This window comes from Miscanthus floridulus, chromosome 7 (assembly GCF_019320115.1).
Source record: "Miscanthus floridulus cultivar M001 chromosome 7, ASM1932011v1, whole genome shotgun sequence".
NCBI lineage: Eukaryota > Viridiplantae > Streptophyta > Magnoliopsida > Poales > Poaceae > Miscanthus > Miscanthus floridulus.
The window spans coordinates 37,107,656-37,179,744 of record NC_089586.1 but is presented as its reverse complement, the minus strand read 5'-3'; the positions used below and the strand labels follow the sequence as shown (position 1 = coordinate 37,179,744).

Below are 72,089 nucleotides of genomic sequence, written 5' to 3'. Positions count from 1 at the left end.
TTCATGCGCTCAGCCACACCATTCTGCTGAGGAGTGTACGGGATGGTGTGGTGCCTGACAATGCCTTCTTCCGTGTAGTAATCATTAAAAGCATCCGAACAGAATTCACCACCATTGTCAGTACGAAGTAATTTTACCTTCTTTTCAGTTTGCCTTTCTATCATAACTTTCCACTCTTTAAAAGCAGCAAAAGTATCATCTTTATTTTTTAGAAAGTAAGGCCACACTTTTCTAGAGTAATCATCAATAATGGTAAGCATGTAACGAGCACCACCATAAGAGGGCTTACGAGACGGCCCCCACAAATCAGCATGTACATAATCAAGTGTACCTTTGGTGGTATGAACAGATGCATTGAATTTTACCCTCTTGTGCTTACTAAAAACACAGTGCTCACAGAACTTTATCTTACCCATAGTGCAGCCATCTAGTAGGTCTCTCTTGATCAATTCTGCCATACCAAATTTACTCATATGCCCAAGACACATATGCCAGAGATTAGTTTTACTTGGTTCATCATTAGAAACAGTAGCAGCAGTGACAGAACCTTGTAAAGTACTTCCTCTAAGAACATATAACTTTGCAGAATTCATATCACATATCATATGAATGAGAGAGCCTTTTGATACCTTACACATTCCACCTGAATCGGAGTGTCTGTACCCCTCGGCATCAAGTGTGCTGAGGGAGATGAGATTTCTGGCCATCCCTGGTATGTCTCACATCTTTCAGTGTGCATATCATGCCATCATGCATCTTGATCTGAACGGAGCCAATGCCCACGATGTCACGTGGGTTGTTATCTCCCATACGCACGACATCTCCACTCTGCACAAACTTGTAAGAACTGAACCAATCTCTGTTAGAGCATATATGAAACGAGCATGCAGAATCAAGTATCCATTCATCACGACCAGCAACACAACCAATAAAAACAACCAGAACATCTCTTGAATCAGAATTATCAACAGCGGAGACAACAGAGGCCTTACCATCACCATCGGATTTTTTTTGGTTTATACGTACTGTTTCTTTTCTCCTTATTCTACAGCTTCCAACAATCCTCAATGACATGAGTATCTTTCTTACAATATCTACAGAACTTATCCCTGCCTCTGGACTTCGAATGACCTTTACCGTTCTTGCTCTTGTCTCGATTATTGTTGTTGTTGTAGGTTTTCTGCTCGGGCCTGCCTCTAACATGCAACACGTCACCCTTGGAGGACAACACATCAGACTGAACCATACGTTTCATCTTCTCCCTCGTCTGGAGGGTCTCATATACTTCCACAAGGGTTAGTTCATCACAACTTAATAGTATGGTATCTCGGAAATTTGCAAACGAAGTAGGCAGTGAGCATAGCAGTAGAAGAGCTAAATCTTCATCATCATATTTTACCTCTATTGACACTAGGTCAGCAACGATCTCCTTAAAGATCGATAAGTGGTTCATCACCGAACCACCTTCTTGCAGCTTGTACGTGAACAGCTTCATCTTCACGTGCATCTTATTGGTAAGATCCTTGGACATGCAGATCGATTCCAGCTTGAGCCAAAGTTCTGCGGCAGTTTTCTCCTGCAGCACTTCTTGCAAAATATCATTATGTAGATGAAGTTGAATCAGAAATAGAGCCTTACGATCCTTCCGCTTCTATTCAGCAGTCCATGACTTCTGCCCTTTTCCTTCGAAATCGTCCAACGCCTCATCAAGATCCGAAGATTGTGCCAGAATCGCCCACATCTTGACTTGCCATAGTGCAAATCTCGTCTTGTAATCCAGCAGCGGTAGATCAAACTTCATCGATGCCATCGTGAAACCCTAAGGTCAAACCAAGCTCTGGTACCACTTGTTATAAACGATAGGCAATATAAACGATGAAGAATAGTAGATCAAGCACAAGGGATATGAGATTTTAACGTGGAAAACCCTCCCAAGGTGGAAGGAAAAAAACCACGGGCACCAGCCAGCAAATCTTCACTATATCGGGTGAGGTTACAAACGTCGGGGATTTACAACTTTTCTTATCCCAAGACGATGGCTTACATGAAGTATATATAGATGGGAAAAACCCCACACCCTCGTCTATTAGCAATACGGAACTGATAGATGGTGTAGTCCCTCTTAACGCTAATGGGCCGCTTCACTTTAGCCCAAGCTTGAATTTGGATCATAGCTCAACATACTAGAGATAAATCTATGACTAGCCCTAGATTTAATCTCAGAGACAGAAATAAAATTAAAAAAGTTGTCAAATGATAGGCCTCATTTGGAATTGTAGAGGGGTCTATAAGAAAGGATTGAGCACCTTGCTTAAAGACCTAATTGGGGAACATAGAGTGGATTTTGTATGTATCCAGGAGACTATGAGAAAAAATTATACTGAGAAAATTTTTAGATCTCTGGATGTCCAGAAGAACTTTAAATGGTTCTGGACTCCCTCAAGAGGTAAATCTGGTGGAATGCTTAGTGGTATCAAAATTGAGAGATTTGATTTGGAAAATTTTGAGAATGGTGAGTTTTCCATAGTTGCTAATGTTCACGACAAAATGCTTAATAAGCACTTGTCCTTGGTGAATGTCTATGGCCCTGGTCAAGATGAACTTAAAGACCAATTTTTATGTGAATTGGCAAATATGTGCCTAAAATGCAAGTATCCTGTGTTGATTGGAGGGGACTTTAACATTTTGAGGTTTAGTGAAGATAAGAACAAAAACTTTGTTCAAAACAGATTCTCTGATACTTTTAATAGAATCATCAATTCATATGAGCTTAGGGACTTAGCTCTGCAAGGAGGAAAGTTTACTTGGAGTATTATATGCCTGACTTTTTCAATAAAGTGGGTGAAATTTGGAATAAAGAGGTCAATGCAAAAAGTAACATGGACAAATGGTGCATTAAAGTGAATAAAGTTAAAAAATTCCTGAGAGGATGGGGTCAAAGTATTAAAGGACATAATAGAAAATATAAGAAGATTTTACAGGAGGAGTTGAAGAAACTGGAGATTCTTGAGGAACAGTCTAGTCTGTCCACTAATCTTCTGGAGAGGAAAATTTTCATTCAGAAGGAACTTGTCAAATTTTTGGAGGAGGAGGAAAGTTATTGGCATAGAAGGTCCAATTACAATTGGTTGTTGAAGAGGGACAATAACACTGCCTACTTCCATAGGATAGCTAATGGAAAGAAGAGGAAACATACTATTTTCTGTCTGCAAAGTGAAAATGGTAGTATAGAAGGGGATGAGTTAATTTCTGATCATGCCACCCAATATTATAAGAACCTGTTTGGTCCATCTATTAACACAGATATGTATCTGGACTCAAACTGTTGGGAGCCTGGGGAGTAGGTCTCTGAAGAAGAAAATAGAGAGTTGACTAAAAATTTTACAATGGAGGAAATCAAACTTTCTGTTTTTTCAATGGAAAAAAACACTGCTCCTGGGCCTGATCACTTGCCCATTGAATTTTATCAAAGTTGTTGGGATATAATTAAATATGATCTGTTAAACATGTTCCATGATTTTTATCAAAATGACCTGAACATTGGAAGGTTTAATTATGGGGTGATTACATTACTGCCAAAGGTTAATGATGCTAATAAAATACAGCAGTACAGACCCATTTGTTTGCTTAATGTGGTTTTCAAGATTTTTACTAAAACCCTCATGCTGAGACTTGAAAAAGTTATGGGCAAGATTATTAACAGATGCCAATCTGGCTTTATCAAAAATAGAAATATTATGGATGGGGTGATGGCACTTCATGAGATCTTACATGATACTAGAGTTAAAAAGAAGGATGGCCCTGTGCTTAAACTAGACTTTGAAAAAGCGTACGACAAAATCAACTGGAAATTTCTTTTTAAATGTTTAGAGTAGAGGGGCTTTGATAGCCAATGGTGCAAGTGGATTAGTGATATTGTATCTTCTGGTACGTTAAGTGTGAAAATTAGTAACACTCAAGGCCCCTATTTCTCCACTGGGAAAGGTGTGAGACAAGGGGACCCTCTATCCCCATTTCTTTTTAATATTGCTGCTGATACTTTGGCCAAGATGCTTACTAATGCACAAAAGAACAAACTTATTACTGGGCTGGTGCCTGAGTATGTGGAAAATGGAATAGCAATTTTGCAATATGATGATGATACAATCCTGTGTATCCAGGATAACAAAGAACAGGCTACTAATCTGAAGTTTCTGTTATACTTGTGGAACCATTCCTAGATTATTAGTGAGCTGGTGCCTCAAGATAAATTTTAGCAAAAGTGAGGCTATGATGGTTAGTCAAGATATGATCAAGGCTGTGGAGTGTGCTGAGACTTTCAACTGTGCTATTGGTAAGTGGCCGATAAAATATTTGGGAGTTGCTGTTTCTGGCTCCAGATTACATATCGCTGATTGGTTACCTTTGAATGAAAAAATCATGAAGAGATTAGATGGATGGCAAGGTAGCTCTTTATCCATTGGGGGGAGATGTATCTTGCTTAATTCATGCCTAAGTAGTATGCCAACTTTTGCTATGTCTATGTACCAGCTCCCTATTACTGTTGTTGAGAAAATTGGTAAGGTCAGGAAGAGATTTTTCTGGCAAGGGGGAGGGACTAAAAGAAAGTACCATTTGGTAAAATGGAAGATTATCACAAAACCTAAGCAAAAAGGGGGGTTGGGTATCAAAGACTTAAGGAGAATGAACACAAGTCTACTTTGTAAGTGGTGGTGGAAACTAGAAAATGAAGAAGGAATTTGGCAAGATATTGTTAGACACAAATACATGAAAAATAAATGGGTTGCTCAGCTCACTTACAAACCTTTGAATTCCCCTGTGTGGAATGATCTGATCAAAGTCAAACATGTGTATGTTAAAGGGAGAATAATGAGGCTGGGAAATGGGAGAAACATTGATTTTTGGAATGACATTTGGTGTGGACCTCTATCCCTGAAGGATAGATTCCCCAATCTGTTTGAAATTTGTTTTGACCAAAACTGTTCTGTCTCTAAAATTTGTGGTAGAGGTTGGAGACTTCATCTTAAAAGATGGCTCTCTGAGGATTTGCAGAACCAATTGCGAGACCTACACAATATGCTTTTCAGATATAAGTGTAATGAGCAAGCTAATAGAGCACTTTGGAAATGGGAACAATCAGGAAAGTTTTCTGTCAAATCAATGTACAAGCATCTGTTTGGAAATTGTGATGATGATGATTACAAACAGCTTTGAAAAGCTAAGCTGACTCTTAAAATCAAGATTTTCATGTGGTTGACTATAGGATGCTATACTTACTAAAGACAACTTAATCAAAAGAACGTGGAAGGGTAGTACTGCATGTGTGCTCTGTCAAGAGTCTAAATCAGTGAATCACTTGATGTTTGAGTGCCCTGTGGTCAAATATGTTTGGAGTATGTTGGCCTTCAGTTTTGGGGCGACGGTTAGACCAAACTCCATTACACAATTCTGGTTATGGATTCATCGATTCTTACCTGGTGGTAAACATGTGTATTTTGTTGGCTTGGCTGCTGTTTGCTGGTCCATTTGGAAGACTAGAAACAGCGTGTGCTTCGAAGGAAAAAGAGTGAAGACTCCAATCGAGATTATTTGCCTAATGTGTTCAACACTAACTTATTAGGCAGGTCTGCAGAAGGGCTCAGTTGCGGAGCAAATGGAGCATGGCGCAGAAACTATCAAGAGGATGGCATTGTAGTTTCATCGTCATGAACGCATGGATGGGAGTGACAACCGTATGGCAATCGTCTGTGTTAGCCCTTAGGATCACCGGCTGAGGTGAGTCAACCACTCACCAGTCTTGCCGACCACGGCCGAACACGACAGATGTTGTCCGACCACACACTATGGTCAGAGGTAGAAGAAGAGAGGGAGAACAGAGCATACACACACAGTACAAGCACCAGCGTTGGCCTGAGCCCTGTATAGGAGATGGCAAATCTGAACTCTCTTTACTGAGTTGCAGTGGCAAACTATTTATACAACTCTATCTATCTAGTCCTATTACAGCTGCCATGCTGCTACAGTGACTAGATAACACAGTAGGACTGACTTCTTTGCCTGTCCCTGCTGTGGCTACAGTGAGGCAGGTGAGCCGTTCGGTGCCTGCCTTCTACAGCGGCTACGGTACCACAGCAGGGAGCCTTTACGGTGCCGCCTTCACTTGCTGTGTGTTCACACAAGGAAGCAGTAAATTATCTAACAATTCTTCCCCTAATCCGAATGCTATCCCTTGTACTCCCTTCATGCCGATCATCTCCTTCAGCTCCGTGAGTCGAAGACGTCCGAGCGGCTTGGTAAGGACATCCGTGAGTTGCCGACCAGTTTCGATGAACTCGATGATGATCTGCCCTTCATCGACACAGTCCCTAAGGAAGTGGAACTTCACGTCGATGTGCTTGCTCCGGTCATGGAGAACTGGATTCTTTGCGAGGGCTGAAATGACCTAATTTCCGCGAAGGGAAATCCATATAGTCAAAGTGTATTATGACCGTTGTAGATCATATTACCCAAATTTCAGTCGAATACCACATCCATACAACGATAATATCAAAGTACAAATAGTGCGGAATTACATAAATTATTACATCGCCGCATTGGCGGAATCAAAAGTAGCATTTATTCAGAACAGCTTGAAGATAAGATCACCAAAATCGAGCATAGGAATGAACCCCTCAACCGTCAAACAACTCAGAGCTATACTCCTCAGCAGAACCTGTGTGCCAAAATTTATCAGTACGATTTGTACTGGCCACTCCCACCCTATGAGCTATGCTTTGTGGAAATTGGATGCAAGTTGGATATAATCAAAAGGAACCTATAAGGCTGGGGTTTCCTATGTATTAGCATATTAAGTATTTGATAGTATAGTCAAGTTTTAACACCATTCCCACACACATTCCACCCCATTTCCGTCCAGAGCCAGGTTTCGATCCTGGGATCGATACACCACCATCTCCTTATCATCACCATACCATCGCTCAGTCGACAGGCCAACTCCCTCTCGGCACTGTCTCATGGCCCGTAGCCCCTGGCTACGACCGACACTCTCTCACAGGGGAAGAAGAGAAGGATTCATCTTACTATCTAGTTTAAGCGAAACCCAGGAAAGGTCCATAGCTGACAAGTCGGCACATGTATCGATCGATCAACCATACACTCTATAGAGGTTTTACATAACTATAAGATCTGCCTTCTTCACTGACCATCATCAACTGGGCTGATTCCGGCCGCTTGCTAGCCTAGGATAATGCCACTCTACCATTCAGCCCTGGTACACCCCAAGTCTAGTCTGGGGTGGCTGAAACTATGAGTCATGAGCCAAGTCCACAAGGTCTCCATGAAGTCTCGGAAGGGTGTGGGGGAAATCCTTCGTGCCCCGTACCTTCATAGTGTGATTATAACAATAAAGTAAAGCAATAGCAGCTCTATATTAGCCATGCGTAATAGGTGCTACGAGATTGGGTGAGATGTGGCACTTTCCGTGTAGTCGTCTCCGTACTCCTCATGGTACTCTCGGTCCTCGTCCGTCTGGTTCTCCTTCGAGTCTACAAACGATCGCATTATAGTCGCGTTAGCGACGTCTATAGAATAGCACAAAGAAGCAATGAAAATTCAAAAGAGCCAAATGCACTCAAATATGGGTTCATTGCGTAGAGCTCGATTTTAGATGAATTTTGGTCCTGGTTTCATATTTTTCTGAGGTCGTATGAATTAGTTATGAATTTTCGAAGATTAAATCCATTTCTGAAAATAATAAAGGTTGATTAATTCAGGGCTGACACGTGTCACACTGTGACTGATTCATGTGGCATGCTGACATCAGTATGACGTCAGCATGACGTTATCGTCTCGGTTCCGAGCTGATAGGTGGGGTCCCGCTGACGTCAGCATAACGTCACCCACTAACAAGTCGGTCCAGCGGCTCTGTGTCGCTGACTTGTGGGCCCGGTCAACGGTCAGCTTAGGCCAGGTCCAAACTGGGCCGGTTGGGCCTAGATACGGGCTGGGCTTTGGCCCGCCACGTGGCATCGGCACAGAGCGCCACGGCGCCTTCTGGATTCTGGGTCGGGCTTGAGTCCACGGTGGATGCATGCGCCGGTCTACAGTGGACCGCTTCTCCTTCCAGTGAACCGCGCCCACCTTTCTGCTCGTCTCTCTATGGTCTACGTGCACCGGGTGTATGAGTGGGTGGTCCAGGGGAGAAATTTCCCCCCCTTCCAAGCGGTGTGTTCCTGCCGGTGGCGTACCTTGCTGGTGAGCCTCGCCGGAGGCATAGGGGTGCGTTCGAGTGGTGCTACGGCTTCTCCAAGGTGCGACGACTCCAACGGTGGGGCTATTGCGGTGGCCAAGGTTCCCCAGGGGTCTAGCCATGGTGGCGGCTGCTCGAGCTCATCGGCGTACGTGGATGGCGCGGTTGCGGCGACAAAGGCCGGATTTGTGGTGCGTGTGAGCATCACGATGCTCTAGCGGGCTTGTCGGGCAGGTCAAAGGGGCTTCTAGAGCCCCCAGTGGCTTTGGCCACGGTGGCGGCCCAATTCGGTCATGGCGGCGGCCCGGTGGTGAACGATGCAAGCTAGGCGGCGTAGCAGCGGACCTCTTTCCTCAAGAATGAGCGCGTGACGTGTTCATCGGCATGGCGGATCCTGTCAACGTGCTAACGGCGTCCCTGGTGTGGTGATGTGGCGGTGGTGACCCCGTCGTGGCCATACTTTGGCCACGACGTGCATGCTCTAAGCATGGACCGCATCGGCGTGTTTGAGCTTAGCGCTCGGCGTCGTTCCTCCTGGGGTCCTGGCGTGCGCGTGCATGTGCGGATAAGCGTGGTGAGCAAGATGGCACTTGCTTGGCTTCCTTTAGCTTGTCTATGTGATCATGGAGGTCCCCTATGCTACCCAGTTGGCTTATGCCAGAGAGCATAGCTTTGACGAGGTCTACGTCCACGGTTGGGCTAGGGGTGGTCTCAGCGATGGAACTCACTGAGCTTGCTTGCCGGCGAGGTGGTGCAGTATCAGGGCAGTGCCGCGTCGAGCCGATGCCACATAGTCGTGGTAGCAGCGGCGATGATCACGGCGGTGTCGTCCCCAACTCCAGTGGCGGCGGCGCCCTCTTTACCCGAACTCCCTTCCTCTTCTTCACGGCTCTCCTTTTCCCCGGCCCTCGGTGTGTGGTGGTGCAGTGGTTTTGCCACCTGATGGCGGCAATGAGGAACTAGGGCATGCTAGTGCTTTGGCCAGGGTTTTTATAGGGCTATGCCCATGGCGGTGGTGCTCAGGCTCACCCAGGGAAGGCGTGGGAGTTCGGCTGGCTTCGGGGCTCGCCTACGACCGTGTGATGGTCGGTGCATGGGATCGGATGGCTGTGGAGTGGTGGAGTAGCGCCCCCACTTTCCCTCCCTACCCTAGCCCGCTCTACCATGGAATAAAGCAGAGAGTCATAGGGTGCTTCATGGGGAGGAAGAAGGTGAAGGTTGGGCGGCTGGCGGCTGGGTCCTGCCGGTCAGGGCGTCTTGGCACGAAGCGGAGGCCGATCGGACGGCATGGGGCGACACGTGGCCTCCACGTAGAGACGACGACGGCTGGTGATTCGTATCCGCAGGGCGAGGAAGAAAAGCAGTGAGGGAAGAAGATAAAGCTGACGTGTGCGTCTAGCTTGGCAATGGTAGCAGGCGAGGTAAAAGGGCGCGCGGGCATGAGCAGTGTGTTGGGCCAGCTTGCTAGGCCTGGTGCTGCCGCGCGTAGGCTGGGCTAGTTAGCGGGCCGAGCAGGCCGAGCTAGCTGCGAGGCTTTTCTTCTTTTCTTTTTCTGTTTTGTTTTTCTTCTTCTTTATTTGAATTCAAATTTGATTTGGAGTTTGAATTCAAATCTGGTGTACCTCATCCATTGGATTTTATTAGATGTGAGGCCCACAACGCTCTTATATATATTAGGGACTTTATTTAGCTATTTTGTGTAACAAAAATAGTTGTAGTTTTGTTATACAAAAATAGAAATAGTTTTCACTTTAAGCATTTATTCTTTGGTTTGATTAATACTTACTTTATGGTTTATTACTTTAAAGGAGTTGTTAAGCACTACGTAAAGCAAATGGAAATCCAAATCACAATTTGAGTTAACAATGTATGCAACATTTTATTTGTTAGGATTTTAAATAAACATAATTAACAAATGACATTCTATGCTCATGAAATTGCTAGTTGGGTTACAACTAATGCAACACCTAGGGTTGGCTCCTACAGATGTCACTTAACATTACATGGGGTTAAAACAAAAATTTTGTAGTAGGGATTTTTTGTGTGTGGATTTTTGGGTTGTTACAGTCCTACCCCCTTAACAGAATCTCGTCCCCGAGATTAAAGCTTAACGTACTCTTCAAAGAGATAAGGATATTGTAGCCGGAGGTCAGACTCTTTCTCCCATGTTGCTTCTCTCTCAGTGTGATTGCTCCATTGGACCTTGCACATAGGAATAGTTTTGCTTCGGGTTTCTTTGGTGTCTCTACCTAGAATTATGATAGGATGCTCTTTATACTCAAGAGTGTTATGAATGACAAGTGTATCAGTCGGGATTACTTTATAGGGCACTCTCAAACACTTGCATAGCTATGAGACATGTAATATGGGATGTACACCTGCCAATTCCTCAGGTAGCTCAAGTTTGTAAGCGAGTTTTCCAATCCTCTTGCAAATCTTGTATGGGCCAACAAATCTAGGGGTAAGCTTTCCTTTCACATGGAATCTGACAGTTCCACGTAGCGGGGATACCTTGAGATAGACAAAATCTCCCACATTGAACTCAAGTTCTCTTCTTCTTTTGTCAGCATAGCTCTTGTATCGACTTTGAGCAATCCTCAAATTCTCCTTCACTTGAGCAATTCCTTCTTCAGCATCTTGAATCTTAGCAGAGTCAAAGAACAATCTTTCTCCCAGTTGGGACCACATCAAAGGTGTCTTACAAGGTCTACCATATAGAGCTTCAAACGGCGACATCTTGATACTAGCTTGGTAGCTGTTGTTGTAAGAGAACTCTGCGTAGGGTAGGCATTTCTCCCAATCAGAGCCATAATTCAGTACACTAGCGCGAATCATATCTTCTAAGATCTGATTTACTCATTTAGTCTGTCCATCTGTCTATGGGTGATAAGCGGTACTGAAATTAAGTTTGGTTCCAATGGACTTGTGCAGGGCTTCCTAGAATCGGGACATAAACTGAGGACCACGATCAGATACAATACTAGAGGGAGCTCCATGCAGTCTGAGAATATGCTCAACATATAGATCTGCTAACTTTTTGGCATCGGTCTTGGTCTTAACTGGTATAAAGTGAGCAACCTTGGTCAAACGATCAACAATCACCCAAATGGAATCATTGACTTTCTATGAACGGGGCAATCCAACTATGAAATCCATGGATATGCTCTTCCATTTCCACTCGGGGACGTCAAGGGGCTTCAGCAATCCTGCATGCTTTTGAATGTCAGCCTTGACTCTATTATAGGTGTCACATCGTGCCACATGTCCTGCAATGTCTGTCTTCATGCCTTTCCACCAAAAGTGTTTCTTCAAGTCTTGATACATCTTTGAACCTCCAGGGTAAATACAGTACTTAGAATCATGAGCTTCTGATAGAACTTCCTCTCGTAGTGCTGGATCAGAAGGGACACAGATTCTGTCCTTGAACCAGATGGTTCCTTATTCATCTTCATGGTGGTTGGTCTTGTAGCCTAGTTTCATCAGACCACGGAGATATTCGATCTCTTCACAATTTTTCTGAGCTTGACGAATGCGATCTATGAGATCATACTGTATGCAAAGCTCATTCAACAAGCCATGCGGTAGTATCTCAAGCTAGAAATCTTCAATCTCTTCCCTGAGCTCAGGTGGTACGGATTCAGTGATCAAAGTGTGATAGTAACTATTGCGACTGAGAGCATCTGTGACTATATTAGTTTTTCTCGAATGATAGTGAATTTCCAGGTCATAGTCCTTGATCAATTCTAGCTATCGGCGTTGCCTCATATTCAAATCTTCCTGAGTGAAAAAGTACTTCAAGCTCTTGTGATCGGTGTAGATATCACACTTGTTGCCTATCAAGTAGTGCCTCTAGATCTTCAAAGCATGCACAACTGCTACTAACTCAAGATCATGAGTAGGGTAATGGTTCTTGTGTTCTTTCAACTATCGAGAAGCATAAGCTATCACTCTTCCACCTTGCATCAATACACAACCAAGTCCTTGATGGGATGCATCACAATAGACCACGAAATCTTTGCTGATATCAGGCAATGCTAGCACATGAGTTGTGGTAAGCTTCTGTTTCAATTCCTGGAAGCTTCACTCGCACTCGGGCGTCCATTCAAACTCCTTGGTCTTCTTCAGAAGGTTGGTCATCAGACGGGCTATCTTGGAGAAGTTTTCAATGAATCGGCGATAATATCTAGCCAATCCCAAGAAACTTCTGACTTTTGTCACATTACGGGGTTGATCCCACTCTTTCATAGCTTCAATCTTGGCTGGGTCAACTGCGACACCTTCAGCTGATAGTACATGGCCTAGGAAGGCAACTTTCTGTAGCCAAAATTCATATTTGCCAAACTTTGCGTAGAGCTGATGTTGGGCTAGTTTCTCAAGCACAGTTCTCAGATGATATTCATGTTCTTCAGTAGTGGGTGAATAGACAAGGATGTCATCAATGAATACTACCACGAACTTATCCAGTTCATCCATGAAAACCTTATTCATCATGTTCATAAAGTACGTGGGAGCATTCGTGAGTCCAAAGGACACCACAGTGAACTCAAACTGCCCATACCTAGGCACAAAAGCTGTCTTCGGGATGTCACTCTCTTGAATCTTCATCTGATGATAGCCAGATCTGAGATCAATCTTAGAGAAATGCTTGGCACCCCGAAGCTGATCAAGCAAATCATCAATCCTTGGCAGGGGGTACTTGTTCTTGATGGTGACTGCGTTCAAGTTCCGGTAATCAATGCACATTCTCATTGAGCCATCCTTCTTCTTAACAAACAGAACAGGGGATCCCCAGGGTGAAGCACTGGGTCTGATATACCCCTTTGAGATGAGCTCATCAAGCTGTTTCTTGAGCTCGGCCAGTTCGTCAACTGACATGCGATAGGGTCTCTTAGCAATGGGTCCTGTTCCCGACAAAAGATCAATGATGAACTCTACATCATGGTCTGGTGGCATACCCAGTAATTCTTTAGGGAATACATCGGAATAGTCTCGGACCACAGGCACATCATGAACTGTCTTCTCCTCTTTTTGTGATTCTGAACTGGCTTTAAGGGCACATAGGATAGAAGTGGACTTTCCAGACTGAGGTTCACACCTAATAACTTGGCCTGATGGGTGGGTCACTTGGACATATCTAGATGAACATGATATGATACCTTGGTGAATGGTTAGCCAATCCATACCTAAGATGACATCTAGGCTCATGGAAGGTAACAGGGTTAGGTCGGCTTTAAAGATAAGACCCTTAATGGTAAGACTCACTCCCTTATAGATGTGGGTGCACTTTAGGTCTCCTAAAGGTGAGCTGGTGATGATAGGCTTTCCACGTGGGGTTACAAGCAGGTCATGCTCTCGTGCAAACTTGGATGATATGTAAGAACAAGTTGCTCTAGAGTCAAATAGAACTAATACAGTATTGCCATTAACTAAAAACATACCATACACTACGTCAGGGGTAGCCTGTGCTTCCTTAGCGTTCAGATGGTTGAGACATCCACGAGTAGCAGATCCCTTGAACTAAGACTTCTGAGCGGCTGAGTTCTGAGGGCACTCAGTGGCTTTGTGACCTGGTTGGCCACAAGCGAAGCAGGTGAAAGGCGCACCGCCTGTAGGGGTTGGCACGGGTGCCTTCCAGTTTCCAGTGCTTGGTGTAGAGCGGTTCTATGCTGGGTGTTCATTCGTTGAGCGAGGACGGTTGAAATGGTCATGAGTGTTGCAGTCCTTGTAACGTCCCGCCTCTCCGAGGCCGGGCCCGCTTACATCTGACAGCTTTTCTAGGATATAGACTGCCCTCACAGACCAACACAGGTCTTTTCTGCGCACTTTGTGCTCACTCGTGCGCACCCGGGAAGAACTTCCCGGTCGGTCACCCATCGCTCTAGGCCAAGCACGCTTAACCTCGGAGTTATTTGCAGATGGGCTTCCGGAAAAGAAGTTGCAACTTATTGGTATGAGTATCCTATTAATCCTGTTAAGCCCTGGGCCGGGATGTTACATCCTCACCCCCTTAAGAGATCGACGTCCTCATCGATCAATCCCAAGCCAGGAGCGTCCTCTCTTGGCCACGTCCGTGTGTCCAGAGCCAGCGCATGTGCCATGCTGTGTGACCATGCCAGATCCACACCAGCCATGCGCACCATGCCTGCGCAACTGCAACACACGCGCCCGTGAAACCGCGAGAGTCAGCTCTGATACCATTCTGTAACGTCCCGCCTCTCCGAGGCCGGGCCCGCTTACATCTGACAGCTTCTCTAGGATATAGACTGCCCTCACAGACCAACACAGGTCTTTTCTGCGCACTTTGTCCTCACTCGTGCGCACCCAGGAAGAACTTCCTGGTCGGTCATCCATCGCTCCAGGCCAAGCACGCTTAACCTCGGAGTTATTTGCAGATGGGCTTCCGGAAAAGAAGTTGCAACTTATTGGTATGAGTATCCTATTAATCCTGTTAAGCCCTGGGCCGAGATGTTACAGTCCTGAGCATAACGGTCCTAGGTGTAACGATCCTGAGCAGGGCAGGAGTATTTGGTGGTGTAGCCTCCACCACCCCAACTCGATCTAGGGTTGTCATCCCTGTTGTGGCGAGAGCGTTCCCTGGATGGTGCATCTCTATGGAACCTCTTGCGATCATGGCCACGGAAGGACTCCTCAGGCTTATGCTTCCTCTCCCTATACTCCTCTCCAGCTTCAGCACAGTCCTTCTCGATCTGGATGCAGCGATCCACCAGAGCACACAGTGTGCTACTCTCAATACCGCCAAACTTCAGCTTGATGTGCGGGTTAAGTCCCTTGTGGTAAGAGTACAGCTTCTCCTTCTCAGAGTTCACAACATAGGAAGGTGCATAGCGTAGAAGGTTGGTGAAGCGAGTGGTGTACTCAATCACCCTGTCCTTTCCCATCTTGATGTTGTGGAACTCCTCGGCTTTGGCCTCCATGATACCCTTGGGAATGTGATACTCAGTGAATGCTTCGGTGAACTCATCCCACGAGATGTTGGCAGGGTCCTCATGGGTATCACTGAAACTGTCCCACCAGGCGTGTGCTGCACCTATGAGCTAGTGTGTGGTAGCTCCAACACACCCATCGTCGATGAAGGTGGTGAGGTCGAGCTTCTTTTCCACCTCCTTGAGCCAGTCATCGGCTACAAGCGGGTCAGGGTCGGTGCCATCATAGGTAGGTGGCCTTAGCTTCAGAAATCCCTCTAGCTTCCTCTGGAAGTCATTATGCTGACCTCCCTAGCGATGGTTTGCTCCATCAACAAGAGCTGCAAGAAGCTAGGTCTATTGCGCCATCACCTCTGCCAGGTTTGGTGGTGGTGGTGGCGGAATGTTCTCCTCAACAAGCGGCGGGGTATTCTCTAGGTTGAAGGGTATCCCTCCACGTCCACGGCCATGGCCACGGTTGTTGCCGCCACGCCCCCTATTTGGTTCGACTAGTTCAGGGGTGGGCGTACATCCACGGTTCATTAGGTGAGCAGATTGGCGGTTCGGCATCTGCAACACGGATCATAGGAATTTTAGTGTTTGTGCCATAAGTGCTTATAATTCAGTATGATTACATGATTTTAACGATTTAAAGAAAAATGTTTATACTATCCAACACTCATTACAAAGAAGCAATAAGATCCATAAGATGCAATAAGATCCAAAACAATCATTACATGGGTTTTATTACATAGCATCATCTCCAGTAGCTACACTTGGAGACTCACGAGAATCGTACTACGCATAGTGTCTCATATTACATCTCATAAGGGGTACATCATGGGGTACAACTTATGGAAGCCACTAACATGACTCATGACCACGCAGGGTCATCTACTCTAACTCGTACACCGCAGCTAGGATACGACTGTTCTTGATCTCGATCTCCTCGTCAGACTTGTGAAGTCGGGACACGTACTTCAAGGCCTCGGTGAGCTCCTCAGTAGGCTTGGCTCTAGGTAGGGTAGGGCAGGCGTCTAGGTTGAGGCGAGTCGGGGCTAACTCAAACTCCTCTATCCTAGGCTTCGTCTTGCTGCGAATCTCCTTGAGTAGCTGATCCCACATACCCTTCATCTCCCTGAGGCGCTTCTTGTCAGACTTCTGCCAAGCCTGCCAAGTCCTCTCACACTTGTCCTATAGGTACTCATTCTGCCTTAGTGCCTCAATCAGGTGACCCTAGTTGCGAATGGCTTTCTTCCTGAACTCCTCTAGCTCCTGAGTCATGGTCTTGTTCTAAGATTGGATTTTTAGCATATCAATCCCCTTGGACCTCTCTCTGTCTCCTCTGCGGTTGAACTCAGCCTTCTTGTCATCCAACTCTCTCTGCAACTCTAAGACCTTGCTATCAAGGTAGCAATTCCTGTTGCCTAGGTCGGCGGCTTTGTCCTGTAAGTCAGCGACCTCAGCTCTGTGGACTTCTTCACGACGGTTGAGCTCGTCCTGTAGCTTGGCAACTGTCTCAAGTAGACTAGCTCGCTCCTGTGCTCCCTGCGAGTCTCACTCCTTGTACTCCCATAGAAGGGCCTAGTCCTAATGTCTCCTTTGCTCAAGCTGGGTCATGTACCTATCCTGCTCTAGTAGGTGGATAGCTGAGACGCGAAGGCATCTGTCCTCCTCAGCAAAGATAACTCTGCCGGCTGTGAAACTCTGCTCACTAGGGGTAAGGTTGAGGTCGAGAGCCTGGGGAAGTAGATGGAACTCTATCATCTTCAGGTGCTCGTAGTGGTCCCTCATCACTCTACAAAGTGCCTTGTGTGAGACAGCTCGTAGTCCCTCCTCAACTGTGTCATCTATAGTCAACTCAGTGAAAGCTAGGACAGAAGGTAAGGTAGTGCTAGCTGGGAACTCGGCTGAGGTGACAATCGGTCCTTTGATTCCTCCTTCCTAAGCTGACTTCCCGGTGCAGGTGACCTTGACAAGCTCGTCAGGGACTCCTAACATGATGAGAACTCGGCAGAGGGTCTATGCAAAACCCCCGAGCTCATGTAGGTCGAAGGTAAGCTTGGCGTGGTCTAGAGGTAGCGGTCCTAGAGGCGGCCATTCGACATTCGTTGCCATCTGCATGTTTTAAGGAAATGGGTGTTAGTAGGTCAATCAATAGATAAGCCTTGCATAAAAGTAAATGCAGGGTCGGTATATAACCGAAAGAAGGGCTGTTCACATCCTATTCTATCATCCATCTCTAAGGGTTTTGTCCTAGGGTCAAGTATGGCTCTGATACCAACTGAAACGACCTGATTTCCGCAAAGGGAAATCCACAGAGTTGAAGTGTATAATGACCGTTGTAGATCATATTACCCAAATTCCAGTCGAATACCACATCCATACAACGATAATATCAGAGTACAAATAGTGCGGAATTACATAAATTATTACATCGCCGCATTGGCGGAATCAAAAGTAGCATTCATTCAGAATAGCTTGAAGATAAGATCGCCAAACTCGAGCATAGGAATGAACCCCACAACCGTCAAACAACTCAGAGCTATACTCCTCAGCAGAACCTGTGTGCCAAAATTTATCAGTACAATTTGTACTGGCCACTCCCACCCTATGAGCTATGCTTTGTGAAAATTGGATGCAAGTTGGATATAATCAAAAGGAACCTATAAGGCTAGGGTTTCCTATGTATTAGCATATCAAGTATTTGATAGTATAGTCAAGTTTTAACACCATTCCCACACACATTCCACCCCATTTCCGTCCAGAGCCAGGTTTCGATCCTGGGATCGATACACCACCATCTCCTTATCATCACCATACCATCGCTCAGTCGACAGGCCAACTCCCTCTCGGCACTGTCTCATGGCCCGTAGCCCCTGGCTATGACCGACACTCTCTCACAGGGGAAGAAGAGAAGGATTCATCTTACTATCTAGTTTAAGCGAAACCCAGGAAAGGTCCATAGCCGACAAGTCGGCACATGTATCGATCGATCAACCATACACTCTGTAGAGGTTTTACATAACCATAAGATCTGCCTTCTTCGCTGACCGTCGTCAACTGGGCTGATTCCGGCCGCTTGCTAGCCTAGGATAATGCCACTCTACTATTCAGCCCTGGTACACCCCAAGTCTAGTCTGGGGTGGCTGAAACTATGAGTCATGAGCCAAGTCCACAAGGTCTCCATGAAGTCTCGGAAGGGTGTGGGGGAAATCCTTCGTGCCCCGTACCTTCTTGCACTGTCCGCTATCAACCTAGTAGTAGTGGCAGTATCCTACCAAGTAGTCCAGCCATCCCGCACCATATAGGGCGAGTGGTACGTAAGGCTTCCCGGTGAATCTGGGTACTAGTAAGTCTTTAGAGATGACCAAGCTAGAATGTCTTCATCAGGGTTTCCATTTACCGTGCCACCACAGCACCTCCACCCCAGGCTCCTCCCATCATAGGTTCACACCCAGGGCCACCTCATATCACCATTTACCCACCATAGGTATCCATTACAGGGGTGCCCAGGTAGCACCTCACGGCAAGACTTGCCCCAGGCTCATCGTATACTCCAAGTTGGTTGACACAACCCTCACCCTCCACACACCCAAGTCACACACGCATCACTCTCCCCATAGTCCAGATAACTCCAGTTTCCACCACGCATCAGTGTAGTACAAGCGTAGTAGAAGTAATGAGCAATGAAATATAGCAGCAAGCGTGTGTCTAGCCTAATAGCAGGGTAAACGAGGGTAAGGTTGCATCAAGGTAAAGGCCATCAAGTAAGCATACTACCATGCAAGTCCTATCGTAGTGTGATTATAACAATAAAGTAAAGCAATAGCAGCTCTATATTAGCCATGCGTAATAGGTGCTACGAGATTGGGTGAGATGTGGCACCTTCTATGTAGTCATCTCCGTACTCCTCATGGTACTCTCGGTCCTCGTCCGTCTGGTTCTCCTTCAAGTCTGCAAACGATCGCATTATAGTCGCGTTAGCGACGTCTATAGAATAGCACAAAGAAGCAATGAAAATTCAAAAGAGCCAAATGCACTCAAACATGGGTTCATTGCGTAGAGCTCGATTTTAGATGAATTTTGGTCCTGGTTTCATATTTTTTTGAGGTTGTATGAATTAGTTATGAATTTCCGAAGATTAAATCCATTTCTAAAAATAATAAAGGCTGATTAATTCTGGGCTGACACGTGTCACACTGTGACTGGTTTACGTGGCATGCTGACATCAGTATGGTGTCAGCATGACGTTATCGTCTCGGTTCCGAGCTGACAGGTGGGGTCCCGCTGACGTCATCATGACGTCAGCATAACGTCACCCACTGACAAGTGGGTCCAGCGGCTCTATGTCGCTGACTTGTGGGCCTGGTCAACGGTCAGCTCAGGCCAGGTCCAAACTGGGCCAGTTAGGCCTAGATACAGGCTGGGCTTTGGCTCGCCACGTGGCATCAGCATAGAGCGCCACGGTGCCTTCTGGATTCCAGGTCGGGCTCGAGTCCACGGCTCGCGGTCCACGGTGGACGCATGTGCCGGTCTACGGTGGACCGCTTCTCCTTCTAGTGAACCGCGTCCACCTTTCTCCTCGTCTCTCTGTGGTCTATGTGCACCGGGTGTATGAGTGGGCGGTCCAGGGGAGAAATTCCTGCCCCCCTTCCAAGCGGCGTGTTCTCGCCGGTGGGGTACCTCATCGGAGGTGTAGGGGTGCGTTCGAGTGGTGCTACGGCTTCTCCAAGGTGCGGCGACTCCAACGGTGGTGCTCGAGCTCATCGGCGTACGTGGATGGCGCGGTTGTGGCGGCAATGGCCGGATTTGTGGTGCATGTGAGCATCACGATGCTCCAGCAGGCTTGTCGGGCAGGTCGAAGGGGCTTCTAGAGCCCCAAGTGGCTTTGGCCATGGTGGCAGCCTGATTTGGTCATGGCGGCGGCCCGGTGGTGAACGACGCAAGCTAGGTGGCATAGCAGTAGACCTCTTTCCTCAAGAATGAGCACGTGACATGTTCATCGGCATGGCGGATCCTGTCAAGGTGCTAACGGCGTCCCTGGTACGGTGATGCGGCGGTGGTGACCCCGTCGCAGTCGTACTCTGGCCGCAATGTGCATGCACTGAGCGTGGACTGCATCGGTGTGTTTGAGCTCAGCGCTCGGTGTCGTTCCTCCTAGGGTCCTGGTGTGCGTGTGCGTGTGCGGATAAGCATGGTGAGCAAGATGGCACTTGCTTGGCTTCCTTTAGCTTGTCTACGCGATCATGGAGGTCCCCTATGCTACCCAGTTGGCTTATGCCAGAGAGCATAGCTCTGACGAGGTCTACGTCCACTGTTGTGCTGGGGGTGGTCTCAGCGATGGAACTCACCGAGCTTGCTTGCCGGCGAGGTGGTGCAGTATCAGGGCAGTGCCACGTCGAGCCGACACCGCGTAGTCGTGGTAGCAGCGGCGACGATCACGGCGGTGTCATCCCCAACTCCGGCGGCGGCGGCGTCCTCTTCACCCGAACTCCCTTCCTCTTCTTCACGGCTCTCCTTTTCCCTGGCCCTCGGTGTGCGGTGGTGCAGTGGTTTTGCCACCCGGCGGCGGCGATGAGGAACTAGGGCGTGCTAGTGCTTTGGCCAGGGTTTTTATAGGGCTGTGCCCATGGCGGTGGTGCTCGGGCTCACCTAGGGAAGGCGTGGGAGTTTGGCTAGCTTCGGGGCTCGCCTACGACCGTGCGATGGTCGGTGCGCAGGATCGGACGACCATGGTGTGGTGGAGTAGCGCCCCCACTTTCCCTTCCTACCCTGGCCCGCTCTGCCATGGAGTAAAGCAGAGAGTCGTGGGGTGCTTCGTGGGGAGGAAGAAGGTGAAGGTTGGGCGGCTGGCGGCTGGGTCCTACCGGTCAAGGCGTCTTGGCGCGAAGCGGAGGCCGATCGGATGGCATGGGGCGACGCGTGGCCTCCATGTAGAGACGACGACGGCTGGTGATTCGTATCCGCAGGGCGAGGAAGAAAAGCAGTGAGGGAAGAAGATAAAGCTGACGTGCGGGTCCGGCTTGGCAGTGGCAGCAGGCGAGGTAAAAGGGCGCGCGGGCGTGAGCGGCGCATTGGGCCGGCTTGCTGGGCCTGGTGCTGCCACGCGCAGGCTGGGCTGGTTAGCGGGCCGAGCAGGCCGAGCCGGCTGCGAGGCTTTTCTTCTTTTCTTTTTCTATTTTGTTTTTCTTCTTCTTTATTTGAATTCAAATTTGATTTGGAGTTTGAATTCAAATCTGGTGTACCTCATCCATTGGATTTTTTTAGATGTGAGGCCCACAACGCTCTTATTTATATTAGGGACTTTATTTAGCTATTTTGTGTAACAAAAATAGTTGTAGTTTTGTTATACAAAAATAGAGATAGTTTTCACTTTAAGCATTTATTCTTTGGTTTGATTAATACTTACTTTATGGTTTATTACTTTAAAGGAGTTGTTAAGCACTACGTAAAGCAAATGGAAATCCAAATCACAATTTGAGTTAACAATGTATGCAACATTTTATTTGTTAGGATTTTAAATAAACATAATTAACAAATGACATGCTATGCTCACGAAATTGTCTAGTTGGGTTACAACTATTGCAACACCTAGGGTTGGCTCCTACAGATGTCACTTAACATTGCATGGGGTTAAAACAAAAAATTTATAGTAGAGATTTTTGGTGTGTGGATTTTTGGGTTGTTACAAGGGCGATGGCGGGTTGGTTGTCCACCATCACTGCTGGTGGGTGAGCTTCCGCACCGGTCAGCTCGCCCAGTAGCCGGCGTAGCCACACAACTTGGCACGCCGCTATGTACTTTGCCTCATACGTAGACAGCGCCACCACCTTCTATTTCAGCGATAGCCATGAAATTGGAGCCGACCCGAGGAAGACGAGCACACCAGAGGTGCTCCGTCATCCATCGATGTCCCCTGCCTTGTCTGCATCACTAAACACAGTTAGCTGTAGCCTACTCCCACCGGTTTTGGGGAAGATGATCCCCTGATCCACCATCCCTTTGACGTAGCGCAGTAGCCGCTTCACCGCAGCCCAGTGATCCTCTCTGGATCCTCCATGAAGCGACTAACGTAGCCCACGGCGAACGCAATATCCGACCTCATGTGAACTAGGTAGCGCAGACCGCCGACGATGCTCCGGTAGAGTGTTGCATCCACCTTCGCGCGCGGTGCTAGCCTTCATCGGCTTCAGCCGCTCCTCCATCGGAGTCATGCATGGCTTGCACTTAGCCATGCCGCTCCGCTCCAACAGCTTTGAGGCATACGTGCTCTGACCGAGCATGAGTTCCTCCTTCCCCTGTCTCACCTCGATGCCGAGGTAGTAGGAGAGTGCGCCGAGATCGCTCATTCAAAAACGAGCCGCCATCTTGTGCTTGAAGCTGCCGATGTACTCCATATGTGCGCCGGTGATGATCAAGTCGTCCACATACACGCCGACGATCAGCTCCTCCTTCCCCTGTCGCCGCGTGTAGAGCGCGTGCTCGGTTGTGCACCGCTGGAACCCAAGCTCGCCCAGTGTGGCCTCAAGATTGGCGTTCCACGCTCGTGGGGCCTGCCATAGCTCATAGAGCGCCTTGTGCAGTCGGAGCACCCTGTGCTCTGCTCCCTTGATGGAAAAACCCGAAGGTTGCCTGATGAAGACTGTCTCCGCTAGCTCACCATTGAGGAAGGCCGATTTAACATCCAAGTGATGGACGCGCCAGTCCTTTGCTGCTGCCAAGGCTAGTAACAAATGGACAGACTCCATGCGCGCTACTAGCGCAAAGACTTTCTCGATGTCGATGCCCTCGCACTGAATAAAGCCTCGGGTGACGAGGCGCGCCTTGTGCTTGACAATGGCATCGAGCTCATCCTACTTGACCTTGTATACCCACTTTAGGCTGATTGGATGACATCCTAGAGGTGGATCGACGAGCTCCCATGTCTCGTTTTCTTCGATCGCCTTCATCTCCTCCAGCATCGCTCGTCGCCAGTTTCCATCGCGATCTGCCAGCGTGAACATGGGTGATTCCTCTACACTAACGAGCAGCAGCTCTTGGTCATTGAGCAGCCGACCAGACAGGCCTAAGGGCCCTGTGCCATCGATGATATCATCCAGCTTGTGGAACCGCACCCCCTCACCTTCGTGGAAGGCATCCACGAACTCAGTGATGTCACTTGAAGGTGAGGCAAACTCGATTGGCATCGATGGAGTTCCCTGTTCTACCGGAGTTCTCGGCACAGCACCTGGAGTGCTCGGCACTCTAGTTGCAGTGCTCGGCACTACTCCTGGATAGCTCGTCATAACTCCTATAGTGCTCAGCACCACTATAGGAGTGTTGAGCCTCAGTCTTGGAGTGGTTGGCACAAGACCTCTTGACTCAGCTACCAGAGTGCTCAGCACCCATCCTGGAGTGGTCGCCACCATTGCAGAACCTCCCAGCACCACTCCTGGTGTGCTCGGCATCCCTCTCGAAGTGCTCGGCACCGCCCCAGGAGTGCTCGGCTCTATTGCAGGAGTGCTCGGCACCTCTTCCCCAGCATCTCCACCACCATGGATGACCAAGTGCTCGACGACGAAGTTGCTTGTGAAGCCGCCAGCTTCCCCCGTGCTTGGACTGTTCTAGTCCCAAGTCGCCTTCTCGTCGAACATGACGTCGCGTGAGACAAGTACATTGTCTCTGTGTGGGTTGTAGAGCCGGTACGCTTTGGTACCCTCCACGTAGCCTAGGAACACCATCGATGTGCTCCTGTCCTCTAGCTTGGTGATGATCGGCTTCGTCTTCCTAACATGGCCGATGCAGCCGAATGTCCAGAGGAAGAACACGCTCGGCTTGCGCCCATACCAAGCTTCGAACGACGTCTTGCCCGTTAGGGCCTTGGTCAGAGCGCGGTTGAGGATGAACAATGCCGTGGTCACCGCCTCACCCCAAAACCTTGCTGGCATGCCTTTGGCCTTCATCATAGATCGGGCCATGCCAACCACCGTCTGGTTCCATTGCTCCACCACGCCATTCTATTGTGGCAAGTGCGGCGTGGTGTGGTGTCGCACCACACCCTGATCCGCGCAGTACGTAGCAAACTCCACCAAAGTGAATTCACCGCCGCGATTAGTCCTCAGCACGCGAAGCTTCTGGCCGCTCTTGGCCTCCGCGCACATCTTGAACTTCTTGATCATCATCGCCGCTTCATCCTTGCTCGTCAGGAGTTGCAGCCACATGTAGCGACTGCAATCGTCCATGAGCAGGAGGAAGTACCGCCGACCACCGTTTGTGGCTAGCGTGATCGACCCGTAGAGGTCGCCGTGGATGAGCTCGAGAGCATCCTCCGCGCGATACTTGGCCACCTTTGGGAACGATAGCCTCCTCTGCTTCCGGGCCAGGCAGCTGTCACACAGCTCGCCTCCATGCTTGATGTGGGGTAGCCCTCGGACCATCTTCTCTAGCCGACCAAGCGCGTCGAAGATGAGATGTCTAAACCGGGCATGCCACAGCCACGGTTCCTCGGTGTGCCTTGCCGCCAGGCACACCGGCTGCTCTACCTTTAGGTTGAGCAGGTACAACCGGTTCAGGGACCTCTTCACCTTGGCAAGAAGTCACTGCTCTCGGTCCCTGATCCTAAGGACTCCGTCCTTGATCAGTACCTCGCTACCGCGCTCATCCAGCTGACCAATGCTGATGATGCTAGAATGCAGCTACGGGATGTAATATACATCCATTAGCGCACGGTGCTCCCCATTCTAGCACCTGAAGATGATGGTGTCGTGCCCTCGGATAGCCACCCGTGAGCCGTCACCAAACTTCACCGTACCGGTAACATCGTTGTCGAGCTCGGAGAAGGCTGCCTTGGAGCCTATCATGTGGTTGCTGACACCAGAGTCTAAATACCACCGCTGCTCCTGCTCGTCGCCTACACGTCCGAGGTGGACTTGGACGCGCGGTTCGTCGAGGTTGACAGCTTTTAGGGCCTTCCCAGGTCCTTCCACCGTCATCACCTCTCCCTTCTCCTCGGCCTCGACATCGTGCAATGCATAGAACATTGACATCAGGATAGTGGCCTCATCATCATCATCAGCTTACGCTAGATGAGCCTCAGCCTTCTTCTCCTGCTTGCGATTTGGGCACTCCCGTGCCCAATGGCCTGTCTTCCCACAGCACCGGCAGGCGTTGGGGTCGACCTGCTTTTTCTTCTCCGAAGAAGCCTTGCCACGGCGCTTGCCATCGCCACTGCGGCTGGAGGAGGCTACCCTAGAGTTCCTCTGAGCAGCCACTCCTCCTCTGTCAGCAGCAGTTTGCCGTTGTCCTTTGTTGCTGTCGCCTGCTCCAGGCGCTCGTCCACCGCTCGCAGATGGCCTGTCACATCCTTGATGGTGAGGGTGGACAAGTCCAGCATCGTCTCTATGGAGAGAGCGATCTGGATGTACTTTGTCAGCACGGAGTGGAGGTACTTAGAGACCACCTCCTCTTCGTCGATGGTGACACCGTGGCTCTTCAGCTTGCTGATGAGCGTCTGCAGACGGAGGGAGAAGTCCTCCACCGCTTTACCATCCTTGAACTTGAGGTTGGCATACTCCTGCTTTAGAAGCTGGGCCGTCGCCTTCTTTGCGCGGTCAGAACCGACGCGCATCGCTGCAATAGCCTCCCATGCCTCCTTAGCAGAGCTCTTCGCCCCCAACGGCTCCCTGTACTCCGCTGGTACAGCAGCGAGGATAGCCTCCAACGTTGACATGTCATCTTCCTCATTGTCGGTGCCCTTGTCAACAGCATTCCAGAGCCGTCGAGCTCTGAGCTTGACCTTCATGGTCACCGACCACTCTCCATAGTTGGTGCGAGTCAGCGTCGGCCAACTGGTGCCGCTGACCTCTCGCACCGTGCGAACAACGACCTCCTGTCGTGGCTGGGCAGCCACAGCAGTGCCACTGCTGTCGCCCATCTCCGAACCGTCCATCATGGCCAGCGGTTAGTCTGGCAACGGCGCATGTACGGCTCCGATACCACTTGTCAGCCCTCAAGATCGCCGACTGAGGTGAGTCAACCACTCACCAGTCTTGCCGACCACGGCTGAGCACGACAGACGTTGTCCGACCACACACTATGGTCAGAGGTAGAAGAAGAGAGAGAGAACAGAACATACACACACAGTACAAGCACCAGCGTTGGCCGGAGCCCTGTATAGAAGATGGCAAATCTGAACTCTCTTTACTGAGTTGCAGTGGCAAACTATTTATACAACTCTATCCATCTAGTCCTAGTACAGCTGTCATGTTGCTACAGTGACTAGATAACACAGCAGGACTGACTTCTGCGTCTGTCCCTGCTGTGGCTACAGTGAGGCAGGTGAGCCGTTCGACGCTTGCCTTCTACAGCGGCTACGGTACCACAACAGAGAGCCTTTACGGTGCCGCCTTCCCTTATTGTATGTTCACACAAGGAAACAGTAGATTATCTAACAGTCTGAAGCTCGCAATCTAAACTTCGATTCAGTTTTTGCTAGGATACTGGGTGCAGCCGGAGTGCTGTTAAAAATGTCTGCCGCTTGTGGCATGTAATAATCTCTAGTGTACTGAATGTTGAACTAGGCGTGCTGAGTGAACATCAGCTAATGTTCGCGCTGTGATTTTGGCTACGTAGGTCTGCTCTGCACTTTGGCTGAACCCTGTGTGTTCATACCAAAGGTGCACGTTTCGTTTGATAGCTCTTTAAGTGTTTCGTAGTACACAAACTCTTGTAATTTCGTTGCTTTCGAGTAATGAAATTCGGCTCTTTTGCCGTTGTGGAAAAAAAAGAAAAAAAAATGACCTAAAGTGTGGTAGTATCGGCATGGTATTGGCCACTATTGATAGTGTGATCTATGGTGTTGATGGAGGTGGCACGAAAGCGTTACATGGTATTACCCTCGCTTTCCTTTGAAGCTTAGCACTGATTTTTCTTTCTGTTTTCTCTGTACGTCAGCTGCTTACATGGGTTTATATATGTGGTAGGTTACAACATGGGACAGACAGAAGGCATGCAACTGGTTTCGTCAAGGACTGAAGGGCATATGTCATCACAAGATGTGGAAAGTAGGGGTGCTGAAAAGAAGGCTATGCCAGAGCAAGAACTATCTGTTACTTCATCAGATAAAAAGAGGTGCTTTGCTTGTCATGATACATCGCACAATTTGGAGCAGTGCACAATAAAATACAAACTGGTTCCTGTGGCACATCAGTGTAGCTATGCTACAAAATATCCATTTACCATGATTCAGCCTTCAGAGGAGACGGTTGAGAATGAGAAATTCTACCATCATTGTGTTTTGATCACATCCAATCTCAGTAACTTGGACCAGGGGGATATTGAAATCTGAACTGCGGAAGTTTTGGAAGCTGTCCGGTGACTGGGAGCTAAGGAGAGAATGCAGCAAGAGATTCCTGGCCTCTTTCAGCTCTGAGGATGACGTAATAAGTTAATTAAAGCATCCTAAGATAGAAACACTACTGGATGATAAGGAGGTAAACTTAACTGTAACAAGGTTGAACGAAAGCGATGAGGAAAGTCTTGACTTGATTGAAGAGTGTGTTTTAGTGCGTGGGGTTCGAAGAATATACAGAAACTGGAAGGAGTTATATCAAGTTGCTTCTGCGTTTGGAGTGTTGATTGACGTGGATGAGGAAAGTTTGGAAGCTGGAATAAGGAGCCTATTAGGCTCAAGATTGCACTAAGAAGCCTTGATGGTGCTCCCTTCTCTTACTACTTTGCTCTTGGTCAGTCTTCCAGACTGGTCATGCTCACAGTCGTACAAGACAAAGCAGAAGGTATACAACAGCAAAATAAGGAATCAGACAAGGAGCATAGTAAGGCCAAAGCCTCCTATCAAACATGTGTTCAAAAGAAGAGGTAAGAAGCAGTAAGTTACTGAAACTGAAGACATCCATATATATGGCAGTTTCAGTGATATGGGTCTTCATGAAACCCTACTCAAAGGAATATATCAATATGGTAAGTCATATGTTATATTTGTTTTCTTGAGATGCCAATTCCTAAGAATTATTTCTGTACTGGGAACATTTCATAGACCCGATTTTGTGCTTATCCAACGTTCCTGTGCAATTTTGTTTAAGGTTTGGAGAAGCCTACCCTTGTCCATCAAATAGGAATTGTCCCATTTTGCAGTGGCCAGAGTGTTATCCATGAGTCTTTGGGTCTGGAACAACTGTAACTCTTTGCACTGGAGTTCTTCAGCGACTTGATTATGGATCTGCAAAATGCCAGGCTTTGATCATTGTACCAACGCGAGACTTAATGTATGAGACTGAGAAAGTTATTGAAGTACTTGGTCAGTTCCATGGTGTTAAAGCTTATACTTATACTGGAGGAACGAGTTTCCGCGTGAACCAGCAAACTATGTCAAGTAGAGTTCAGGTTGTCATTGGAACTCCTGGATGCATTCTTGACTTGCTGGCAAGGGATGCATTGTGTAAAGACCACATTAGAATGCTTGTTCTGGATGAAGCATATGAACTACTGACAGGAGGTTTCAAGGACCAGGTTAGTTTTAATTCATTTACCTACCAGCTCTGTTGTGGTAATCACGATGAAATGGCCGCTATAAAAAAACCCATACTAACATAGAACACATCGTCCATATATGCTCTTGCTATGCTCATGCTACAATATGATGGCCCATATACTTCATTAACTTACTTATGACTACCATCTTTTCTGCAGACATGTAACATTATCCACTATCTCCCAGCCAAAATCCTTATCGGGCTCTTCTCTGCTGCCTTTTCCAGTGAAGCTCTAGAAATTAGCCACTGGTTCATGGATAAGCATGTGACGATTAAAGTGCCGAGAGATGAAGAGCTGAAGGATATCGGAATCAAGCAGTTCTATCACAAAGTTGAGAAGGAAGAGAAACTAGGAAAGCTGTATGCGCTTTTCAACACTCTAACTCTAGAGTCCGCATGAATCGTCAACTTTGTGAACACAAAGCAGGGTGTCAAGTCGCTCATACAAGATGTCAGAGACAAGGGCTACACTGTCTCGGCAAGCCATGGCGGTATGAGCCAGCTTGGCAGGGACACTGCCATCCAGGAGTTCTGGACTAGATCATCCTGTATCCTCATCGCCACTAACCTTTGAGGTACCAATCTGGGGCAGGTTCCCATTGTCATCAATTATGATCTCCCAACACAACTGATGTAGTATATCAGTCGTGTTCAGCAGCAAAGGAGATATTCTGAAACTGAAAGTGTGGCCATTAATTTTGTGAGTCCTGCCGATGAACGCATCGTCTTTTGATATCCAGAGGTTTTGCAACGGCCAGATGAGCAAGCTACCTTCCAATCCAACATTTGATCTCTTGGTGGGCTATGACGTTCAGAAATGTTCCTAAAGGTCTACACAGGTTCTTCCCGGGCTACAAGGAAGTTTGAACTTTGCCCTAGGACGCAATGTAACTGTTTCTTGTGATATGTGGTCACTTGTCAGCTAGACTTTTGCTGTTCTGTTTGGAAGACTATACCATGCAACATCTGCGTTTGTTTTTGGGATATCTCTCCGAGTTAAAAGAAATCTATGGTAACTGTCATCTAAATCCGTACTTTGAGCTCCCCGGAATTATTTGAACTAGATGTGGTGGTTGAAATTTTTAATTATCGCTTCTCTGGTAGTAATCTTTTTTCTTGTCATAGTTATAATATTAGAGAATTTTTACAATGGTCGTCAGAAAATGGACGGCTCCCGAGGACCGATCCGACGGCTAAAAGGACAGAGGAACCAATTAGATAGGCACCGAGTGCGTACTAAATGGTGGGACCATACGCACCAAGTGCATACTAAAAAATGGTGGGATGAGCCCTTAAAAAAAGATGGGATAATTCTATTTTCGAAATTGTTTTATGTAATTAAGGGTAGAATAGTAAATTTAGCCTAGACACGAACTTTGGCGCGCAGGCTCCGCTGCCACTCTCCCTGACCACCTCGACGTCGAACGCCCTCACCACCACCACGGAGACCGCCTTCATCTCGGTGATGGCGAGCTCCTTGCCGAGGCATATGCGGAGGCTCGCCTGGAACACCGGGTACTTGTACAGGCTCTTCGGCACGAAGGACCCTCTGGCGCCGGTGAGCCACCGGTCCGGGCGGAACTCGCCGTGGTCGACTCCCCAGATGCGCGGCATGCGGCCCATGGCGTAGGGGTGGTACATGACGCGCGTGCCGCTGGACACGTAGGTGCCGTCGGGGAGCACGTCGGCGGCGGCGCAGAACTTGGAGTCGAACTGCACGGGCGGGAACATGCGCATGTTCTCGTAGAGCACCGCGTGGGTGTAGTGCAGGTCCTTGAGGTGCTCGTAGGTGACCGGCGTCGAGTCGTCGCCGGCCTCCACGCGCATGGCCGCCGCCACGTCGGGGTTCTTGGACAGGAGCATGAAGAGCGTGGTGAGCGCGGAGGACACCGTGTCGCGCCCGGCGAGGAGGAAGCTGACCACGATGTCGTGGAGGTACTTGTCATCGACGGCGTGCGCGTCGCCGGCGGAGGCCATGAACCGGGACAGGAGGTCGTGGCTGTTGGTAAAGCCAAGCCGAGGACGTGGACGTGGACGATGGAGCAATTACCATCCTAACCTTCAACGCATAAAAATAATTAGAGCTAATAATTTACTTAGGAACCAAGAGAAACCAAGAAGTACCCCAATCACTGTAAAAGAGCTCATAATATTAATTATAAAGTGAAGTTACAGCATGTTAGGAATGATGTAATGCATTGCTGCTGATGAAAAAATATGAACAGAAAACCATGCAAGGTACAAACCAATCCTAACATCAAGTTGCAGTAAAATGGATTTTGCACTCTGTTTTCAGTGTACCACGTCCCTGCCCTCTGTCAAGTTGTAGGAAAATGATTTTGTCCTTTGTTTTTGTACTTAAAAAATTCGACCCACGGAGAAAATACCACCCTATGGTATTGTATTAATAAACTTCACGCGTGCAGTTAGAGAAACACCCTGGACCGCAGCTAGTCCATGGGCAATGATTTAAACCTGGGTCTGTTTAAATGTTTGACCTAGGCTGCTACTTAGCCCTGAGAAGGTAGGTCGTTCATTTTGTTTTTTTTTTGTTTTAACCCAAAGAAGAAATAGCTAACGGTACTACTTCCTCTGTCCCAATTTAACTGCACCTTTGTAGTTCAAAATTTGTGTTGAAACAAACGATACACGTAGACCTGAACGTGGCAGAGGCAGTGCAGCATTAGTCGGAATCTTTTTTTTTAAAAAAACGAACTGGCAGGAGAGTTGTCCACTATATTAAAAAAAAGTGATTGCCTATATAGACACGGTACAACCTCACATAAATTGGCACTGTATACCCACGACAATAATGTTAGAGTGAAAGGAGTGGAGATGGTACATGGGAGCAGTGGCCTGGCTTGTGATGTGAGGAGCTTGGGAGTCCGACCGATTGGCTGTTTTTTTCGCCATGGTACTCCCTCCGTCCCAATTTATCTGTCGTTTTCGGTGTCCGTGCCACGACTTTGACTTAATTTGTACAAAATATATGCAACATTTGTGTTTCCAAATAAATTTGTTAAAAAACTAGATTCAAAGATCTTTCCAATGATGCTAATTATGTATCATAAATAATAATATTTTTTAATATATATTTTATTAAAGTTGTTTCTCGGGAAGCGAGAACGACATATATTCTGGGACGGAGGGAGTAGGTTAGAATTAGCAAAATACTATAGAATATTTCACGACACATTTAGGGCCTGTTCGCTTGTAGGAATTCTGGAGGAATTTGGATGGTTTGAAGGAATGCTGTAGGAATTTGTGAGAGAAAAACACTGTTCTGGATGAAAAAAAAACAGATCAAGCCAGGTTTAAGCACACGCGAACGGGGCCTTAGAGTAAAATGCACGGGTGATAGTCAAACTTGTAAGAATGTGTAACTTAGGTCTACGAACTTTAAAAATATATTTTTGTGTCCTTAAACTTGAAAGGTGTGTAGCTGCAGCTATCAATAATCAATGTACGTACGTACGTACGTACGTGTCCACGAATAAGCAAGGTCACTATGGATTTGCCCCGGTAAAAACATGGGTCAATACAAAATATTTTGATATTAAATGAAACGAATTACATATCATAAAAGTAGGATTCAATGAATATAGTGATTTTAGTGTTGTCGTCCTGTCAATCTATTCTACTTATATTTGTCAGGGAGTACGTACGACCTCTCGTAAGGACGAGAACAAATGCTAGTTAATGACGCGACCCGTGAGAAGAAGCGTCAAATGGTAGCCGGCCGTTCGACGGCGACTGTCACAGATCAACAAGACACTGGAGTACTAGATAAGTTCATTCTACAATATCCATTGTTTAATCCAACCATGTGTGTTCTGGATCATGACAGAAATTACTGTATTAAGCCACCTGAAATACCTACTACTCTACTGCTCCCTCCATACTAAATTATAGGACGTTTGACTTTTTTTTTTTGACCTCAAGTTTGATCATTCGTCTTATTCAAAAAATTTGTATAAACATAGCCAAATTTAAGTCATTCTTGAAGAACTTTTATTAATAAACCAAGCCACGACAAAAGAAACGATATTTTGCACAAATTTTTAAATAAGACGAGTGATCAAACTTGTTATCAAATAAGTCAAATGTTTTATAATTTGGGGTGGACTGAGTAGTTCGTTCTTTTTTTCCTAAGAAAAGAAGAAAAAAAAACTCTACTAGTTCGTTGCAGAGCTACAAGTCATATATAAGCGATGTGATCCAGCGAACAATCAAGATTCAAGAAGCAACACCTACGTTTGCTAGCTCATGATACAATCCCCAGCAGCATTGAGAAAATTAACCAGCGAAGGTACCTAGTACGTATTGCTCTCTCACTCGCAGCCTCGAGCACCTCATAAACAAAAGCATGCGCGTTTTTCTTCGACGGCGAGGGCGGTGGAGACCTCTCAGCTCGGTCGTCGTCGACGTCGGATCGGAGGACGGAGGACCGCACAGACCCAGGTGTACCGTCTCGCTGGCGACCTCGTTTTCCTACCAAGGACTGGGTTGGGCGGCTGGCACCTTGTCGATGCGACGCAGCTGAGGCTGAGCGCGAAGCAGGAAATTACGGCACTGAGCCACGCCCAGGGTCGCCGGAGTTGATGAAACGCTTTGCGCGCTTCCAGAAGGGAATTCCTTGACCCACGTCGACTACACCCAGCCTGGAAGCCCACACACCTTCAGCGGTCCAGCCCCCGCCGTGGCGGCTGCGATTGAATTGGCACTAGTGGAGGAAGCATTAGCATGGATGGGAATATTTCATTTCTAAGAGGGAGTCAACTTGATCGTCTCTAGTAAATGGTATGCTAATTAGCCATTTTCAGATTTCCAGATGATAGGGATGTCTCTATTAATAGATAAGATAGTCATCTCCCTTGATAGTATTAAGAGGGGACTTGCTAGCATCCGGACATCTAATCCGGGAGTCTAGTGTCTGACGATGCCCATGCTGCAAGCGAGCGAACGCCCCAGCAGCATCGGACTTACGAGCGAGCACCCCAGCAGTGGGACCATGCGCGCCGCCTCCTCCTTTCGGCGCACATCCCATGTGCAATTTACTTTTAAAACATTCAGATATAACACTTACAACATAAAAAAAGACAGATGAAACACTCGAAACATGTGTCTGAAATAGTTGCAAAAACACCTGAAAAACACTTACACAGCATCTAGATAAAAAATTCATAATATATATGTGTGAAACATATGCAACATCTAAATAAATACTTGCAACATATGTCTAAAAGCAGATGAAACATTAGGAACAGACGCTTACAACATATGTGTACAACCATTGCAATATATACAATATTTCGATCTACTTTTGCAACATCTGTACGAGACACTTGAAACATATATCCAAAACAACTAAAACACTTGAAACATAGGCTTGCAACATGTCTGAAAACGCCTGAAACACTTGAAACTTAGCGTCGCCGACGGCCACAGCCTACCTGGTGAGGAACTACAGTGGCGCAAGCCTCCTCTTCCTGCCGACGGCGTGAGGTGGATGGGGGTGCAGGTGCATGCGTATGCCTCCCCTTCCTGCCAACAGCGCGAGGTGGATGGGGGCGCGACACGGGCACGCGAAGCAGCGCAGGAAGGGACCGGATGCGGCACCGCCGCGCTGGAGAAGGCCGGGGCGGACAGCCCCTGCGATATAGAAGGTGTGCAACGCTGTTTTTTAGAAGCACTGAAGCACACAGAGTGGAGTGGGGAGAGTGACGTCCGGGTGGCGGACGCCCGCTCCCCGGCATTACCATAATAAGAGAAGTGGTTTCTTCATGAAGCGCGTATCTATTAATCATTAATCGGCTATTCTCAGTTATAAATGTTACAAAAAAAATTTATGATTGACAATTATTTATGTGTGTACATAAATGTACATGGGCAAAAATAATCTATGCATGTAAAAAAATGGGGAATTATGTAATCAATAACTAATTATCAAAAACATCTATTATCTCTCTCTTTCTACTATTTATGGACACACTAGGTACCATAAATTTTTTATCTTTTTTAGACTCACATACACATCTACTCTTCCCCTCTTCTCCCACCATTTAGATCTAAATCTAGACCACCGTGAAGTAGTAAAAAGGCATAAAACAAACATAAGAGGACATCCTAACCTCTTACGGGCACCTCCTAAAAAAAAGATCAAAACCTCCTCAGTGAAAAAAATAGACTTTTTTCTGAAGATCTAGAATTGTTCACCACGCACAAGGACTTGTCCAAGTAGGTGAGCTCACGGATGTAGAAGAGAAGTGGGTGACCTCCTCAGTGAAAAATAGACTTTTTTCTCAAGATCTAGAATTGTTCACCATGCACAACGACTTGTCCAAGTAGGTGAGCTCACTGATGTACGTAGAAGAGAAGTGGATGTGCTTAGGCTAGTCTTAGTGAGGATTTCATGTTCTAATTTCTAACACACTCATATCTTATAATATTGCAGAAGCGTTTTATCCTCATCTCTCTGCTACTTCCATGAAATTTTTATTATATCCCCTTCTACCAATGCAATGTCAAGTTAGCATATCTAATGCTCATAAAACCCATCGATATTGGCCTTATATAGGCCACTTATTAAATGGCTATGAAACAAAAGAGCACAAGGCTGGTGTGAAACTAGTAGATTTTTGGGTACTAAGGTGCTAGATGTACTCCTCCATTTTTATTTCAACATCGTATTAGCTTTGTCTTAAATTAAATATTTATTTTTTATTTAGAAAATTATAGAGATTCATAACATAAGATCTATGCTTTAAAACTTATTATAAGAAATACTTTTGTAATATGTACTCCCTCCATTATCTTTTGTAGGGCGTGTGAAGAGATTTCACAGAGACAAGGAAGTCTAGGGGAGATAGGCGTTAGTAAATAAAGTGCACTAATCTGCATGCATGCAGTAAATCATCCAGCGCCATACAAAACTTTTGATTGGACGCTACATGCAAAGTAGTGCTTCGTATTTAGAGGACGAGTAATTGCTGAAGCTTTTGATTGGACGCTGGTTGGACAACACGAGCCTGGTTCGTGTGTCCTTAAACCCGGTTTAATTCATTTCTTTTTTATTTATAACCGTATTTTTCTCTCACAAATTCCTCCAGAATTCCTCCGAGCAAACGGGGCCATTGACGCCCTACTATAGATTAAAAAACTGAGAAATCTTCATACGCCCTACAAAAGATAACGAAGGGAGTAAAAAACTAGATTCAAAGATCTTTTAAATGACACTAATTATTTATTATAAATATTAATATTTTTTAATATATATTTAATCAAAATTGCTTTTCTCGACGCGAGACGCCTCGCGCTGATGCTCGGCCTCCGCCGCGGATTGCTGCTGCAGCAGCAGTCTTTTCCTAAACGCTAAACGGTCGGTCACCTACCGTTTAGCCATTATTTGAGCAAAACGCCCCATTAAACGGGTTAAACGGCCAATTAAACGAGATAAACGGGTGATTAAACAGAAACGGCACACCACTGTAGTGTTTACACAGTGTTTAAACAGGCTCAACGACCGTTTAGGCGAACAGTGTGCTACAGAGATGGCTCCGGCTCCGCCAGGGCCACGTCGTCGCCAGAGAGCGGCTGCACCACCTGCACATGGTCAGCGGCGAGGCCGAGGCGGGAGAAGATGAACGGCGCACACAGGTGGAGGCCCCGCGGCTCGCCCGCGGCCTCGTCGTCCCAGTGCCTCCGAGCGCCGCCGCCGCCGACATCAGCCTGGACGCGCCGACGATGGTGGCGACAACGAGGTTCATGGCCACGAACAACACCACGGGCGTGAGCCACCCGCGCGTGGCGCTCCAGGCCACACCCACCGCCCCGGCAGCCTCCATCATTATTGCTCTCGATGTCTCCGATGTGGTTGCGGGTGCAAGGGTTTTAATGGCATCTAGGCTAGGGCCTTGTTTAGATTATCCCAAAATTCCAAGTTTTTTCACTCTCTCTCCATCACATCAATTTTTAGCCATTTGTATGGAGCATTAAATGTAGGTAAAAAAAAAACTAATTGCACAGTTTAGTTGGAAATCACGAGATGAATCTTTTGAACTTAGTTGGTCCACGATTGGACAATATTTACCAAATAAGACGAAAGTGCTACTATTCATCGGGTTGAAATTTTTCTCAATCTAAACAAGGCCTAGGGGGCACGCAGGCAGGGTTTTTCGTATTTATTTATTGCCTTGGGAGTTGGGCCGGCCGGCGTGGGGGTGAGGAGAACTGGGGGCTGCTACGGTCCGATGACCGGACGGTACCTTGCGCCGAACAGGCAGCGCGCGGGAGGATTTGGTGGGAGGACGGTACCCCGCGCCGAAAAGGCAGCGCGCGCGGGAGGATCTTGTGGGAGGATTTGGCGCTGGTAATTAATTTGGACCCATCTTATCCATAGTTCACGCATGACTTTCAACTAACTAAAAAGGTATAACTAATAAACCAAACATCCAAATTAGATTCCGATTATACCATTAGATTTTTTAGAATAAATCCTTCAAAACAAGATTTCACATGGATATATTTGGATAAAATTTTATTACCGAACATTTATCTTATGAAGATAGAACATTTTATCTTTTATTGAGTAAAGACGATGTTCTAGGTTCAGAGAAAAATGTTCCGTCTTCGTAAGAAAAATATTCTCGATTTAAAACAATAGTATTCTAGTTTTAGGTTTATAATATCGATATTACAATATACATAAAAATAAATAAATACATAACATAAAAAATGTAGAGTAAAGCACAAGAAAAAAATAAAAACACATAATAAAGAAAATTTAAAAGAACATCACATGGATATTTTTTTAACATTCTAAAATATATCGTAGAATATCATATGGATACTAAGTGAACAACACTAAATACACCATAAAACATCAATAAATACATTATAGAACATTGCATATATATTGCGTGAACATCACTAAATACACATAGAACATTGTAAGGAAAATGAACCCTAGGCCCATTTACTTCGGATTTTGGTGTTTGATGACCAACACAACTAAATTGGACTAATGAATTTGCAAGTGATTATTTTGTAGTTCAATAGGGTGCAAGACGTGACTTGGACGAAGGCAACATGATGATCCGATGATCAACACCATAAGCAAGACCCTAGGAGCACAAGAAAAGACCCAAGATATCAAGTAAAGTCTAAGCACGAAGATATGAACCAAGTCGTACGTAAGATCGCGAAGAAACGAGCTCATAGAAGTGACCGGACGCTGGACCGGACGTTGGTGGAAAGTGACCGGACGCTCCGATCAAGAGGCTCGGCAACAGCAGGCATCAGCAGCAACGACCGGACACTGGCGGAAAGTGACCGGACGCTTCGATCAAGAGGCTCGGCAACAGCAGGCGTTAGCAGCAGCGACCGAACGCTGAGCAGCAAAGGGACTGGACGCTGGGTGCCAGAGTTCGGTCAACATCAGTAAGGTTTTAGAGAGCAGTTTTCATGACCGAACGCGTCCGGTCAGTGCTGACCGGACGCTGGTCAGAGTTCGGTTAGTGTAGAAAAGCAGGATTTCGTCCCCAACGGCTACTTTCTCAGTGGGGCTTATAAATAAACCCTCAACCAGCCATTTGAGCATAGTGGAGCTAAGAAAACATATCAAGGGTGTTGATACACTATTTTAGTGATCTCCACTTACATAGTGCTTAGTGATTCATTAGGTGATTAGCGTAGGTGCTTTTTGTGAAGTGCTTAGGTTGATTAGACCACCGCTTATACGCTTGCGCTAGGTTTAGGCTTAGTGTTTAGTGAGGTTTGCATACCTCTAACCACTTGGTGCTTGCACGCACCATTGTTGTACATCGGAGAGGCTTGTAGTCTTGTGAGATCACACCAACCGCGGTTATGGTGTGGCCGCCACCGTGTACTAGAGGGAACGAGGCCCACGGCGTTTCGGCCGGAAGCTTGATAGTGAAGACGGTGGGGAGCATCTGAGAGAGGCTTACCGGAAGACACATCGGAGACCCTCTTGCGTGTGGGGAAGGCCCGAGGTTGTCCATGGAGTTACCCGATCGGGAGCTTGGCCCTTGCGAGGGATTCCTTGTGAGGGGCTCCAACAAGGACTAGGGGAAGCTTGCGTGCTTCTCGATACCTCAGTAAAAATACCGGAGTCGTTGACAGGAGTTTGTATATCTCTACCTTACTTTTTAGCTTCCGCATTTACATTGATTGTATTACTCCTTTTGCGGTAGAGATAGCAACACACTAGCAAAACTGTAGTTGCATATTTAGATAGTTTATCTTTTGCATAGGTTTTGCTAAGTTTAGAAGAAGAGGCCATAGTTTAGAGTTAGAATTTTAAGTTGCCTAATTCACCCTCTCTTAGGCGTCACGGTCCCCTTCAAGTGGTATTAGAGCCGGTTGGCTCAATTTGGACCTTTGGCTTAACCGCCGTTGAGCCGACACTATTTAGAGTGGTGGGGATGGATACCTCTAGGCATCCGCACTTTTGACGGCACCAACTTCCCCTATTATAAAGCTAGAATGGCTTGCTACCTTGAGGCAGTTGATTTAGGTATTTGGAGAGTCACTCGTGACGGAATGAAAATCATTAAGAATCCCAATAAACTCATGAAGAGTGAAGAAAAGAAAATTCACTTCAATGCTAGAGGTAAAAATTACTTGTTTGAATCATTTAGTATGGACGTATTTAACCAAGTGTTTACTTTAAATACGACACATGAAATTTGGTTAAAACTCCAAGAGCTCCATTACGGCACATCTAATGTGCGTGAGCAAAAACATTATCTAGCTAAACAAAATTATGATTCCTTTAAAATGAATGATGATGAGCTTGTTCGTGATATGTATTATCATTTGAATCTAATTATCAATGAGCTCCATTCAATAGGACTAACAAAGCTAGATGATGTAGACATCGTGAGAATCTCTGTGCTACCACAAAAGAAATGTGCAAGCATCATCACCATCCTTCACAACATAGAGGACTTGAGCACCATGATCCCAGCCATAGTCATTGGCAAGATAGTGGCATTTAAAATGTCACGCAAGATGGGTCAAGAAGAAGCCTCTTCATCAAGCAAAGGCAAAGCTCTCGCATGTAGCGAGAAAAAGAAGATGAAGGGCAAGCAAGTTGAGACAAACTTAAGCTCAAGCTCCTCAAGTGAAGATGAAGAAGAAGATGAGGACGATGATGATGATGAAGATTCAAGTGAAGATGATCAATCTTCCTCCTCCACCTCCGACCTTGATGAAGAATCAATTAAACTAATCAATAAGATAGAGAAAATGATCCAAAGGCTCAATGTCAAGGGTGTGCCCATTTAAATTCAAGATATCATCTTCACCAATCAAATAAATGAGCAAAGAAAAAGAGGATGCTATGGATGCGGCGAGTTGGGGCACTTTGTGGAAATTTGTCAAAACAAGCCCACACCCAAGACAAAGAAGAAGGCATGCAAAAACCAAGCCCTCACATCAATAAGATCATGGGATGATTCTTCAAGTGAAGAAGAACACCATCACAAGAGGCGAGGTCGCAAGCACTCATCATCAAGCTCTTCTCGTGTGTGCCTTATGGCACAAGGTAACAAATGCTCACCCTCTAGTGAGAGTGATAGTGATGATGAAATGCCTTCTTATGATGAAATTGTGCAACAAAATCTTAATTATGCTAAAGTTTGCACTAGTCAATAAAAGAAGATCGAAAAATTAAAAGAAAAGCTAGATGGTTTACAAGAAGCATACAAAACTTTGCTTGAATAATATGAGAACTTTGCTATTCTCAATGTTGAACTATCCACTAAAATTGAGCAACTTGAGGCTAGTGCAACAACAAATGCATGCACAATCAATTATGGGCAACTTGTAAAGAAAAATGAAAAATTAAAAAAAAGTGAGTTAGATCACAAGATGCTTACAAAAGTTTGCTTGCTAAAATGAAAACCATGTGCAAACATTGTGATGATCTAACTAATAAAGTTGCTAATCTTGAAGCCGTCGGTACAACCCCCACCAAGGCATCTAAAAAGAAAAGCTCTATCTTTAACATGCCTAAAAAGGATTCTTCTACTTCTTGTAATAATTTATGTTTAAACTTATCCTTGTGCAACCAAGTTTATGTTGAGAAAGTTGTTGTAAACACACGCACACAAGAGGTTGCAAAGGAGAATGAACAACTCAAGCAAGAAGTAGCTCGCCTTACCAAGGACTTGACACAAGTGAAAGGCAAGGCGGAGTAAGCCCAACTTTATCAATATAACACCATCAAGGGAGTGAAGAAGCTTAATGAAGGATAAACCGCAGTTTGCTATGTGTGCCACAAGGAAGGCCACAAGTCCTATGAGTGCAAGGTGAAGAATGGGAGAGGAGCAAAGAAGAAAGAGAAAAAGCAAACAAGCAAGCTCTTCAACACCTACACCAACAAGGTGCATAAAAATGCCTCCACACCTTATCTCTTGAAGAAGAAGAAAAATGACAAGGTGGTGGCCATCAAGGTGAACAAGCAAGTTAACAATGGGGTCAAACGCTTTTGGGTGCCAAAGGAGATCATTTCCAATATGAAGAGCACTAAGAAGGTTTGGATCCCGAAAGAGAAGTGAGAAGTCCAATGGAATTCGAGAAACTTGGAGACTTGGAAGAAGTATGGGTGCATTTCATGAGGTGCATCATGATGGACAAGATCATTGCCAAGTGGGTTAGTGAATACTATGGATCCAAATTCCACTTTCCATGTTAGGTAACTAGATATTATTACTTTAAATTGGTACCTTTAAACACCTAGTTACTTTTCATGCTTATGTTTGCATTTGCATGCTTATATCCTTTGTCAAGCATACACTAGGTATATCTTATGGTAGGCTTGCTCGGTTTCATTCTTAACCCTTGGAGCAAACATACATGGTTTTAAATTGTTTAGAAGCACGGCACATAGCTTGTCTTTCGATTATTCATCTAATATGTGCCAAAGTCTAAATTGTAGATAATTTCTCCCGAATATCATCTTCAAAAATGACTCTCACACTCATGTGATGTCATCTTCAAGTCGTATTTTTGATTCCAAAATCAATGTGTATGTTTCCTACCAGTGTTCCATACTTGTGTGCACAAATTTAGGGGGAGGTTACTCTACAAGTTGGATGCTTTGAGACTAATATCTTTTCAAGCTTATCATATGTGCAGTAGTCTTATTGTAAGGAAAATAGAGTCCCTAGAGTTAAGCATCATACTTCAAATATCCACAACCAATTGCAAGTGGTAGAAATCAAATTGATTTCCACATATGGTATTTCTAAACCGATATCATCACGTTGATTTCATTTTGATATTTATATGCTTTCTCCATGCATTATATAGATTAAATTCTCTTGAGCAATAATTTACCAATTATGCATATGCTTTGCCTTCTACGATATGTATGCATATATTTAGGGGGAGCTTAGTCTATATAATATGAAAGTCAAATTTTATGACCTATTCCACTCTACATACAAAGGATCATAAAGTTTGACCCTCCCTTGTGCTACTAATGTCTTCTTTTTCGATACTTGATTCCAAAGGGGGAGAATTTAGAGGACCAAAAGCAAGCATTAATTTGTAGGACCAAAAGCTAGATCATAATAATTTACAAGTAGTAATGGTCTACAAGTGGTAATGGTCCGAGAAAGGGAGGATAGTGGATTATGGATTAGTCTATATAATGGAAAGAATTTGTAGGAAGCAAGGCTTAAATCCATAATACCACATGGGGTTTTTTGCAAGGGCAAGATAAGTTTTTAAGTGATATCTTCTAGTCTTACAAGTAGTATCTTTTAGTATCATATAACCTTGTCCCTTGCATTGCATCCTAGCAAGTAGAGAGTTTTTAAAATTCCAATTTTTTATTATTTCCTTGCTTTGGTCGTGTTGTCATCAATCACCAAAAAGGGGAAGATTGTAAGGAAAATAGACTCTAGGCCAATTTACTTTAGATTTTAGTTTTTTATGACCAACACAACTAAATTGGACTAATAAATTTGTAAGTGATTGTTTTATAGTTCAATAGGGTGCAAGACATGACTTGGACGAAGGCGACGTGATGATCTGATGATCAACATCATAAGCAAGACCCTAGAAGCACAAGAGAAGATCCAAGATATCAAGCAAAGTCCAAGCATGAAGATAGGAACCAAGCCGTATTCAAGATCGCGAAGAAATGAACTCACAGAGGTGACCGGACGCTGATGAAAAGTGATCGAACACTCCGATCAAGAGGCTCGGCAACAATAGGCGACCAGACATTGGACTGGATGCTGGACCGGACATTAGTGGAAAGTGACCGGACGCTCTGATCAAGAGGCTCGGCAACAGCAGGCGTCGGCAGCAGCGACCAGATGCGGAGCAGCAAAGTGATCGAACGCTGGGTGCCAGAGTCTGATCAACATCAGTAAGGTTCTAGAGAGTAGTTTTCATGACCGGACGTGTCCGGTCAGTGCTGACCAGACTCTGACCAGCGTCCGGTCAGTAGCAAAAAAGTGGAATTTCGTCCACAATGGCTACTTTCTTAGTTGGGCTTATAAATAGACCCCCAACTGAGCATTTGAGCATAGTGGAGCTGAGAAAATATATCGAGGCTATTGATACACTATTTTAGTGATCTCTACTTGTATAGTGCTTAGTGATTCATTAGGTGATTAGCGTAGGTGCTTTGCGAAGTGTTTAGGTAGATTAAACCACCGCTTATGCGCTTGCTCTAGGTTTAGGTCTAGTGTTTAGTGAGGTTTGCATACCTCTTACCACTCGGTGCTTGCGCGTACCATTGTTGTACATCGGAGGGGCTTGTAGTCTTGCGAGATCACACCAACCGTGGTTGTGGTGTGGTGTGGCCATCACCATGTACTAAAGGGAACGAGACCCACGGCGTTTTGGCCGGAAGCTTAATAGTGAAGACGGAGCGCGTGGGAAAGGCCCCGGGCTATCCACAGAGTTATCCGACGGAGAGCTTGGTCCTTGTGAGAGATTTCTAGCGAGGGGCTCCAACGAGGACTAGGAAGAAGCTTGTGTGCTTCTCGATACCTTGGTAAAAATACTGGAGTCGTCAACGGGAGTTTGCATATCTCTACCTTGCTTTTTAGCTTTCACATTTACATTGATTGTATTACTCCTTTTGATGAGGACATCGCCAAGATGGAGTCGAGGACGACTCCAATTCGAGAAGGGGAGGATGATGAGGACATCGCCACGCTGGACACACCGACGCCATGGTCTTCCCTAAGTTGCAATTCGTTCCCAACTCAGCTGCCACGTCACCCTCGGATTCAGCAGACACGTCGTCACTGTTTCGATCATAACTTCCTCATACGACGTCGAAACGGGCCGTTCTTGGATGCGTTGGAAAGGGGACGACGACGCCGTCGTTTTGGATCTGGTCCCAGCTCCAGAAGGTCCGTGGATCATTCTGTGTGACCACGGCAAGGTGCTGCGTCACCTATTTGGGCCAACTTGGCCATGTATCGTGTCGGGCCTTAAGCCCAAGTTGTGGGCGCCCAACCCCTGGCCGTCCCCAACCCTAGGTCGAGTCTTAGACTATAAACACAGCCGCCGCCGCTGCTACACAATTGGGTTTTGTTTAGAGTTTAGTTTTCCATCGAGAAACTGAATCGTTCATTGTAACTGTGGTGACAAATCCTTTTACAGTGATCCAGGGCCCCCGTTCTTGATCTCCTCCACTGTGTCGATTAGTCCTTTGGAACCGAGTTCTAGAACCCTCTATTGATATTCGCGTCATTCATATTTGCAATATCAGATTGCGTGTTTTACCTTCTTGCTTGTGCTCTTCGATTCGCTTGCAGGAAAAGCCTTCTTGGCGAGGTCAATCAAGTTGTGCTTGGTTGATAACCAACGGAGCAGTGGTGTAACGGTTGCAGGGTTCAAATCGTGTCTGATTTGAAGCCGGATCGCCAACGTCGAGATCTCCACAAATCGAACTTACCGGCTACCTCTCGGAAGATCGGGCCTATACTCATCACCTTTTGCGGTAGAGATAGCAACACACTAGCAAAACTATAGTTACACATTTAGATAGTTTATCTTTTGGATAGGTTTTGCTAAGGTTAGAAGAAGAAGTCATAGTTTAGGGTTAAAATTTTAAGTTGCCTAATTCACCCCCCTTAGGCGTCACGGTCCCCTTCAAACATCATATGTATACTAAGTGAACTTCGCAAAAATATCATAGAACGTTACATGAATAATACGTTAACAATATTCTAGTTTGTTCATGATATTGGTATTATAATATACACAAAATAAATAAATAAATACAAAACATAAATAAAAACAATTAAATCTAGAGCAAAGCATAAGAAAAAAAATAAAAACACATATTAGAGAAAAATTAAAAAACATCACATGGATACTTTTCAAACATTCTAAAATATACTATAGAATATCACATGTATACTAAGTGAACGTCACTAAATACATCATAAAACATCGCATATATGCTACGTGAAAATCATAAAAAACATAATAGAACATCACATATATACTACATGAACATAACATAATACATCATAGAACATCACATATATACTATACGAACATCACAAAATACATCTTAGAACATCACAAATCTACCACATGAACATAAAAAAAATCATAGAACATCACATGTATAACACATGAACATCACAAAAAACATCACAGAAGATGACATTATATACCACGTGAACATAAAAAAAACATCATATAACATCACATCTATACTACGTGAATAATAGCATTTCATGAAATATAGAAATAAAAAAATTTAACATGAAAAAATAATTAAGTAAGGTAAACTTGAAAATAGAAAATAAAAAATTATAGAAAACATAAAGACAAAATAGAGAGAAAAACAAAGAAATACAAAAGAGTAAAAATATAAAAAGAAAACAAAAAAATAAAGTAATTAATTATAGTAAAACCAAAAAAGCAATAAAATAAATAATAATACAAAAATGAAAAAGAATAATGAAAAATCACATGAAACAAAAAATAAACAAAAATAAAAAATAAATAGAAGAAAGGAAATAAAAAGAAAAAGAAAATAAAAGAATAAAAGAAACATAAAAATTTTATAAAAAATCACATAGAAAAAAAAAGAAATATAAATAAAAAATGAAGCACGAAAATAAAAAAATAAAAAGAGAGAAGAAAAGAAAAGAAAACGAAGAAAAGAAAAAAAGAAAGAGGAAGAAAACATACGTACAATATAGGGAGAATTATGTATTTGGCACTGAAACAAATCAGTCTTTCGTATTTAGCACTAAAAATTTTGAATTTTCTTATTTGGCACCAAGTTGAAATTTCCTTCCCTAGATAGCACTGCCGTCCATTTGGGTTATTAACAGCGTCAAGTGGCTGGTAAAATGACATAAATGCCCTTCTTTATAGCAGAAATACATAATGCCAAATAGAAAAATAATAGATGGACATGTTATCAAATAAGAAAATTATAAATATCATAAATATATTGTGAACTAAAACATGGGATTTTGATAATCGAAGTCTGCAAATAAATAAATAATAAATTTCAAATTCTAAGGCAAGAGCAGATCCTGCTGGGGTAGGCTTAGCACGGGAGGGATTTGCCCTGTCTAGTTAGCTTGGTCAGAAATTGTTTGATGTAATTTAGCAGCTCACTCATCTCAGTTTGGTCAATCCTATATTCTTGTCAGATCATCGCAAGACACGAAGACAACAACAAACAGATATTTCTCCACAAATGCTTCGAATAGTACAGGTTTGAGCATCTGGTGTCACAACTAGCCAATCATCTAGAGTTCTCCACGCTTGAACATCAGAAGTATACAAGTACTCATATTTCTCGCTCAATCACCGAAACTACGAATTACTCCCTCTGTCCCTAAATGAGTTCTCTAGGCAACTAATAGTGAGCTACATATCAAGCATTGAAACTTAACAAAGTAGCAAGCCTCCCCGAAGTTGCTCCTCTTTCCCTCCTTCTTGTTCCCCTTCCTGAAGCACTTGCACTTTATATGAAAAAAGCGAACTATGTTAGTAAAGAGAGGCAATGTTGCCTGCATCCCAAGCTAACTGGGTCACAGACACTGAACCTACGATCCAACCTTTGGGTGTGGCAGCATATGGTTCCCTTCAACTCTTAAACTCTGGCTAAGGTCAGCAGAGTAAATAATGATGTTTAACTGAAATGTCCATTTAGATGAAAAATTGAAAAAAAAATCATCAACAATGGAAATTGATTGCTGCTGATGTTTGGCACATCATGAAGAAGACAACTTTTATTTCATTGGAGATCCAGGGAAGATTGAAGCAAAATGGTCTTCGGATGATTTGTGAGATTGCTGGTAAAAAAGATCCCTAAATAATGGCGAATAGATGTAGCAACAGGGCACAAGCCTTCCCAATGCGTATTTTACTCATTTACAATTATAAATACATAATTCTCTTGTTAATTTCATAGCGAAAAGTGCAAATTTGGACTCATAAACCATGGTTGTTTTGTCTTGTTTCTCCACTGGGAAATGTTTGACTGGGACTACAAGTAATTAGCTCAATGAACAAGCGAACTAAATTTTGAAGTAAATATGTATGAAGTCCCCATCATTTTTCAGGGTTCAAGTGGAACAGACCTGCTCGATACTAAATTTTGCTGACTCATAATGCTGAGGTTGGTGTGTGTTCTGAAAACCTTCAGCGCCATCTATAGCCTGTTAAAACAATGCAACGAACTAGAAAATTTAAATAGAAGCTCAAAACTAGAAGTAATTATGTGTGTGGAATAGAACTTCATAATTAGAAAGATTGGGGCTAAATCCACAAAAACAACCTGTTTCTGTAGAACACTAGGAAAATCTGCACGATACTGGAGAAAAGCATCCACAAAGATTAGCAGAACACATTTCATTTTGGAAACACATGAAATATATTCAGAAAAATATCTCTTAAAAAGTGCTATTTAATTTGGTTGCGCGAAGAGGAAAAATAAATTTCAACCGCATGACTGCATGAGACTGGTTCTTTTTTGTTTTGTTGGAAGTAAACAAGATCAATCCAGGACGTAGAGGCATAGATTTTTTTTCATGTGCAAAGTAAACACTCTATCTTCTCACACAACAATGTTGTCCCGTCGCCATAGAAAGCATAGTTGAACTTGAACACAACAGCCAGCTGCAACTTGGTGAGTTTCTTGTCTTGGGTTTTCAGAAAGTCCCCTGAGGCCCTGAGCAGTGGGCAGCGGTGGTAGGTGGCAGCAAGGGTTCCACTGCCTGCAAGTGCACCAGCAGGATGGGTGGGGCTGGACCGCTGGAGGCAGTACATGAGCTCAGACAGCATGGCAGATACTGACTTTTTGGTTGGGAGATTATCTTCGGTGCCAAGAACATTTCCAGCATTCAAAGAAACAATCTTGAAATCTGACAACAAGAAAAAGAAGTTAAACAGTTTCCAGCACTCAAGAGCATATCGTGAAGTTAAATTTTGTTTAAAATTTAGAAGCCCTTGGCGCTACACACCCTAAAACATAGATATCAGCTGGAGGTGAAGAATGGAGCCATTCATCTAGATTCAATCCCCTTGGGGATTTACCTCTGACATTCCATGTGGAGGCAAAGATTCTACAAAAACAAGGAAACAAAAGTGATCAGTAAAGTCAAACTGCAAGAACTATCTACAAGCACAAACAGGCAACTGACTGATTTTCAACACTGAAAATCTGAGATGCACACTACCATACTACTACTAGCACACAACAGATCAGTTGGTCCGCGCTTTCCATTTCGTTTCTAATCTCACAAGGCAAAGAAGCACATGGAGTGGAAAAAAAAGAAACTCTACCTGTAATTCTGAACTTCTGTGAGGCGTGCCGCATCGACGCAGGGGGGATCAGGCGGGGCGGACGCGGCGCCTAGGGCACCTGCTGCGAACTGAGGCGCGAGCCGGGGGGAGGAGAAGGGAGACGCGCAGCCTCGACGCTGGGATCCGCCTTGCCGCCGGGAAGAGTCTCCGCCGGCAGCCAATGGCTGGGGCGGACCCGCCGCCCCTAGAGCCGGGGGAGGAGAAGGGCGACGCACTGCCTAGACGCCGGGAGCCGCCTTGCCGCCGGGAAGACGCCAGCGGCAGCCGCCCTAACCCTAGGCTGCGAATCGGAACGGAAAGTGTAGGAGGCCGACACGTTTTGCTTCCGGTGCCTGTTCGTGCGATTCATGAAGGAGGAGGGGTAGTGCTGTCCCACTATGAAAAAACTGACACAGTCAAAGTAGTCCACTAACACATAAATAGATGGAATGGACGGTAGTGCCATATAGGGAAGGAAATTTTAACTTGATGCCAGATAAGAAAGTTCAAAATTTTAACTGCTAAATACGAAAGACTGATTTGTTTCAGTGCTAAATACATAATTCTCTCTGCAATATATGGAAACACACTTACGTACCTAACCGAGTCGGAAAACCTACGCCAAAACCACGCTCCATCGTACACGTGGGCCGCACAACCATATGCATAGCCCGTGCAGGATAGCAGCGCGTGGGAAAAGTCGCGGTTCCCGCGTTCCCACCGTTCGGCGCGTTATTTCCGCTCGACCGTTTGGATGGGAAGAATTCCGAGAGAACTAGAGAAGAGTGGGGCTAGGGCGAGGTATTCAACGGCGGTAAGGTGTCTCCAACACGAGATGCATTGAGGAAGCTAAATACAAAATGGATCTTCAACACAATACCAAGAGTCTTCAACAGATTATCTATATGAAAGACCTATTTTGGGTGTCAGAAGAGGCATAACCCAAATCTGAGTATCCTCTCTCCTGCAGACTCATTTATAGAAAGGATTGTCTTTTGGGTCTTGTCGTTGAAGAAAACCAAAAATAGATATTGAACCCTTTGTCTGTAGCGCTACCCAAAGGACGAATGCATCTTATATTTTGGATCACGGTTGTTGAAGACAGTCTAAGAGAAAATGTGCATGTGGGCTGTGGCCTACATGGGGATGGAGGAGGCCATGGAGGAAGGAAGACGACGTGGGGAACCGAACGAGAACGTGGCGCCGTGGCGGGCTGGTGCGTGGTCAGTCGCTGACAGGCTATACTGTGGTGGTCACCACTCACGAGCGGCACATGCAGAGTAAGGCCTTGTTTAGTTTCTTCTTCTAAAGTTTAATCCCTATCACATCAGATGTTTGGACATATGCATAAAATATTAAATATAGACTAAAAATAACTAATTGCACAGATTGCGACTAATTTGTGAGACGACTTTTTTAAGCCTAATTAATCCATGATTTGATAATGTGGTGCTACAGTCAAGCTACAGTACATGTGCTAATGACGGATTAATTAGGCTCATGTGCTAATGACGGATTAATTAGGCTTAATAAATTTATCTCGTGGATTACTGAGGACTTCTGTAATTTGTTTTATTATTACTATCCGAACACTCTCATATGACACTCCCATGTGACACCCGATGTGACACCTCTAAACTTTAGCCCCTGGATTTAAACACCACCTAAAATACGTGCGCATGGATAAAAACACCCGAGGTAGACTCGGTAGAGTAGAGCCAGATAGAGTAGATAGCTGACTCCTTGCTCATTTCATCTAGAAATTAAGTGGTATTTTGGACAGCTCCGCTCCACGTTTTTTAGCTCCGTTCCGAGTTTTTTAGCCAAACGGTTTTAGCTTCGTGCACTCTCTTCGAGAAAAAAGTGTAGTGCTGTGAAAGTAGTGCTCCACAAACTCTATTTTTTTATGGAGCTGCTCTATGGTGGAATTTGTGGAGTAATCCCAAATACCCCCTAAGAAGCTTAATTTAGAGAGACTAAGGATCTGTTTGGATCCTGTACTCTAATCTAAACCTTAAAGCACTAAAATTTAGAGCTAAAGCCTCTAAATAGGTGGTGTAAAGTTACTGGCTATAAACTTTAGCCTACATCACATTAGAGCTTTAGACTCGAAAAATGAGCTAAAGTACTCTAAAGTTTTTAAAGCTCTAAAGTTTAGAGGAGGGGATCCAAAAAGGCCCTAAAATCCCTTCCAATCCTCTAAAGCCCTTTTAGTTTGAAAAAATAAATGAACAAGACCTAACAGGACACGCCGGTGTGGATGGATAACGACCCCCTTAACAGTTAATAGGCGTGCCCGCGTGTGGAAGGATAACGGTGCATGGTTTCTATCTAACTCATCATCTTCCTCCTCTCTTCCCCCTCCATACCCATCTTACTCTTCCCTTCGCCATCTCGACCACTGCTAGGACCACTGTGACCTCCCCACCCGCCGTCTGTGGCAGAACCTCCTAAGGAATCGGGCCAACATGCACCTATCGTTGTCTTAACAGACCTCGGATAGCGTACACGAGTTCCCAACAACTTAACAGGTCTGTCGGGTGTCCTCGGGAAACCCGAATCATCCACGTTTCTCTTTTCAAACAGGATCCCAATCACAGTCATTGCAGATTATAATAGTTTATTCAAATATATACCAGAGTAAAAGATAGCGGAAGTCTTGAGATAACATTATTACAAACCAGTTGTTTTCAAACTCACAATACCATAAGTGTCATACAACCATAGTAGCGGGATAATATTACATTAACTTTATTTATCATACAAACTAGTGCCTTGTCCAAAGGCCATTCATTACTCCTCATCATCGTTGACTTCAAACACCGACATGCAGTAGGGACCAAAACAAGCCTGCGCATGCGACTCACCTGCAACAAGGGTTAACAAACCCTGAGTACAAAAGTACTCAACAAGACTAACCCGACGTAACGGGGTGTAAGACTTTAGAGATGCAGGGGTTTGGGGCAAGGTAAGGATGTAGCAAGATTCAAAAGTTCTTTTGCCAAAAGCTTACTATTCTTCATTCTATTTTCAAGTTTTACTACTAAGTACCTTTTGTTCATTAACTCAAACTAAATGTACATTTCTTGTATTCCATTCATTCTTATTCCATTCTTTTCTCATATTTTAGTAATTCACCAGTACTACATTGCTTCTGTAATGAATCGAGTCTCCATAACCGCGGAGCACCGGCAATTCTAATTGATTCAAGTCCCAGCTGGGGATTCCTTATCACACGACATATGTAGAACTCAATCTTGCATATATCAACCTCGCTACCGGATCCTCCTATACTAAGCCGTCTCCACGCCACTCGAGAGTACAGCACACCTCAAATCTAGCCACATTCTAGCCACGAGGGTACACGCTACTCCCGCCATCTCTCCACTCCCAGTGCGCGGGCATTCGTCTTAGTATCGGATTAGCCGAAGTAGGCTTACCGGAGTATGTGACCAGTACTACAAAGTGTCTTGTTCAGAAGATCCACAATGAGTGGCCTTTAAGCGACATAGCCGGCAACATTACCCAACATTCAAGATAAGTTATCCGACTAGTCTCTAGTTCATTCTACATTCTTTCTTTCTTTGGCCAGTATGCCATCTTTGATTGTATCGAAACTTTTACTTTGAAAGCCTACCATAAAGCATACTAAGCATTCTACGCCTTTGTAAATGAAAACATCTTCAAGGATGGTAAACAATTATCAAGGTAGATAATGCATCAAGTAGGTAACATTTGAATTAAACAACTTAATGCAATAAGTAACATAGGTGATAAACTTTTCAAAGTAACAAGGTAATGGTTTAATGCATAAACCGGGGCTTGCCTTCGTTGACGATCTCAGGTTCCGGGTCAGTACCACAATTATCGAATCCCGTGACAACCGATGATTCTTCCAGAACTTGCTCAACTAGAATCGTTTCGTTCTCGGGTTCTACACGAAATGATAGCATATGCTTTAACATGATGATAATGTAAACATGATGCTTTCATGGTACATGAAATGTAAAAAACACCCGCAAATGATTTTATTTCACGGTACAGTTGCAAGCCAACAAAACCAACTTGCAATCCTACCATTAAGAACCACACATGTGACTTGACTAATTGGATCTTGGAACCCTACTAGTCACAAAACATAACCAAAACAAGATCCAACACTAATCAACACTTAGGGTTTCGACGAGTTAACTTGTTAATGACCTTTGTTATCACATGAAATGTCATTAAGATTTACTAATTACAAATTAGGTATGAGTTCAAATACTAATTAAAGTACTAAGGATCATTATAAGTTAATGACCCAAGGTCAACAATCAATTCTAAAGTCAAACAAATCCTAATTGATTAAACATTAATTAAATGAATAATTAATTAAATAATTAAGTCTACATTAGGTATAAAATAAACTTTGTCCAATTAAGCTCAAATTTTTATGTAAGCTTCCTCATGACAAATTAGTGTACCTAAACAAATTTCATAATTTTTGGAGTTATATAGTGACTTACAAAAATCATGGAAATTGCATTTATTAATTAATGGACTGAATATTTGAACATTAAAAATTTATTCAAATTTCAAGTTTCAAATTTTTAAATCATACTAGAACATGTATAGAAGCTACACACAAAATTTTAGAATTTTTGGAGCTATTATGAATTTCCTACAAATTCCCAAAGTTTCAGCACTATTCACAAATTCAGAAAATCGAAACCATCACTGTTCTTCTTCCTCACTCGCACTGACAGGCTGACCCCACTGTCAGTGACTCAAGCAACCACGATGGCGCTACTCTCACTGACCGGCCGCAAAATGCGTCGACGGTGACGCTCCAGTGAAACAGACCTCACCAAAACGATCTACTACATTCCCCGAACCGAACTCAGCTATCAGGAAGGAACAAGGTGCACAGGAGACACTTCCACGCCGGGCATGGCGGCTGAGCACGTCGATGAACGGCGTAACCATGGTGACGATGCAGTAGGGACTAAAGCGAAACGGTCTTCACATTCAGGAGCTCACCGTGATCATGTAGGTAGACTCGGTGAAGGCAGAGGCGCACTGGATCGACGGGACCACGTGAAACCGAGAATGGCGGAGCTCCGGCCGGACTTGGGAAAGACGACGTCACGCGGTGGCGCTGGACTTCTAGGAGCGACACGATCAGGCTTGGGAGGAGCAAGAAGACGAGGCGGAGCTTCTGGCCAAAGCAATTGGCCCAAGGCACTATGTCGAGAACGAATTGCGCGAGCGCGGGCAAGACACCGGCGGCGAGAAGTCGACGGGAAAATTCCAATTGACGACGGCGTACTCCTATTTATAGCAAGATGGAGGGCGCACGGTGATGACAGCACACGGGCGAACTCACCACAGAGGTTTGGGCATGTCACTGCGCGTGAAAGCGGTGAAACTCGATCGGCGGTGATCTCCGCGTGGCGCCGGCGGTAAGCAGAGAGGTGGAGATAGATTTTTTTGAAAAATTTACAGAACTGCCACTGCATTCATTTTTCAAATTACTCACAAATTTTCTAAAGAAGTTGAAAATCTCCAAAAATGAAAGTTGTTCAATTTTTCAAACTCTACAACTTTCCTTCTAGAAATATTTTCAAATTCTGCCTCTATTTTGAAATTTGAATTTGGGGTGCATTTGAGCATTTGAAACATTTCAAAATTACTCCAAATTTTATATGTAAACTTGAAAAACTTTGAATACCAAAGTTGATCTACATAAAATAATCTCCAACTTTGCTTTTTGCCTCAACCCCAAATTCCTCATGGATTTTGAATTAGTCAAAAGGGGCAAAAGGGACATTTATAATTTGAATATGAATTCAAATTTGATTTGTCTTTCTTTTACTTAGATTTTGATTTTTGACCAGTAACATGGCCCATTAGGGTTATTTGAGTTAAATGACACATGACCTCACATGATCACATGAAATAACAACATTATGAAATAAACCTTATTTAGTGAATGCATTCAGAACTTTATGCTATATGAATGCTTTGCAATGCACATGATGACATGTCAAATTTTAGTATTAGGTCAAAACACCAGAGGTGTTACAACCCTTCCCCCTTAAAGAAATCTCATCCTGAGATTTAAAACTTAAGGCTAAGTAATGGAAAAGGAAATGTATCAAGCTAACACATAATAACTTTATTCAAAAGGCTAGAGAGGGGGTTTTCCATTCTGTTAATAGCAAGACAAGTTATAATATAGACAAGGTACTGCAACTATATAGAAGCGAAGAAGTCAGGAAAGTTCTCTTCTAAGTAATCCTCGGACTCCCAAGTAGCTTCATCTTCCGTGTGTTGATTCCATTGTACTTTGTAAAACTTGATCGTACGTCTACGAGTGACTCGATCTTTCTGATCTAAAACTCTAATGGGGTACTTGGCATAAGTCAAATCAGGTTCTAGTTCTACATCACCAAAGTCAATCTCCTGGTTAGGTACTTGAAGACACTTCTTTAACTGAGATACATGAAAGATATCATGCACAGCTGACATGTGATCTGGTAGCTTGACGCGATAGGCGACTGGTCCACATCGTTGTTGGATTTGAAAAGGACCTACATAACGGGGTGCCAACTTTCCCCGAATCCCAAAACGATGAACTCCTTTCATTGGTGATACCTTGAGGTAGACATAATCTCCCACTTTGAATTCTAGTGGTCGTCTCCTCTTGTCAGCATAGCTTTTCTGTCGGGATTAAGCTACCTTCATATTGGCTTGTATGAGTTTAACCTTCTCTTCAGCTTCCTTGACCACATCCGGTCCAAAGAACCAATGTTCTCCCGCTTCTGACCAATTTAAAGGTGTTTGGCACCTATGGCCATACAGTGCTTTGAATGGTGCCATTTTAATGCTCTCTTGATGGCTGTTGTTATATGAGAATTCAGCTAAGGGAAGACATTCATCCCATTTAGCACCAAAAGAAAGAACACATGCTCTTAACATATCTTCAAGAATTTGATTTACCCTTTCAATCTGTCCATCTATTTGCGGATGATAAGCAGAACTATGGATAAGTTTAGTTCCCAAAGACTCGTGTAGACTTTTCCAAAACTTGGATATGAACAATGACCCTCTATCAGAGACAATGGTCTTGGGTGCCCCATGCAGACTGAAGATTCTATCAAGATATATCTTTGCATACTGCTCCGCTCGATATTTATCTCTAACTGGTAAGAAATGAGCTATCTTGGTTAAACGATCAATAATAACCCATATTGAATTGTAGCCTGCAGATGTCCTAGGCAACCCTACTATGAAGTCCATACAGATATCTTCCCACTTCCAAGATGGAACTGGCAAAGAATGTAATGGACCTGCAGTCTTCATATGAACCGCTTTGACTCTCTGACAAATATCACACTTGGCTACATATTGAGCTATTTCTATTTTCATTTTGGTCCACCAATATCTCTTTCTCAGATCATGATACATTTTGTTGCTACCCGGATGAATGGAGTATCTTGTAGAATGAGCTTCATCAAGAATCTGCTTTCGCAACTCCGGACTTTTGGGTACTACCAACCTATCCTTGAACCATACGACATCTGATTCATCAATCTTGAAACATGTTGGTCTCCCAGATCTAACTTTATCCTTAATATGGGCTATGCCCTTACTTTTCTGTTGAGCAGCAATGATCTGATCTTTGATAGTGGACTCAACTACAATGTTGGATAGGGAACCTTGTTATATGATTTGTAAATTCATATGCTCCATCTCTTGACACAATGTTCGCTGCATTGGTTCTACAATTAGGCAATGACAATGACTCTTGCGACTCAGGGCATCGGCAACCACATTAGCCTTGCTCGGATGATAGTGCACTTCTAAATCATAATCTTTAATAAGTTCCAACCATCTTCTTTGCCTCATATTCAACTCTAACTGGGTGAAGATGTATTTCAAACTTTTGTGATCCGTATAGATATGACATATATTGCCCAATAAATAATGTCGCCAAATCTTAAGCGAATGAACAACAGCAGCTAATTCAATATCATAGGTGGGATAATGTTCTTCATGCTTCTTGAGTTGTCTGGAAGCATATGCTATGACTCTGCCTTCTTGCATAAGAACACAGCCAATACCAATTCCAGATGCATCACAATAGATATCAAATGGCCTCTCGATATCAGGTTGTGCTAATACTGGTGCAGTTGTCAACAACTTCTTCAATGTTTGAAAGGCCTCTTCACATTCTATTGACCATACAAACTTAGTTTGATTTTTCAGCAATCCAGTAATTGGCTTCGCAATTCTGGAGAAGTCAGGGATGAACCGACGATAATACCCTGCCAACCCTAGGAAGCTACGAACTTGATGAACAGTTGTAGGTGCTTTCCAATTAAGGACTTCTTCTACCTTACTCGGATCAACAGCTATACCTTCAGCAGATAGCACATGACCCAGAAATTGTACTTCCTCTAACCAAAATGCACATTTGCTGAATTTGGCATATAGTTGGTGATTTCTTAATCTTTGTAGAACAATACAGAGATGTTCCGCATGTTCCTCTTTGCTCTTAGAGTAGATAAGAATGTCATCAATAAACACCACAACAAACTTATCCAACTCAGGCATGAAAACTGAGTTCATCAGGTACATGAAATGAGCCGAGGCATTGGTCAGCCCAAAAGACATGACTAGATACTCATATAGTCCATATCGGGTAGTAAACGCTGTCTTCGGCACATCTTCACGTCTGATCTTAATCTAGTGGTAGCCTAATCTTAAGTCTATCTTTGAGAATACCTTAGCTCCTGCAAGTTGATCAAAAAGCAAATCAATTCGGGGTAAGGGGTATTTGTTCTTGATGGTGACTTCATTTAATGGCCTATAGTCAACACATAACCTTAAGGTTTGGTCCTTCTTCTTCACGAAAATAGCAGGACATCCCCAAGGTGATGAACTGGGTTGAATGAAACCCTTGTCTAACAACTCTTGTAGTTGCATTTTTAATTCTGCCAGTTCCTTGGGTGGCATCCTATATGCCCTTCTGGACACTGGTGCTGTCCCTGGTTTCAGATCAATTCTGAACTCTACGTCTCGGTCTAGTGGCAGACCAGGCAGGTCATCGGGAAAGACATCCGTAAACTCACATACCACTAAAATTTCCTCGGCTCCTTCAACAACAGTTGCATAGACTGTTTCCACTATACTCTTAGGAAAGGGAAGTTGGATGAGAAGTTGGGTTTTGCTGTCAGGTGCATTTACCCTTATGGTTCTACGCAGGACATCAATGATAGCCCCATGTTGAGTTAACCAGTTCATACCAAGGATCACATCTATATCTTGATCCTTTAATATCAGCATATTGGTAGGGAACTCATAACCTCCCAAATCAATAGGTACATGCTGAACTACCTCCCTTGTACAGATTCATCCCCCAGGCGACTGTATATGATAGGGTTCTTTTGTTTCCCCAATAGCTATCCCATGCTTCACAACAAATGTACGATTGATGAATGTATGGGATGCACCAGAATCAAATAAGGTAATTGCAGGATGCTTAGCAATGGGAAACATACCCATCATAACTGGTTCTCCTTCTGGAATAGATTCCACTTGCGTATAGAATACCCTTCTAGTTTTCTTCTCAGCCGGACCCTTTTGATGGTTCTGAGCATTGCCCTTGTACTGATTCTGAGGTTGATTAACAGGGGCCTTGGGTGCATCAGGATTGTTCTTCCTAGGATATGGACATTCTCGGGAAAAATGCCCGGGTTTACCACAATTATAGCATGGAAAATTGTGATTCTGGGGAGTAGCATTGCGGTTTGCATTATTTGTATTGTTCTGCTGTTGCGGTGCTTGATGAGTATAAGGCATATTAGTTGCAGGGCGAATGAAGATTTGCTGCCTGCTTTGGCCTTGCTGTGGGCGGAATGGCGTACGGCCATGATTCTGAGGATGGTATACTATCTTCTGACGCTTGCCACTTGATGATCCGGAAGCAAATATTTTCTTCTTCTTCGCCTCTTTGTGTCGGCGGTAATTCTCTTCCGAAGCGATAGCAATGTTGATTGTCTCATGGTAATTTACATTACCATAGGCTGCCATCATTGTCTGAAGTTTAGTGTTCAAGCCTCTAAGAAAATGATTCTTTTTCTTCCTATCGGTATTCACATACTCAATAGCATACTGCGACAGGTGGTTGAAACGCCCAACATAATGCATCACCGGGTGCTCCCCTTGCTTAAGAGCCAAGAACTCTTCCAACTTCATGGTCATCACACCGTCCGGAATATAATGTGCCCTGAAGGCATCCTTGAACTCCCTCCAGTTGATTTGGTGACTAGCGGGCTGTACTGCTACCAAATTTGCCCACCAGGCACCAGCAGCTCCTTGGAGTTGCTGTGCCGCAAACCTTGGTTTTTGAACCTCAGTACAGTGGATCAGCTCGAACTTCTGCTCTATTATCCTAAGCCAATCATCAGCTTCTAAAGGTTCGTCTGCCTTAGAGAACACAGGCGGACGTGTGTCAGTAAAATCCACATAAGTTGACTCGTCATTTCCATTACGATGGCCATGATTAGGGTATGGTGCCTGCTGGTTCTGCGCCAACTCCCTTAACAGCCTGGCATTCTCTACCGTTGCGTTGACGAGTGCGGCTATGGCATCTGCCATAGTCGAGGGTATTGGTGGAGGATTTGGGCACTCATCATCGTCATGTGAGCCACTAGCACCAGTTCGGGTGATAGGACGAGGCATCTATTAGAGAAACACATTTACTTACATTATTCTTTATTGAAAGCTTTTAAAAGGTTGCATGCTACAAAGGGTTCTTATTTATATTATATGTCTTGTATCCCACAAGACAACCCTGATTTTCTAGGAAAGCAGTAAAGGAACTACTACTACTCCAAGCTTTCAGTCTTCGGCATCCGTGCCTGTATCGGACGAAACCTCATCTTCATCTGAGAAGTACACTAACTCCTCAGGGTCCTCCTCCTCTTCTTCATTCTCGACTTCTCCTGGAGCTACAATCATTTCTTCATCGGTAACTTCACCATCCCCATGAGGAGGATGAAGTTGAGCATACAACATATGGACATTCTCATGAAGAATGGCATTGTCCATCTCTAGGTCTTCTACGTAGAACTCCAACTCATTGACGCGTTCATTGGCCGCATCTTCTCGTGTCTAGGCTTCATTCCGTAGCTCCATGGTCATGGTGATACCTCTTTGCATTTCCGCCAACTCCTCTTGATCTTTAGCATGAGCTCGACGAAGAGTGTGGAGCTCCTTGTTAAGGTTCTCAACGTTGGCGGGGTTGCTTGAAGATCCTTCCTCTCCTAGGTTCTTGGAACTTCCTTCACCAAGCTCGTGATTTCTTGGTGCCAATTGGTGACGCGGGACTCCATGAGGTCCGGTGGACTTGCGTGCGGTTTTCTTGGTCTTTGCCATAGCCTGTAGAATTTAGGGTAGGACTATAAGAATAGCTTGAGGATGATGGAGGTTAGCAAGAATGGGATTGACATTACTTACCCAACCACTATTAAGGGGATTTATTATGCAATGTGCTTAAGCATGATGCATGAATCGATCTTACGAATCTAAGTATAAAAGATTAATATAATCATAAGTACTAGATTTTTAATACATAGGACAAACCTAATCATATTATCCGCCACAAACTTTTTCAAATAAGTCAGGATTGAGTCTAGATCAAAGGTAAGAAGAAAGAAATTGAACTTTCAAAATATCAAGTTTACTTTCTTTGATCCAAATCATTTTTGAAGGTTTTCCAAAGTAACCTACAATGATCTTAGATGGGAACTGCTCTGATACCAGCTGTGGCAGAACCTCCTAAGGAATCGGGCCCACATGCACCTATCGTTGTCTTAACAGACCTCGGATAGCGTACACGAGTTCCCAACAACTCAACAGGTCTGTCGGGTGTCCTCGGGAAACCCGAATCATCCACGTTTCTCTTTTCAAACAGGATCCCAATCACAGTCATTGCAGATTACAATAGTTTATTCAAATATATATCAGAGTAAAAGATAGCGGAAGTCTTAAGATAACATTATTACAAACCAGTTGTTTTCAAACTCACAATACCATAAGTGTCATACAACCATAGTAGCGGGATAATATTACATTAACTTTATTTATCATACAAACTAGTGCCTTGTCCAAAGGCCATTCATTACTCCTCATCATCATTGACTTCAAACACCGACATGCAGCAGGGACCAAAACAAGCCTGCGCATGCGACTCACCTGCAACAAGGGTTAACAAACCCAAAGTACAAAAGTACTCAACAAGACTAACCCGATGTAATGGGGTGTAAGACTTTAGAGATGCAGGGGTTTGGGGCAAGGTAAGGATGTAGCAAGATTCAAAGGTTCTTTTGCCAAAAGCTTACTATTCTTCATTCTATTTTCAAGTTTTACCACTAAGTACCTTTTGTTCATTAACTCAAACTAAATGTACATTTCTTGTATTCCATTCATTCTCATTCCATTCTTTTCTCATATTTTAGTAATTCACCAGTACTACATTGCTTCTGTAATGAATCGAGTCTCCATAACCGCGGAGCACCGGCAATTCGAATTGATTCAAGTCCCAGCTGGGGATTCCTTATCACACGACATATGTAGAACTCAATCTTGCATATATCAACCTCGCTACCGGATCCTCCTATACTAAGCCGTCTCCACGCCACCCGAGAGTATAGCACACCTCAAATCCGGCCACATTCCAGCCACGAGGGTACACGCTACTCCCACCATCTCTCCACTTCTAGTGCGCGGGCATTCGTCTTAGTATCGGATTAGCCGAATTAGGCTTACCGGAGTATGTGACCAGTACTACAAAGTGTCTCATTCAGAAGATCCACAATGAGTGGCCTTTAAGCGACATAGCCGGCAACATTACCCAACATTCAAGATAAGTTATCCGACTAGTCTCTAGTTCATTCTACATTCTTTCTTTCTTTAGCCAGTATGCCATCTTTGATTGTATCGAAACTTTTACTTTGAAAGCCTACCATAAAGCATACTAAGTATTCTACGTCTTTGTAAATGAAAACATCTTCAAGGATGGTAAACAATTATCAAGGTAGATAATGCATCAAGTAGGTAACATTTGAATTAAACAACTTAATGCAATAAGTAACATAGGTGATAAACTTTTCAAAGTAACAAGGTAATGGTTTAATGCATAAACCGAGGCTTGCCTTCGTTGATGATCTCAGGTTCTGTGTCAGTACCACAATTATCGAATCCTGTGACAACCGGTGATTCTTCCAGAACTTGCTCAACTAGAATCGTTTCGTTCTCGGGTTCTACACGAAATGATAATATATGCTTTAACATGATGATAATGTAAACATGATGCTTTCACGGTACATGAAATGTAAAAAACACCCGCAAATGATTTTATTTCACGGTACAGTTGCAAGCCAACAAAACCAACTTGCAATCCTACCATTAATAACCACACATGTGACTTGACTAAATGGATCTTGGAACCCTACTAGTCATAAAACATGACCAAAACAAGATCCAACACTAATCAACACTTAGGGTTTCGACGAGTTAACTTGTTAATGACCTTTGTTATCACATGAAATGTCATTAAGATTTACTAATTACAAATTAGGTATGAGTTCAAATACTAATTAAAGTACTAAGGATCATTATAAGTTAATGACCCAAGGTCAACAATCAATTCTAAAGTCAAACAAATCCTAATTGATTAAACATTAATTAAATGAATAATTAATTAAATAATTAAGTCTACATTAGGTATAAAATAAACTTTGTCCAATTAAGCTCAAATTTTTATGTAAGCTTCCTCATGATAAATTAGTGTACCAAAACAAATTTCATAATTTTTGGAGTTATATAGTGACTTACAAAAATCATGGAAATATCATTTATTAATTAATGGACTGAATATTTGAACATTAAAAATTTATTCAAATTTCAAGTTTCAAATTTTTAAATCATACTAGAACATGTATAGAAGCTACACACAAAATTTCAGAATTTTTGGAGCTATTATGAATTTCCTACAAATTTCCAAAGTTTCAGCACTATTCACAAATTCAGAAAATCGAAACCATCACTGTTCTTCTTCCTCACTCGCACTAACAGGCTGACCCCACTGTAAGTGACTCAAGCAACCACGGTGGCGCTACTCTCACTGACCGGCCGCAAAATGCGCCGACGGTGACGCTCCGGTGAAACAGACCTCACCAAAACGATCTACTACATTCCCCGAACCGAACTCAGCTATCAGGAAGGAACAAGGTGCACAGGAGACACTTCCACGCCGGGCATGGCGGCTGAGCACGTCGGTGAACGGCGTAACCATGGTGACGGTGCAGTAGGGACTAAAGCGAAACGGTCTTCACATTCAGGAGCTCACCGTGATCACGTAGGTAGACTCGGTGAAGGCAGAGGCGCACTAGATCGACGGGACCACGTGAAACCGAGAATGGCGGAGCTCCGGCCGGACTCGGGGAAGACGACGTCACGCGGTGGCGCTGGACTTCCAGGAGCGACACGATCAGGCTTGGGAGGAGCAAGAAGACGAGGCGGAGCTTCTGGCCAAAGCAATTGGCCCTAGGCACTACGTCAAGAACGAATTGCGCGAGCGCGGGCAAGACACCGGCGGCGAGCAGTCGACGGGAAAATTCTGATTGACGACGGCGTACTCCTATTTATAGCAAGATGGAGGGCGCACGGTGATGACAGCCCTAGTTTTTAGGACCGGACCGGAGATCGAACCGGCGAGACTGTCGGTTCATTGGTTCATTGGTCCAACCGTATAGAACCGGTTGAACCGCTGGTCCGATTGTATTGGACCGGACTAGTTGAACCGGTCACAAATACTATGAACCGGTGTATATATATATGCTATAATTAATAATTGGATTCATACATATATATATATATATATATATATATATATATATATATATATATATATATATATATATATATATATATATATATATATATATATATATATATATATATAATGACATGTTAATTCAAAACATCAAGTGACTGATAACAATAACATAAGTTTCGCTTCATACATAGTTCATATTCATACATCATAGAAATAGTCACGGGCTCATGGCTCACAGCAACACAACCTCTGGTTCTTTAATACAAAATATCAAGTGCATGCTAACTGATAACACACCGACATGCTAAAAGTTCCAAACAAGTTCGTGCTAAAAAGATTACGAACACAATCAGAAAACATGATAGCTAGATGGTACTCAATCAAAATTCACAGGATCCCATTCATCTCGTGGTGCAGCATAACAAGCACTTGATCCACCAACATCAAATGCCATACCATCAAAATCAAATAGATCTTCATCCCTTTGGGGCCTTTCCTGGTCCTGAATGTCCTGAATCTCGTCACTGTCTTCCATGGCATCAGCCTCAATAGCATTCAAGTCCAGCACCAATTCTATTTTTTTCAACATAGACATGATGTTAAATAAGCAAAAAAAAAACTAGTATGTGAGTTGAATTTATTTCACAATTGACAAGAGACATTACCATCACTGCATTGTATACTTAGTGCGGATAGTTCACTGCGAAAGGCGTTCAACTCTTCCGAGTTAAGGCGAGGTGGACTGTCTTCTAAGATCCAAGCTTCATTTCCCATTCCAATTTGTTCCAAACTTATTGGGTCATAATTTCTAGTCCTGATCTTGGACCTAATGTTCAAATAGTACATACTGACAATATTATTTTCAGGTTATAGAATAGGCTAGCAGCTAGCTATGCAAGTTTTAGTCTTTCAAGAGAAGGGGTACCTTTGACGCAGCCTCAGGTTACAATGAACATACACAATATCATTTAACCTTTGATGCTCTAATCTATTTCTTTTCTTGGAGTGCACATGTTCAAAGTAGCTCCAGCTCCTCTCACATCCAGAAGCACTACAAGTTTGGCTCAACACACGCAAGGCAAGCTTCTGCAAGTTTGGTGCGCTGCAGCCATAAGTTTCCCACCACTCATCTATGTGACAAACAGAAGTTAGTAATATGCTTAAATGAACTGGAAAAGTAAGAACAGCAATGTAGTGAATGAAGTTACCAGCAAGCATGCCCGAGCGATCATTTATAGCACTTGCACGCCCAAAATCACCTTCTGCATTCCTAAAAGTCTTCATTTCTTTTGTCAAAATATTTCTAAGGGCAACATCTTTGCCAGCATATCTCTCTATGACATCAAGAACTCCAGAAGTAGCGAACTTGTACTTCTCTCGTAGTTGAGGATTGTACTGATTATTAGGATTGAACCAAAAGCCAGCAGCATGAAGATTCTTATCAAAGTGCTTATCCCACCGTGCATCCATGTATTCCAAGAAAGGCTTTACAAACTCTTTCTTTCGCTGAAATCTCTTTTCAATTTCATCTCTTGCAGCATGGAATCCTGCAAATAGATATCCCATTGCAGGTCTCTCATCACTGTCCACTATTCTCAGCACCCGAACTAGTGGCTCTGATAATTGGCAAACAATAGCACAGTTTTTCCAGAACTTTTGATCTAGCACAGCTCTAGTGAATTTTTTGGCTTTTGGTTCCTTATAATATGCACAGTTTGTCCACTCATTGGAGATAACCATTGCATGCAGATCAGCCTTGTGCTTATATATGCTTTGCAAAGCAATAAAATTAGTAGCAAAACGAGTTTGGGCTGGACGAAGAATCTCATGACCTTTAGTGAACTTCCTCATTAAATACAATGGGAAGCAATGGTTGTAGACATATTTTGTAATGATTAATGCATGAGCTACGGTGGTCTTCACTACATCCTCCTTACCAAAGTCATGCAATATCAAATTGACACAATGGGCAGCACAAGGGGACCAATAAATGGATGGGAACTCATCTTCTATCCTTCTACCAGCAGCAACCATGTTTGAGGCATTATCAGTGACAAAATGAACCACATTTTCAGGCCCAACAAAATGAACCACATCTTTGAATAATCTAAACAAGAAATCTGCAGTTTTGGAGCTATCAGTGGCATCGATTGACTTGAGAAAAACAGTACCTTTGGGACAATAGACCAAGAAGTTGATGAGGGTCCTTCTCTTTCTGTCAGTCCACCCATCAGCCATAATAGTGCAACCAGTTTCCCTCCAAGTGTTGCGGAAACCATCAACAAAGTTCCTAGTTTCCACAACTAATTTTGCAAGCAATGAACCACGCAGCTGATTAAAGTTTGGCCCCTTATATCCAGAACCATATGCACACACAGCATCAATCATGGGTTGGTAAAAAATGGAATTACTTGCATTGAATGGAATAGTGGCATCAAGGAACCATCTTGCCATGCACAAATCTGTCTTCTCCTTGACTGCTTCCCCTTGAAGAACACTCTTAATTGTTGGTTGATCCCCTGGGCCAGTTCTAGGCTTGAAGTACTTGCCAACACTAGGAGTTGCAGCTGCAGGTCTCTTTTTTCCTTTGTTTCCTGCAGGTGCAGCAGCAACACGCCGAGAAGGGGCTCCAGGTTCATTAGCAACAGAGACTTCAACAACATCATCTTGTTCTCCAGGTTCTGGCCCATATGCATTCCCTTCCTCATAGTCCTGTTGTGCCTTCTTTTTCTTCTCAGTCCAATCAACCAGGTTTTGATACATTGTATGCTCAACCTCAGGATCAACTTTTTTACATGCTGCCACATTACCAGGCCATTTGGCTAAATGCTCCTTGAAACGATGGATTCCTCCTCCTGCAAATACATCATTACAGAACATGCATTTGATCTTCTTTCTTCCTCCTTCAGTGATCAGTGTACAATATCCCCATGCTGGATCAGATTTCTTTCTTGTCCTCACTTCTGTATATGCCTCTTGAGTAGCAGGTGTTGCAATTTGGTTCTGGCCACTGTCAGTGTCACCCGGAGTTGGAGTCGCTGAAGAATCAACTATATGCACAAGAAAGGGGAAGACAAGTTACCAGCAGTCCAGCAGCTAAGAAATGGAACATATTTGTTACTAGCCAAATCTTGTAGAAACAATCCTAAACTAATCAGATCAGGAGAACACTGCCACAGTGGCTGCATGAGTGGAGAGTATGGCGCATGGACGCAACGTCAAACTCGAATTTACACCGGGCAGTCAGTCGCCCATGCCCTCCACTTCCATGGACCTGGACCCTGCTGGTCACCGGCCTCGCTGCGCGCTCCAGTGCCCGCAGTACTAGTAGGAGTAGCTTCTACTGCTGTGCTGCACTGCGTGCGAACGTAGGCCGAGGAGGAGCAACTGTAGCTAGCTCTCCATCCATCGGAAGCCCATTCCCCGCCTGTTGCTGCATGCCTTGGATACTGGAGACTAGAGAGTGGAGAACAGAGATGCCAGTTAATGCTCACCATTAGCCATGCTTCTGATCATCGAAGAACAGCAAGCTCTACAGTCGTGGAGATGGAGACTGGTCGCTCGTCGTAGTGCTGACGGCTGAAGCCGCCTGCAGTCCCTCGCCGCCATGTGCACTGTCGTACGCGGGGTCGCCGCGGTCGCTGGTCGCGCTCTGCTCGCAGTCGCAGCTCGCCGCGGTCGCGCGCGACACCGCGTCCCGCGACCCGCCCGCAGAGGCGTAGGCGCGTAGCCCGCAGCCAGCAGCCGGCAGGAGCGCCGACCGCCGAGTGCCTCGGCCCTCACCCCTCAGTCCCTCACCCTCAGGCCTCAGGCCTCAGGCGCAGAGGCGTAGCCCGCAGCCAGCAGCCGGCAGGAGCGCCGACCACCGAGCACCTCGGCCCTCACCCCTTAGTCCCAGAGTCCCTCACCCTCAGGCCTCAGTCCCTCGCCGCCACGACGCACGCGTAGAAGCCCCGCGCCGCCGCCCAGAAACGAAAAGGGGAAAATTTTCCCTCCCACTGAGTCACTCCAGCGCCAAAACAACCCTAAAGAGTAATTTCCAATAATACCCCTACCTAAATAAGGTCATCCTGAATGCACAGAGGGGTAATTTTGGAAAATTTCCAAACCGCACCGGTTCGCATGGAACCGCCCGGTTCACCGGTTCTACAAAAACCGGCCGGTTCAACCGGTTTATAGCGGTTCGATTGCATAGACGGTCTTTTAAGTGAACCGGACCGTTGTAGGCTCTGGTTCGGTCTTTTAGCGGTCGAACCGCCGGTCCGGTCCGGTCCGGTCTGAATAACAAGGATGACAGCACATGGGCGAACTCGCCACGGAGGTTTGGGCGTGTCACTGCGCGTGAAAGCGGTGAAACCCGATCGGCGGTGATCTCCGCGTGGCGCCGGCGGTAAGCAGAGAGGTGGAGATAGATTTTTTTGAAAAATTTACAGAACTGCCACTGCATTCATTTTTTAAATTACTCACAAATTTTCTAAAGAAGTTGAAAATCTCCAAAAATGAAAGTTGTTCAATTTTTCAAACTCTACAACTTTGCTTCTAGAAATATTTTCAAATTCTGCCTCTATTTTGAAATTTGAATTTGGGGTGCATTTGAGCATTTGAAATATTTCAAAATTACTCCAAATTTTATATGTAAACTTGAAAAACTTTGAATACCAAAGTTGATCTACATAAAATAATCTCCAACTTTGCTTTTTGCCTCAACCCCAAATTCCTCATGGATTTTGAATTAGTCAAAAGGGGCAAAAGGGACATTTATAATTTGAATATGAATTCAAATTTGATTTGTCTTTCTTTTACTTAGATTTTGATTTTTGACCAGTAACATGGCCCATTAGGGTTATTTGAGTTAAATGACACATGACCTCACATGATCACATGAAATTTGACCCTTGTGGTCATGATCTATATTTAGGGTTTTTGAAACACATTACATGAAATAACAACATTATGAAATAAACCTTATTTAGTGAATGCATTCAGAACTTTATACTATATGAATGCTTTGCAATGCACATAATGACATGTCAAATTTTAGTATTAGGTCAAAACACCAGAGGTGTTACACCGTCCACCCCTGCCCAACCATCTCGCCCTTCCCTAATCCCAGTCGGATAGTTCGCAGGTGACCCTTGACCTTGCCGCCGACTTTGGCCAACCAGATGTCTCCAGTAGGCCGCTCGATGGTGCCCCGCCACCTCGCTCACTGCCCAAAACCCACCACCACTGGCGGGCCGGCTGCCGCCCTAGAGCCCCTCCTTCTAAGCATGCCGACCATGGGATGGAGCGCAAAATCGAAAACCCTAACCCGTCGCTAGTGCTGCCGCCTCGTACACCGCCCTGGCCATGACGACCTCGCCGCTGGCCGTTCCGCCCACCGCCATCCTTAGTTTTGGCTGTGGCGCCCTCGTGTGCGTCGCTTCCGTGTTAGCGGCGCATGTGCGCCCGATAAGGATTGTGAGGAGATAGTACTCTAGCACATCCATCCAGCTCATAACGCTCGCGCCTACAATGTACTCCTTTGTCCTAACAATAATTATGTATTTTATTTTTAATAAAAAAGCTAATAATCAAAGAAGACCAATAATAACAATAAACAAATGTCAGGAATAATTATCGATATTGAGCCCTCTCCACGTTTGCAGATAACTCCAAACAATAGGGAGATACCCCAAAAAATGTCGGGTAATCAAATGTCACATATTTATTGATATTTAATCCTCATCGGCGTAGAAAAGCATTGAACGTCCATAGCAATATCTATCCTCTATCCCTAATAATAAAAAGGCAAAATTTAAGGCCTTTTTTTTTTCGTCCAGCCCATTCTAACGTGGCCCAACCGTCCTGCCACTTACTCGCTTTTAGCCCACCGGCGGCCCACTCGCTCACGTCGACTTCTCTCCTTACGACGCTCGTCTCCCTGGGTCGCCGCCGCTTCCGTTCCCGCACCGCCGCTCCTCCCGTCAAAGTGCAGCGCCGCCGCTCCTCCGCGCCAACGCTCCTCCAGTCCGCGCGCAGTGCCGCGGCTCCTCCCGTCTGCGCGCAGGGCCGAGGCCGCCGCTCCTCTCGTTCGCATACAGGGCCGAGGAGCTCGAAGCAATGGCGCGAAGGGAGAACCACCGGTCGAAGCTGCCGGATGCGGACCTCCGTCCGGCGGCCACGGAGAAAGTACCATCGTTTGGGGCTCCGATGCGGGCATCCGGCACCGGCACGGAAGTCAGTCGGCGCCGCGAGGAGGGAGGGAGACGCCCTGGGAAGCGACGGAGAGTGCGCGTGCCGCTTTGCTCGCGGAGTTGCTGGCGCGGGCGCTGGATTCCTACAGCAGCGTAGCCGCGTTGGTGCTGCCACAAAGGAGCCAGCCAGCCAGGTCCCAGCGTAGCGAGGCGGAATAAGAATCCAATCGAACTAAGACACCAGCTTGGATCGGGACACCAACTCAGACCGGGAAAAAATCCATGGTAAATTCTACATTAACTCCAAGTTCGACACAAACTCATTCACTTTTTTCGTATTTATATATTATTAGAGATCTCGGTTGAAAAAGGGCCCAATGGGATATTATGTTCCCTTGTGCTGTAGATTGGGAAGATCAGTGTGAATTGATATCTGAACTAGAATGCAATTTGTGAAGCTGGTTTTTACTCCATTTGGCTTGCAGGTGAAAAGTTCGTTAAGCCAGTTCGCTGCTGCACAATGCGATAAAGATCAGTGGCGTCCTTTCATGGAGCTGTTGTGGTTCACAAGTCCTGTTCCTATGTGTTGTCTTCATGACCGCAGAGCTCAACATATTCTTCCTCAAGTTCTGTATATGCATCCTTCCAAGGAATCCCTTGGTCGTATATAGATTGATCCACTGGTTTTTGATTAGCTGATTGCTATTCCAACCATCCGTGAGTACAACTCCTACTTACAAGACAGGTTAGCCTAAGAATGCTATTCAGTTGTTCCCAACATCACACATGGAAAGAATTTTAACTTTAATTTTTGATGGATTACTTGTACCTGGGCTTGGTTTTGGTCATCACAGCAAAGCAGTGAAGAAGTTTGGAGCCTTTTGTTGGCTGTCTGTGGCTATATATATGCATATTATTAGAGCTTCTTATCTCATCATCTGCATGAAGCTCGGGCATGGTGAGCTTTCTCTTTTCAGCTTTCTTGTCAGGTGTATAGCACCGTTAATATGCAATATGATGTATGTTTGGGAGGAAAAAAAGAAATATTCTGCAAATTGTTTGCCGACCATTTCGGATGGCCATGCTTTGATTTTCTTTGGTTGCTACTTCTGCAAGAACATTCAGTAAATGCTGGATGAATATAATGAAGTCATGAAGCAAGTTTATTTAGTGGATTATCATGTCGTCGATGCTTAGATTGCTCATATGTGTCTTAGAAAAGCTTCCTAATGAATTGAGACATACATACGTCATAGGAATTTTATTCCTTATCAAGAAGTACTTTCCCAATTTGGCTCTTCAATTATACGTACATTAACTTAATACATCTGTCGTGCCAGCTGATACTTGTTGGAGTTTGCTGTTCGATATATTTTTCTTCTCCTGTTGCAACGCACGGGCATGTTTGCTAGTTTAAATAATCTGCCAAAAGTGCACTTCTTTCGTGATGTCGTAAACATCCATTTATATGCCTGAAAGGGGGAAGGTAACTAACAAAATGGCTCAATTACTAAATCAAACTAAAAAGGGGAGAGATATGGCACGAAGAATATGGCTTCTCATAATTAAGCATCCACGAAGACGAAGGAATATCATCCTTGAAATGGTAAACGTAAATCAACATATATGAATATTCATATCCAAAGCCTATGGATGATGCAACGCCCAAAAGCCTAACATAGATGTGCACAAATCTTAGACATTGAGCCATTGAGACAACCTAACTCTATTGTTGTAGAAAACATGGAGTTTAAAAGGGTCAATTTTTTTCTCATGCTATTTTGGTTACGTTGAATCAATCGTACAATGACTACAAAGTGTCAACACATATTCTTTCTCAAATTACTATAAACCTTCATCTGTATTCAGAACAAAAGTCCCAAGCAGAGTGTCCAATCACTCAAATCGAATCAAACCTAAGGTGGCTATTAATAAGAATTGGTCACGTTCAACAATAAGAAGCGATGCTTCTTTGTGAAAGCAAGGTGGTAAATAACGGGGGGCTTGTAGCATGAGACCAAGCCTTATGCACCTAGGCTATATATATTTGAAAATCAGTTCTTATATTTAATTATTGGCAGATAAAATGATTTAAAATTTCAGATAATTAAGTCTCAAATAGGCTTTGTGTTCTGAATCCAAATAAAATAGCAACATATGAAGTCATTACGTGACTTCTGTTAGTTAAAATTGATTGTGGTACAACTAACACAACAAGTAAATTACGTCTCTCTTGGTCCCTTGTTCTTTCTCGACTTATCGTTGACTCATCGTTCACTTGGGGTGTTTAGTTTTGTGGAATGAAGTTGTCTATCATGATCTCACTCTCTAGTTTTTTGTTTGGTTTACAAAATAGAATAAATTGATCTATCACCACCTTATTCCTCACAAACTAATAATTAGTACTAATATGAGGAATGGAGTCGTTCAACTAACAAATAGGGGCGTGGCTAGCGCCCGGACGTTCGGATGCCGCGTAGCCTGACCCAGTCCGCCTTCGTCCTG

General features: G+C 44.5%; 2 protein-coding genes and 1 pseudogene across 2 annotated transcripts; 1 reads left to right on the top strand and 2 right to left on the bottom strand.

The window, feature by feature from the left end:
* The first annotated feature begins 27,142 nt into the window (after positions 1–27,142).
* Positions 27,143–29,530, top strand: LOC136465369 (putative eukaryotic initiation factor 4A-2; annotated as a pseudogene).
* Positions 29,531–30,041: 511 nt separating this feature from the next.
* Positions 30,042–30,713, bottom strand: LOC136465367 (cytochrome P450-like; the record flags this gene model as incomplete). The annotated part of the gene is made up of 1 exon (XM_066464126.1): positions 30,042–30,713. A coding segment is annotated over one exon (672 nt), but the record flags the coding sequence as incomplete, so codon positions are not given.
* A 33,071-nt stretch (positions 30,714–63,784) lies between these two features.
* Positions 63,785–65,796, bottom strand: LOC136465366 (uncharacterized). Its single transcript, XM_066464125.1, has 5 exons — positions 65,580–65,796; positions 64,617–64,997; positions 64,334–64,538; positions 64,074–64,234; positions 63,785–63,981 (listed from the first exon to the last, which is right to left on the bottom strand). Exons 1-5 carry the CDS (start codon positions 65,794–65,796, stop codon positions 63,785–63,787), a joined length of 1,161 nt encoding a protein of 386 aa, XP_066320222.1.
* Between the last annotated feature and the right edge of the window lie 6,293 nt (positions 65,797–72,089).

What these genes read in the sequence shown, in the direction of transcription:
- LOC136465366 (XM_066464125.1), bottom strand. Translation starts at nt 65,796, where the DNA reads ATGATTGATGCTGTGTGTGCATATGGTTCTGGATATAAGGGGCCAAAC. An exon ending in CTTGGTCTATTGTCCCAAAG is followed by an intron (nt 64,998 to 65,579) that starts GTACTGTTTTTC and finishes TGCTGAGAATAG; the next exon opens with TGGACAGTGATGAGAGACCT. An exon ending in TCGCTCGGGCATGCTTGCTG is followed by an intron (nt 64,539 to 64,616) that starts GTAACTTCATTC and finishes TTTGTCACATAG; the next exon opens with ATGAGTGGTGGGAAACTTAT.